At 43.5% G+C, this 72,089-nt stretch overlaps 2 protein-coding genes across 3 annotated transcripts; both read left to right on the forward strand.

Annotated features, from left to right (window-relative positions):
• Positions 1-3,857: 3,857 nt before the first annotated feature.
• On the forward strand, positions 3,858-23,088 carry gfpt2 (glutamine-fructose-6-phosphate transaminase 2). 2 transcript variants are annotated; one of them, XM_071519812.1, is made up of 20 exons: positions 3,858-3,954; positions 5,556-5,663; positions 7,023-7,130; positions 7,594-7,719; positions 8,599-8,657; positions 9,765-9,899; positions 11,064-11,125; positions 13,285-13,364; positions 13,859-13,936; positions 16,557-16,674; positions 17,018-17,181; positions 17,601-17,696; positions 18,280-18,377; positions 18,683-18,803; positions 19,560-19,717; positions 20,004-20,118; positions 20,356-20,483; positions 20,724-20,891; positions 21,286-21,447; positions 21,869-23,088. In XM_071519812.1, exons 1-20 carry the CDS (start codon positions 3,948-3,950, stop codon positions 21,911-21,913), a joined length of 2,136 nt encoding a protein of 711 aa, XP_071375913.1. In that variant the 5' UTR covers positions 3,858-3,947; the 3' UTR covers positions 21,914-23,088. The 2 variants fall into 2 exon arrangements, with proteins under 2 accessions (XP_071375913.1, XP_071375914.1); XM_071519813.1 differs by lacking the exon at positions 13,859-13,936.
• Positions 23,089-23,719: 631 nt separating this feature from the next.
• Positions 23,720-36,744, forward strand: mapk9 (mitogen-activated protein kinase 9). Its single transcript, XM_071519830.1, has 12 exons — positions 23,720-23,865; positions 29,286-29,432; positions 30,026-30,155; positions 30,555-30,613; positions 30,961-31,099; positions 31,627-31,792; positions 34,273-34,344; positions 35,170-35,352; positions 35,821-35,945; positions 36,048-36,111; positions 36,239-36,310; positions 36,588-36,744. The coding sequence occupies exons 2-12, from the start codon at positions 29,317-29,319 to the stop codon at positions 36,722-36,724; spliced, it is 1,263 nt and encodes a 420-aa protein (XP_071375931.1). The 5' UTR covers positions 23,720-23,865; positions 29,286-29,316; the 3' UTR covers positions 36,725-36,744.
• Positions 36,745-72,089: the final 35,345 nt, after the last annotated feature.

Consider the following 72,089-nt stretch of genomic DNA (forward strand, 5'->3'; position numbering starts at 1 on the left):
ATGAAGCTTATTAATCCGCTAATCCAGAGGAGGAATGCAGATCTCTGGTTTCTGTCACTGGCTCTCACTCACGCACATCCACAGCACACACACAAGCACACGAATACACACAAGGAAGCAAGCACACACAAAAACATATACACTGAATGGACAAAAGACTATAAGGACTCTTAATCATTTCATAAAATACACTGGTGAGGTGAATCCAGGTAAAAGCCATTAGCCTATCCCTTATTGATTTCCCTTATTAAATCTATACCAATCACAAAGAAGGAGATGGAGATAAAGAGCAGCAGATGAGTTAGAGCAGTGATTCTCAACATTTTTCATATCAAGGACCCTAGTTTAGTCCACATTAGAGCCACGGACCCCCATTTGATGAGATTTTGTCTCTCAAACCCAAATCTGATAATATTTTTATTGTCAGATATGATTTTGTCCAGAATTCCATGACTATTTGTACTGTAGGTAGAGAGATAACAGAGAAACTATGATCAAAACAGTCATTCTTCTACATTCTTTAAGTGTGTTAACTTCTTCAAAATGAAATAATGGTGAAGTTTAACAATTCATCAATTTGCTGGGGACCCCCTGGAACCCCCTCAAGGACCCCTGGTGGGCCCCGGGCCCCGCGTTGAGAACCACTGAGTTAGAGAAGCAGTGTTAAGCTTTGAGACAAGTGAGATTGTGCAAAAGGGACTGCGACTCAATATCAGGAAGATCATTTTTTGTAAATTCAATTTATAAAAACACAAAGAATATGTATGCACAAACACACACACACTCATAAAATCAATCTCTCTCTCATACTTCTTGTGCAACAATTCAGCTGTGGTCAAATGGCTTGAACTCGGTGGCGGTGTGGAGCGTTTCCTTTGAGCAGTGACTGAAGGCATATAGGCTTGGTGATCGTCTCCTTGATTCCCCAGGACAGACAGTTGGCCGATGGAGCGCGGAACATTTCAAAGCGGAGACGGGGATTACGCTTTGTTTTACACTTTTAATGGGCCACTTGTAAAATGAACAATCCCTGTTCTCCTCCGGCGTGAGCAGATAGCGGCCAGTGTGGGTTTGGACATGGAGGGGAGAGGCGTGTGACTTGGCTAGACACACACGCATTCCTCAAGCAGCGATGTGGACAGTGAGTGGACATGATGTGGTCAGACAGAACAGACTAGCACCCGATACACTGTCCTACACTTCCTATTTTTCTCCTTTTTTTTCATCTTTTGGCTTTCTCCCCACGCACTCGCCCCCACTCTCATTACCTGCCTCTCTTTCCATCAGCCCAACATCTCGCTCCCCATCTCTGTCTATTTCTCTCTCTTCCTGTCTCTTCCTAACATCTTTCATCTGTTTTTGAATATGCCAATCAAGCCACGGTGACCTTGTACCATCAAAACAGTTTATACAAGAACTTCAGTGTCAGTCTTGCGTAACTGCACACGTTTATATGTGCAATAAAATGCATGTCATCTCCTGCAAATAAATCAGTTTTTAATATTCATTATCACTGTAGATGTTTCCTTGGTATCAGGCCTTCCCAGAGAGAAACCCAGAGCAGTAGGAGTAGTCTGAGTGATAAGGTTGTAAACTTTTGGTGAGTGAATGACTTCAATGGAATCCTTCCTGGCAAGCTGTTACTGCTGGACAGTGCAGCATTAGAGTTGAGATGTCATTGAAACAGTGTTTGGAAGAACCTATCTGCTATATAGGCTACACTACCGGTCAAAAGTTTGGACACACACACATTTTTCATTATATTTTACTATTTTCCACATGTTACAGTAATAGTAAAGGCATCAAAACTATGAAATAACACAAAGGGAATTATGCAGTAACAAAAAAAGTGTTAAACAAATCAAAACTATCTTATATTTTAGATTCTTTACAGTAGCCGCTCTTTGCCTTGATGGAAAGGCAAAGGCTTTGGAAAGAAATTCATACATAGGCATCAACTTGACTATTTATATTTGTCTGAGAGACAAATTTCAAGCATTTAAGCATAAGCCTTTAGCTCAAAATGGCTTTAAGAGAATGAGAAACACAGTAGCCTACATTCAATCAGGTATGTCCAAACTTTTGACTGGTAGTGTATAAATAAATACACACATATGTCATCAATGAATAGTTTGGATTTTTCATTTCATTACCTTGTTGCCAGGTTGTCACTGCTGCAGGCTAAGCACAGGACTGGTTTATCTTGGTGTCATTATATTGTATAGCTTGTGTTACTGTCTAAAAACACAATTGCTTGGTATTCATGCCTGAGGAGTATGGTATCACGTTAAGTATTATGTCCCGTTTTACATTTGCGGCATTTATCTGATGCTCTTAGAATAGGCTGGAGCACCAACATTACAACAACAACCGAAAGTAAAAACCTAACCCTAACCAAACCAAACCTAACCTAACCCTAACCAAACAGACAACTGAAGTAACAAAATACTGTGTACAGAAAACATAGATTATACAGAAGTGCTAGGTAAAGAAACATGAGTTAGGGTTAGGGATTTTTGGCAAGACAGGAGCAAAAACAGGTGCCAGTGCAGGAGGAAGATAGAATAGAGTAGAGAGAAATGTGAGGTGTTTCTTGGAGAGATTTGTTTTCATTTCACACTGGAAGATAGGGAGTAACTGCATAATGCAATCATTATCATCTAAATCATCACTAAAGGTAAACTGGGACCTTTGTAGTTTGGTAATTTCAGCAGAATCCATTTCATTTTGTCTCTGACTCACTATAATCACAGCTCATTCAGCTTGTGGAAAAACAGGTTTACAGTCAGTTGTGTCACTGAATCAAAAACAATCTTTTTGAAAGTAAAAAACAACTTTGACTTCAATAAGCAAAGACTGAAAAAAAAGCAGGTTTCAACATATGAGTTTTGCTATGAGATTTCCCTTTTCACTGAATGTCACCTCTTCTTCAACAGAACTGACCAACTCTTCCTAAAAACAAAAACAATACAACAAAAATAATAGATCCCTTATGTAAGTACAATATGTATAAGTGTCTGAAATATACCAAAACAGCAATCTCCCATCCGAAAATCTGAGTTATTTAAAATGTATGTTACATTCACTACCATTCACGACAGAGATGCTTTTGACTAGAGTTCACTGAAAAATAAAATGTTAAAGATGTTTTTATTCGAGCCTTGAGGGAAATTGTTTTATTTTAATTTGACATGGGGGCTGAGGGGTGCAGGAGGCAGAGGGGGCCAAAAGGTCTGCCAGTAAATGGTTTAATGATATTTTAATGATAATTATTCTGAAAACATCAGTGTATACTTATTCGTTTTCCTCCTCGTCTTCATCAGCATCATCTTATCATCATCGTCACTTACGGCAAAATAATCTGTTTCATTCGCTGCCTGATTCGTCGTGGCCATTAGCCTGAGATTATGGGGAAAACAGGTTTGACTTTAAGTTTTGTTTTCGAATTTGAATGAAAGTCGCGTCAACGCAAAGGAATCAGGGCCAATCCTTTTCCAAATAAATGTTCAATGAAAACGAGACTGATTCGTGAAAAGGCCCCTATTAATCAGATGTCATGTTTACATGGCTAACTGACGCAAAAGGTGAAACGTATTTGTCGTTTAGTTTCTCATCTAAAGTCGACAACTTCTCCTACAGCAAACTCTTAACTCTCCTGAAGTGTTTACCGGGCTGACAGGTAATTCTTTTAATAAGCGGCTATCCATCCCGGACAGATGAAGGGATGAGCACCTGTAAGGCAGCTGGACAGTACAGCGGGACAGGCGTGGTGTCAGAGGAGGTGGGGCTGCTGCCTCTCCAGGAAACAGCCTTTAAATGCATCGAGGGAGTGTGCAGCTTTACGCAGTCTTTCTGGATTTAACACGGGACAAGCATCACTCTACCCGGGAAACAACGAGTCATTTTCGCACAGAACCGTATCCAGTACCGACAACGCAGCTGGAGCCATGTGTGGTAAGGTTGCCTTTCGGTGTGTCGAGGAATGTGTTGCCTTGGAGAGAGCAATCAGCCGGATTACGCACGAAAATTACATTACATACAAAAGTACATTGACTATAGTGCCTATTACATTGACTGTAGTGCCTATTGCCATAATGCTGATGTCATGCATGCAATCCAAGTGATCAAGCGAGTATTGCAGTTTTAGTGTGGGTTAAAGAATGAGCTCATGTAATCGGATTGTTAGTGCGTAAAATAAGTAACACGGTGCCACTCCAGAGAGTAATAGCAGTATAGTCACGCCGATCTTGATACAGTTTTGGCGATCCAAAATGCTCGACAGGTTGCTATCCATTTCTGAACTGCAACAGTTGTATGTATTGGGTGTCTGTACTCTGATCCTTGGCTGTGGATTCCTGAGGAACATTACGCGCCGCTGCGTGTCAGTGTTTTCGCTCACGGGTGTTGATGACAGGTCTGGCATATAATGTCAGTCACCATCAAACAGAAGGGGATGTAGCGAGCCAGGCGTTAACGACGCAGAAATCAATGGATGTGATTATTATTATTATCGAAGGTCCAGGTTCTGTGTGAATCAGATTTACCCTCCACAAACGGGTAAAGCGTTGGCCCATTAGTGCATTCTGCAACTGACAGCCTTGTTAGAAACTCATATGTTGTTTCCTTCTGCGCCCCGCTCACGAGCAGAGACGTTTACAGCTGAGAGTAAATCTTTTACAGCCGTTTGGCCCTCTCTCGTGTCCGCAAGGGGCCGAGTTTGTGGAAGTTCACCGCAGGCAACCAATCTGCCTGCTCCAACACTGCGCGCAATGTGCGTCCGTCAATGGCCACCTGTGTGGCTGTGGGAGCGAACCAGCTTGGAACATTCCAACAGAACGAGCTCTCTCTCTCTCTCTCTCTCTCTCTCTCTCTCTCTCTCTCTCTCTCTCTCTCTCTCTCCCTCTCTCTCTCTCTTTCTCTCTCTCATACACACACACGCACACACACACGCGCACACACGCATACACAAGTAGGGAGAGAGTGTATGAATAATATGCCTAGTCGCCTACTATACCCAATGTAATGGAAATTTAATAAAGAAGTGTCAGCTTGACTTACTCATGTAATTAAAGATAATAGGATGATGAGTCCATTGTTGGTTTCTCATACAGCCTGTTGTTTTTCTTTCCATAATAAGCACTTTCCAAGCACGATAAATCCTTCACGCATTATGCATAAACAGTCAGGTGAAGATTTTTACATACTGCATATACATTTAAGCCACTTTCTCCTTAATGGCCTAAATCCAAACCACAAGAAAATGTTATATTAATGTCAACTAGCTGTAATAACTAACTGTATGGGCCGCTACTCAAATACCGTCCCAGTAACACCCCTCTTAATATGAAGGTTTCCCTCTCTTTGTAAATGGAAGAGTTTTCTCTTCAAACGCATAAAAATTAATGTAATAGTCCCAAGCTCAAGAGAATGAAAAGATACTACTATGCTGTTGACAATTGTGTAAACTGTGCCAAGGGGGTTGAGCATCTCAGGGGAGTCAAGTTCTCTCTCTCTCTCTCTCTCTCTCTCTCTCTCTCTCTCTCTCTCTCTAAAAGGGATCTTTGCCTACCTAAATTACCAAGTGCCTCGCACCAGAAAGGAGATATTTGAGACGCTAGTGAAGGGACTGCAGAGACTGGAGTACAGAGGGTACGATTCAGCAGGTAAGACACTCAGCCTCGCCGAGGTCCCGCACGCATGCGCACATACACACATGCACAAATATGCACACACACCATGCATAGAGGCTTACAGTACTTCTTGGCAGCACCTGTGTATCACGTCCTTTTAAAAAAATAAAATCTAGGGACTGAACGCTTCACAGTATTCAAAGGATGAAGAGAAAGAGAGGGCCAAAGATGCTGATTTGGAGTTTTAAGTATATGTTATCAGCTATGGATCACACATATATTTCAGGCACTTTCAATCAGTGAAATACATCAAAGTAGCAAGTTCACCTCAGGTTAGGACATGAGGCAATTAACATTGACATATAACAGATGCCACCCTATTCACAATAGGCAATATGTATGTGCATCATCCATTGTCTTGTTTTGTTTTCTGTTTTTCTCCATTATATATTTACCATGACAACGACTGAGCGATTAGGCCTGTTAACAACATAAGACTCATCCTTCAAATCCTGGCAATCTAAGAGAGACGTCAGCTGTCACTGGCTACTTTCTATGATGTGCTGTAAACGAAGAAGCAGCATATTACAGTATTTCATAATCATCAACCATTCTTGATTGTCCAAGAGAACAGAAACAGAAAGAGAGCAACTTTTTGTCACGTACAGCGATGGTCATGAATGACTTTATGATTCGGTGATTGATGTACTGGACCGCATGGAGAGTGAAGGGAGAGGCAGAATTATCACAGAATGATAGATAGGTAGGGAGACTGTTGCCCTGGAATGGACTGTATTTCAGGCCTTACTAAACCTAAACACACTCCCATGTCTTCTACAGTGTTTTGTACCTTAGATCCTCCTACCTTCTACCCTAGATATTTACCATTGTCCTGGTATGCCTCCAGTGGCATATTACGCACACACACACACACACACACACACACGCACACACACGCACACACGCACTTCTGTGTTTGTTCATCCTACTCAGCAGGATGAAGCCACAGAACTAAGAGCCTCTTTCATGGCCCGTGAAACACCAAGTCCTACACACACCCAAACACACACCCAAACACACGCACACACACACAAGCAATAACACCTGACATACTAGTTTATGTGCACTCAATTCTGAAGCCACTCACTTACAGTCACCCTAATACAACTATACCATTGCTGGTGAAGATAAAGTTGAATTTGTCCACTCACTCACTGCTAATTGTGGAAGACCTTGGATTTGTCACAATTGTGTGTTAAATGCCTTTCTGTAAGAAAGAGTTTTTCCTCAATTGCATGTAATACCTTGAACAAAAGATAGATCCATACAGGCCATCAGACATTTTCTAGACACTCTCTATAGGAATCTATCATTCACCTCCTGTGTTTGCAGGTGTTGCTGTGGACGGCCCTAACAAGACGACCACCGACATCAACAGTAACACCATCTGTCTGATCAAGAAGAAGGGCAAGGTCAAGGCTCTGGATGAGGAGCTCTACAGTAGGTTTATGGATACATATGATTCACATGTTTGATGACAAAATGCTATATAACCATTGTGGGGAAAAATTGTTTCTGATGTTCGTTGCTCAATAATTTAAAATTCAAGGTGTCCTCCACATAGCAAAATAATAACATTTAATAGTGAGAGCTTAATAGAGCTTTTATGAAAGCCATCATTTTGTCAGAGTAGGTGTCATACTTTCCAAATGATGGTTGTCTCATTTTGGAATAGGACTCTTCAAACTGACTGTCCTCTATGTTTGCTGGTTGAATAGGGTCCCTGTTATTCCAGCATCATAGCATCCTGTGTCTTCCACCTCATCCTTTCTTGATCCTAATATTTTAAAGAAATTATTATTAGTCATAACTCAGAATGACTCAATGAATGACTTGCTGTCTGTGAAATTCCCTCCAGTCTGTTCATGTCAGTGACAAAGCAGTGTGTGTGTTGTGTGATCAGAGAAAGACTCGCTGGATCTGGACGAGGAGCTGTTTACACACTTTGGCCTCGCTCACACACGCTGGGCCACACATGGAGAGCCCAGCGCCCTCAATAGCCACCCCCATCGCTCCGACAAGGATAACGGTAATATGCACACATGTGCTTGTATGCATCTGTGCACACATGCACACACACTCACTCATGCATACACCCATCCTCAAACACATGCTCAAACACACTATAAATCCAAGAAAAACATGGGAATGGCGGTGCTTTCATCTGAGCTCTGATTCAGGTTTTTCAATGAAGAGCCTGATCAGGCAAAAAATATAGTAAAATTGAGATCAACTTGTTTTTTTGCTGTGATTCTGTGATTCTCATGTTTTGGATAGTTTCTTTGTGGGATAGCCTGTAATTCTTGGCTGAGAACCCAAACAGAAGGCAATATGATTGTATTTTACACACCTTCACACGCTTCTCATTCCAACCATATATACACCCATCTCTTTATCATTAGTATGCTGTGTTCATAGTATAGGAATAGAGTGAAGGTGTGTCAGTAATATACCTTGGCTTTAGTCCAAAGCACGTGTCCTCGTAAATTCAAAGTATGAGAGTCCTGATCAAGGAAAAGGTGCAAGCAAGTACATGTTGTTTGTATTATATTATGGTTATTACGTGGTTATCACTTGCGATAACTTGCTTATCATATTGTTTGCTTGTAAGCTGTTTGTTTGTGCATTTACCTGCCTTCACTGTGTCCTCACCTATCCTTCCCTGCCATGTTATTAATAAACTTGTCTTTGTTGCTGCTAAATCCATTGCTTGGACTATATTCTTAATCTTCAGCTGAGAAGTTGCTGAAAGTGATGGGTGTCTTAGGATAACACCGACCTGTCAAACTTGCCATGCAGTGAGAACATATCACTGTTAAGATCTGTATGAGTGGCAGATGTGGTCTTCTTTCAGTTTTTGACCTTAGCCCCTCTATCTTATCTTTTTACTCTCTCTGTCTTTCCTCAGAGTTTGTTGTGATCCACAATGGTATCATCACCAATTACAAAGAGTTAAAAAAGTACCTGGTAAGTCTCCCTATATAATATCTAACCATTCCTCTTGTACAAATGACTAACGACTACGAGTTATAATGCTGTTCAATGGGCATGACATTTTGAAGTTAACGCCTTTCTGTTTCTTCCTACTCCATGGCAAGTCGCTCTGTCTCTGGCTCAGTGAGAAGTCACAACATCCTTCAATGGATCAGAAAGAATTGGAAAGGTGTCAATGAAGAGAGTGTAGAGTGAACTCTAAATATAAACATAGGCGAGTAAAAGGAAATAAAATGTAACCTGGCTGGTTACACCAGTTTGTTATATTCAGCTGGGTTGTTATGTACGATACCTTGTCTAGGGTAACCAGACATACCAGACCAACATGTTGAATGTCTTTACAAGAGTGACATTTTCCATGTGTAATGAGTTGACCTGAAAAAGATGTGGCACACCATCACTTGGCTGAAAGAAAGGGAATTTGGTCAAACATTTAAGGTGAAGGATAAACTACCTTTATGATTATGGGGTAGAAAAATCTGACTATTAGGAGCTTTATAATTATCTGCCCAGCTGCAGAAGGGGGCTATAAAAGACCAGTAGCTGGCATGATGACATTATTTAACACTACTCATAAACTAAGAATGTTTCAAGTGATACTATACAACGGTTGTTTCCGACCACGCATTATGATTGGACAAGAGGCGTCGCCATGATTACTTATGACTGCAATATACGTGTACCATATAATAATAACTCGAACAGTATCACTCTGCCTTGTTGAAACAAGAATGAAGATTGAAACAAGCAAGCATGTTGCTAAGCAACAGAGAACTAATTTTTGTTGGCGGAGGGCCAAAATAAAATTATTAAAGTAAAACCCAAAGCTTTTATCATTCAGGGCTTTGTGCTGCGGTTTTGACATACAGCCCCACTTGTTCCTACAACCACAGAATACAACCACAAAATAGTTTGCCTCAGGTTTTGTGTCACCACTGCTATGGCAACACCTAGGATGAAACATTTAAATGGAATTTAATGCTGTCGGTGGAGCACGCAGGGTGGCACCTGCTACACACACTATGTACTGTCTATCCTTAGTCTGTTTATATGTGAATATGTATCTCTTACCCTCTCCAGAACACCAAAGGCTATGAGTTTGAGTCAGAGACGGACACGGAGGTGATCCCTAAACTGATCAAATATGTTTATGACAACCGAGAGAGCGATAGCATCTCCTTCTCTACACTGGTAGAGAGGGTCATTCAGCAGCTGGTGAGTAGCCCACACAAAGCAACACATCAATGACAACAGTGTCTGTTCCAAAGATACACCGACCCCATTTACAGCAGTGCAGGTGGTGATAAGATACCAGCCTTTCTTTTCTGATTACATTGCAAATCCAACACTTCCTTCGTCTGCCAGTGGCGAGACACCATCATTTCTGGAGCTAAAAAAAGCTTTGAGGTGTGTTTTTTGCTCTACACTAAGAGATGCGGATGTTTCTGTTTGAGCTCTCATCCAAAACCAGTTTCCTTGTTACCTCAAAGTATACACAGCTGTCAGGACAGCATCGCATAGCTTTAGAGTTTGATTTGTCCTTATATGCCCCCCCCCCCAGCTCTCCCTTCACACACACACATACACGCACACACACATTTGCTCATTCCGCACTGTATGCCATTGCTTCACTTTCCTGTCCATTTAAACGCATTGCATCATCACAAAAACAGTCCCCATGGCAACCGCCCTAACAGCATCATAAGTGACATCATCATCTGTAGAGACTGATTTTTTGGGTGAGATGGAGCAAGACTCTCTTTTCCATCGTGTATGTGTGTGTGTGTGTGTGTGTGTGTGTGTGTGTGTGTGTGTGTGTGTCATGCTCAAGAGCCCCCCCCCCCCAGACTCCTCCTTAGAAGAAAGGAGAAAGCAAAGCAGACTTTCTGGGTTTGGACTAATAGGAACCAGATAGTTAGACCCCCTAACTGCCTCAAGACCTCCCTCTCCTTCTCTCTCTCTCTCCCATTTCGCATTTCCCCCAGTCTGCTTCTAACCACCATGGGCGGCAGTGCAGTCAGCGCTTTCGAAATAGAGCTGATGTTATACAATAGGGGTCTTATTTCTCTTAACCCACCCCCACCCTGCTGTACCCCATGCTTCCCCGACGCTCACCCACACCCCCGCCTCGACCACCAACCCCCACAAGGACGATCCACAGTAGAAATGTTTGTTTGTATCCAGAAAAGCAGGGAAATGTTCAGTGTCCCTTCTTAAAGGTTACTCTTACTCTAGAGCTATGATTAGTTTTACATTTAATCTTGTATTGCTAATTGTTTCCTTGTCTCCTTCTGCTCTCAACTGTTGTTTGGTGTATTTTCAGTCCTTCAACATGCTAACGTAAACTCTGCGTTTCCTCTGCTCCTTTCTCTCTCTCAGGAGGGGGCCTTTGCTCTGGTGTTTAAAAGCCGCCATTTCCCTGGAGAGGCAGTGGGCACCAGGTTAGTATGTACACACACACACATACACAGACACACACACACACACACACACACTTCCCTCTTACATTTCACTTCACGTCACGGTCCAGTGTCAGTGACCCAGACTCATTGAAGATGAGTCATCTCTGTTATCACCACAATAAAGCAATACCAAGTATGATTTTAGGAGACTGCTTTGATTCATGCTAATGTAGCCAACATCCATTACATGTGTCACGCGTTATGACTCTAACGTGCTGCGCTTACGGTAATGGGTGTGATTGTGGTTTGTGTGTGAGTGCGTGTGCGCAAATTCCCGTCTGACTGCTTGTATCAATACTATCTGTGTCTTAAGACCCAGGCGGAGGGGGAGCGGAGGAGAGGTTGAATCCAGGTTCCCCCTCTCCCTCCTGGGCCTCTGGCCTCTGGGCTGCTGGCCCTGCGCCGGCTGCTCTGTGACTCATTAATGGAGGGACTAGAGAGTTTCCTGTTTCAGCTCCGGGAAATGCCCCGGCCAGCAACACTCTCGGTTAATCACTTCTCATCACTTTATTTCACTTTATACCTTTCCTGGTTCAGTGACCAGTCATGGATCAGGGAAAGGGAGATTGCTGGAGAAAGAGAGAGAGACAGAGAGAGAGAGAGAAGGGCAAAGACATGAAAAGAGAGAAGAGAATAAGTGGGCTGTGACCTATAGTTTATGCTAACAGGATCTGTGGCAGTGCCATCTCAGTGTTGGGCAAGGCCACTGCCTGGCACACCTGCAGCTCAACTCTGTGAACTTTGGCATATTGTTTTCCCTTCTTCTTTGTTTCTGTTTATGGTGGGTTCAGTGGGTTATAGAGCACTTTATGATGAAAGGGTTTTAACTGTCTTCGGTGATAGGTGAGTGCATCATACAGTGTTGTAGCTATGGCTAGCCACGATAGTGACAGAATGAGAGTTCATGGGTTAATGTGCTGCATTGTTAGCGTTGTCTCCCAGGGTTGAGGGATGGAGGAATGGTAGTAATTATCCAGTGATGCTCGACTCCACTCCCTCCCTTCTTCCCTCCCTCCCTCCTTCCCTTTTTTCGTCAAGTGATCAACCCTCCGGCAAGACTCTCATTCCCTCGTTCTCTGCCTCCCTCGTTTTGTCTCTCTCTCATTCGATCATCCTTTCATCCTCTCTCTTTTCCTGCCTCGCCGTCTCTCCCTTTCTCTTACTCTTACTTTTCTTTCATCCCTAACCCTCCCTCCTCCTCATCTCTCCCTCCCTTAGGGTAAATATTGCATTGGATAGCGACCACATGTTTCTGTTTGCAAGCTTCCCTGCTCAAGCCCCACACCCTTTAAAACAACCAGCGGGCTTACGTCAATGTAGCCAAGCCCCAGGGAAAGGCTAACCAGAGAGAAAAGAGACAAGAGAGAGGGAGAGACAGAGGAGAAATAAGGAGAGGCTTTTTTTCACATAATAGCGGCAGTAATTTCTCAAGAGTGGGCATCTTAATAAGTAACTTACCATGGAGCGTTTTGTAACAGACACTGTTTGCACTGTTGTCACGAGAGGAGTGCATAAAGCTTACATCTATTTTACTTCTGGGCTCCTCCCACCCTCACCTTCCCTCATCTGTCACAGCCACGCCTGCTTGCACCTGTACACCCTCAGCAGCCAATCAGAGAAGCCCACATAGAATCAGTGGCCAAGCAGGAAGCAGGACACTGGAAGCAGGAACTAAGTGAATGACCTCCACAGGAACGTAGACTAATACAGGATCAGTTTACTACTAATGGTCAAGATTAGGAAATTTAGAATGAATTTGGAATAGGTGTGAGGAAATCTGAGCTCCTGCCTGCACAGGGAAGCAACTGCAGAACTATGCTAGTTACAATGTTGAAGATTGAGATGGTACAAGGAAGAGAAAATAAATAGATGGGGAAAAAGAGGGGAAAGATGCCACTGAGCTCATTGTTGTTGTTTGGAATGTACAATAGGAGTCATTCTGCTTCAGGGATGAGAGAGCCGTACTGATCCCTGCTCTCAGGTTTCCTCGTAACATAACACTCAACATTCATACATTTAGACGGTGAGTGTGTGTCTTTTGCAAAGCCTAATCTTCCGTCTTTCCCTCCCTTTTCCTTCGTCTCCCCTTCTTCTCCCTCTCTCCATATCTTTCTCCATCCCTGCTTCTTTCTGTTCAGGAGAGGCAGCCCATTGCTCATTGGTGTGCGAAGCAAGTATGAGCTGTCGACCGAACACATCCCAATCCAGTACAACAGTGGTGAGCTCTGTTCCTCTCTCTGTCTGCCATTATCCGCTTACACTGCGCCTAAATCTCTGCCTAAATAAGTACACATTCAACGGCATACGCAAACACACACACGTTACTCCAGGAACCAGCATTGTCTGTTAAAATGATCACTGCGGGCTGGAGCTTTGCTCATATGGGTATTTTATTCCGATAAGTAGACATCCTTTTTCATGTTTCACACAAATCATACACTGACCTGATGATGGATTGGTTAAAAGGTTGGATGGATGAACTAAATGTGGGATTAATATGCCTAAATGGGTTTGGCTGGCATTCATTTTCTCACTCACACACTTACTTAACTCACACTTAACATAACCTTTTTCCCTTGGCTAATCATCGCATATTTATGTGTCTCTGAGCTGTATCTAACTATTCCAACAGTCACAGTGCCACAGATACAGTTCATGCAATCCATATGTGATGAGCTTTTTATCTTTTCTTTTTTTTTAATCTATCTGTAGCTCCATACTACTCAGTCCTGAGTGACATGCCAGATTCCCCAAAGGGGACAGAGGCCCTGGGGGTGTCAGCACCCAGAGGTGGGCCTCCCCTGTAGTGGAATCTATAAGATCTATGGTGGATCGTTGGTAGGTGGAAGAGGCCTCTGAACCCTCGATTAAAGTCAGAATCAGTATTATAAGTACATACAAAAGAATTTGACTTTATGGGCTGTAGTCACATAACACAAAATTCAAAAAATATATATAGAGAGAAATTTAGGAAATAAGTCCCTTTTCTACAAAATATGCACATGGAGCCCTATTGATTGCTCTGATAGGAAGCTATGGATGTTAATAATAGAATAAAACCCAGAATATTCAGATATTGAGAATAAAAATATAACGATACAGCCAGTATGGAGTTGACTATAACAATTGACTCTATGATTTGAAGTTTGGACTTTGGCTGTCCTTTATAAGTGTGAAACAGAGTTAAAGTTTTGACTTCAGTGATGGGTCCCTACTAGTTGAGTCAAATTTGAAGCAGTTGTAAAACACCTAATAAATGCACACCTTTGAGCGCATTATAATGCATCTTAGCTGTTCTAAAATAACTGTTAACCACAGCCTTTCATGGCTTATTGCTTAAACAATATAGGATATGGAGAAAGTCAAGAATTCTCATTTGGTACCGTCAGACTTCACTGATACACCCCGAAAGTTCAGAGGCCTTGTAACCTAAACATCATAGCCTATCAAGGGATGATTGGATGACCCTGCTCTCTTCACTTTCTGACGCCATGCCATGATCTAACCAACTTACAATGTAACATTGCTCTAACCTGTCAGCTTTTCTCAAATTTGACTAATCCACTGTGGGAATTATATGAGATGTTTTGTGGCTTTGTTTTTCATTGTGCAATAGCTCATTCTCAGAAATTTCCTAGAATGAGATTTCTCTCGCTTTGTTTCCAGGGAATTCTGTGTTAGTTTGGGATGCCAGCAGTCTTATGGAAATTCATTCAAATCCTTCCTGCAAAGAATGTGGTTCTCAACCAGAGCCCCCAACCATAATTTAGGCTAGACAGAGTTTCTTTTGTAACTTTTCAAAGATGCTTGTCACAAGAAAACATCTGCAAGTATGATTGGCTAATTTTTGGTTCATAACAAATTTGTTTTGTAGTTCCCCCTCTCTCTGTCTTTGTGACAGATAACTGCCAGGGAGTAGACTGTACTGTACTGAAGACTCTGTCTTCACCTCTTATCTGTTTACTTAAGATTTATGGTTCTTCATGGTTCAAGCAGGACCGCTCCAAAGTCCAAGGCGCAGCATGAGAGCTGAGTGGAAGACAGAGTGAGGTGGTGTGGGGTCGGTAGAGAACCAGGATGGGTGTGGCGTCTTAGTGGTTGAACAAAAGGCTCTAGATTCTCCTTGGTCCTTTTTGTTACTTTTAGCTAATGCATACTTCTTTACACCTTTTCCTGAATATGAAGATGAACTGTATTGATACGCGTCCTACTTAAAGGTGCTACATGTTGCATTTTTAAACATCAATATCACTGTCAAATTTATTGTGATACCTTGTTATAATTACTGTAAACAAATAAGACTGAAATGACTGGTAGCCTCTGTCTCTTGCGAGTGGTATTGTTAGTGCTAGTGCTTCTTAAAATCAAGACTAAATTTCCCATAAACCCCTTTGTTTCTTGCTTCTTGTCCCCCCTCTGCCTTTCTGGCATCCTTTCACATGCATTTGTTTACTCTTTTGCTTTACTGAGGAAGATAAACACTTGGAAGTGATTTTTCCATTTGCTTTTCATTTGTTTAACCATCTGCCATTACAAGAAACTCTAAAAGCCTTATGTTTGTTTGCGCTGGAAGAACAGCGCCTTCTTCCTGCTTTGTGCCGTAAAGCAATAACGCAGATTTCCTGTGAAATCCAGTGGCACACAATGTAAAATGCAGTGTAGAGGCCGCTAGAGGGCCGACAGTCTCTGCATACATGGTCTCGTTTGTTTACAGTAATTAAACTAATATCTCAAAATGAATGTGCTAATATTTTTTTATGTTAAAATGCTGTAAAATACATGTAGCACCATTAACAGCGCAGGTGAGGGACTGGCAAAAAGAAAAGTGAAACATGATGACTGTAGATTCTCAGGGGGCTAAGAGTCTGATGCATACTGTTCTGTAAGTGCAGTGTAGCACTGTTACAAAGGGTGAACACAAGTTCATCTATATATCTATATATCATAAACTTTTTGAAGAACTCAAGAAATCACAGCTGATGACAGGTTGAACTTGTGCCTGCATCTGATCATTAAAGATGACATCTTCAGTGAAAGGGCACAAATCTGATAAGAAATAATATGTACTGATGATCTTCAGAGGGCAATCACATCAATTTCACTTCTCTCTCTGCTGGTTAACATAAAGCAATCTGGACGTTTATTCATGATCCATTTTTTAAACAATCTGCTTTGCAGTAATCGCAGTTATCGCTTGAATGCTCCACTTAAAAAGCTTCCTGATCTTATCGTAGCATAAAACCTGAATTTCGTAACATTGCAAAAGCCGTTTCCACAGCAGTGTGTTTACTACATCTGGAAGCAGAGATGAAGAATTCAAGTGATGGGCACATCTTGATTGTCTTAGCGAGTGTCACTGAAAGTCAGTGCCTGGCCTCTGATCCTTGAACTCTGACTTTTGACCCTGTAGCTCTCTTCAAGGAAGGAGTCCAGGAGAAGAACAGCCATAACCGTCCTGACTGCTCCAACACACTCAACTTTGTGGGGGATGGCAGGGCTGTGGAGTATTACTTTGCCTCTGACGCCAGGTGAGAAAGCAGCTGTCTGTGTGAGTGTGTGTGTTTGTGTGTGTGTATGTGTGTGTGTGTGTGCATGCATTAAGTCTTAACACATGTAAAGGGGTTATCCTGTTAGCTAAGGTGCATACCATGATACCCTGGGTTCAAATCCAGCCTAGGACCTTTGTCACATGTCATCCCCCTCTCTCCTAAACTTTCCAGTCTCTCTCTATCAAATAAAAGCAAAACATTCCCCCAAAATAATCTTTAAAATGTGTCTCTTAGTAAACATCAGATCAGTGGAGTGCATCATTAGATGTTCTCTCTCTCTCTCTCTCTCTCTCTCTCTCTCTCTCTCTCTCCCCATCCTCAGTGCCATCATTGAGCACACCAACAAGGTGCTGTACATGGAGGATGATGACATAGCAGTGGTGGCCGGGGGGAAACTCTCCATACACAGGATGAAGCGGCAGGTCGGCGAGGACCCGGTCAGGGCCATCCAGACCCTGCAGATGGAGATGCAGCAGATCATGAAAGGTCAGATAACAGTCCAAAAGGCAATTTTGCCATTTGGTGGAGCTTATCAGGGCCAAAACTTGTTATATGAGATGTTTGGGTTTTTTTGTTAGTTCAAATGTAATTCGTTTAGCTTAAATAGAGGTAGGAAGTTGGATTTACAAATTTCCGTTAAAAATATAAGGATTCAGAGGTCATAAAGTGTTATCACTTCTATGTAAAATTTGCAAGTAGTTCTACAAATCAAGTCTAGTGGAAAGAGTTGTACTTGCTCGCCCTCTGCTGGCTCGTTGAGTCATAACATTGAATTGCTGTCCTGTTTTCAGTCTCAATAGCCATAGATATTGCCTCTCTTACTTGGGAGGAAAACACTCAGAATTTCCTGGCTCATGGGGAAGTATCAGCCACAACCACTCTTTCAATATCTTCTCCCACTGCAGGTAACTTTGAGGCCTTCATGCAGAAGGAGATCTTTGAGCAGCCAGAGTCAGTGGTCAACACGATGAGAGGCCGGATCTGTTTTGACACCAACACAGGTGAACCCATGATCTTATATCCTGTCCCGCCTTCAAGGTTCAAGGATGTTGAGGGTGCCCTGCCAGGTCCCTGATCATCTGAATCAATATTAGCACAGGAGCTAATGCGGGCTATACACACTGGAGCATTGTGTGTCTGTATTACCACAGACAAAGTATCTATTTGTCCTTATTTATTTGGTATTTTTCATGACAAAGGGTAATCTGGGACTAAAATATTCATTTGCATATCAGTACAGCCTTATTCAAATGACCTCTCTGCCTCACACATCTTCCAAATTTATAGCATGCAGTATTATCAACTACTAGTACAAATATATACTTAGGAAGCCATCTCAAATATTTGAACCAGTTTTATTGGTTTTAAACTTTAGTGTAGACATGTATATGGAAGATATGTGCAAATAAACCCCTCCTTGAGCAAATGTATTTAAAATGTATTCAACTACTGTTTTGCTCAATAATGACTTTCATATAGGATAAACAGTGAGGATTTGAAACATACAGTGAATCAGTTATACAGTGGTTATACAATATATTATTAAGTGATCTAATGCCGCTGTCTTGGCTTCTGTTTCCTCAGTGGTTCTCGGAGGACTAAAGGACCACCTGAAGGAGATCAAACGCTGCAGACGCCTCATCGTGATTGGCTGTGGCACTAGTTTCCACGCCGCTGTGGCTGTGAGTAGACCAATCAGGAATCAGGAGCATGCTGATGACATTTTGTGAGAAAGATAGTTGTGATAATTCAAAAGAGCAAAAGGCTGGAGCTTGATAAATGTTATTGCTGTTAGTGGCGATAGTCATGATGACGACGATGGTGATGGTGATGAGGATGAAGATGAGGATGGTGATGGTCATGATAGTGAGGAGGAGGGCAAGGATGTTGAGGATAACATTCTAGATAACACTGACGATGGTGACAATGATGATGATGATGAAGAGGCTTAAGCTGAAGCTGCTGCTCTTCTCTCCTTGCCTCTCAGACCAGACAGATCCTGGAGGAGCTGACAGAGCTGCCCGTCATGGTGGAGCTGGCCAGCGACTTCCTGGACCGCAACACGCCTGTCTTCAGAGACGACGTGTGCTTCTTCATCAGCCAATCAGGTGACAGCACCGCACAAATACACAGGACACCCGCTCCAATACTGTAGCTCATATTTATATCTGTAGCGCTCATATTTTTTCTATTCTTGCTTGAAATATGTTTCTTAGACAAATATAAATAGTTGATGCCTAGTAATGAATTTATGTATGTATTAATTTCTTTCCAAAGCCTTTGACTTTCCATCAAGGTAAAGATGGCTACTTTAAAGAATCAAAAATATAATATAGTTGTTGTTTTTTGTGTTGTTTTTTGTAACACTTTTTGGGTTATTTTTAAATTCCATTTGTGTTATTTCATAGTTTTGATGTCTTTACTATTATTCTTAAATTTGAAAATAGTAAAAAAAATAAATAAATGTGTGTGTCTAAACTTTTGACTGGTAGCGTATGCCATTTGTTTGGTGGTTATGCTCGTTTTTTAGTGGTCCGTGATTTCTCGAAAACAGTAGCGTGAGATGAACGATCTCTCTGTACTGTAATTAGATAATTCTGACGGTGAAACCTTTAAAGAAAAACAAGAGGAGGGCAACGTCAAAACGAGGGCAAGAATTAGAGCTAAGACAGCAGCGTTTTCAGTGATGTGGTCATAAGTGGTGAGAAAATACTGGACCTGCTTCACACTCCCAGCTCGGCTCTCCTGTGACACCCTGCCACAATTACATCCTCTCTTGGTTTTTTTTTCCACCAACAGTGCCCCCATTGTGCTGTAATTCTGCATCCTAAGCACATCTATTCATTCCCTCTTCCTCCCCCCAGGTGAGACAGCAGACACCTTGATGGCGCTGCGCTACTGCAAGGACCGTGGCGCTCTGACAGTCGGTGTAACCAACACAGTGGGCAGCTCCATTTCCAGAGAAACAGACTGTGGAGTCCACATCAACGCCGGGCCTGAGATAGGAGTGGCGAGCACCAAGGTATATTTCGTACACACACACACTCACACACACACATGCAGGCACACATGCATACTCACTTGAACACAGACCAGAATGAAATATATGTAAAGCAGACACAGGTCATTTTCATACTTAACATGGGCAGCATTGAGAGTATTTTGCATACAGCATACAGATAAAACACTGTCATGATAACACAGTGTTGTATTATTGCCTAAAGACTTTTCTCACCAGACTGTTCACCCCGGCCCAGTGCTTATTCTCCAATGGGTTATATAAATGTGTTTTTGTTTGTGTGATCCAGGCCTACACCAGTCAGTTTGTGGCTCTCATCATGTTCGGCCTGATGATGAGCGAGGACAGGATCTCCCTCCAGAAGAGAAGACTGGAGATCATCAATGGCCTCAGGGTGCTACCTGGTGAGTCCTCTAACTGACACCTCAGTATATCCCACACACAATGCACACATGCTCCCACCATGCGCACGCAGCACCTTCAAATCCTCTGCCAAATCAAGCTAACAAAATATCTCCCATCCCAAACCTCTACACTTACCTAGCATCTCTCTCACCAGTTCTACCATGACGCATCCCTCCTCCCCACATGACTCATTCTGCTCTCCCTCCTTCCATCTGCCTTCTCCCCTCCTTTCCCAGAACTGATAAAGGAGGTGTTGTCGCTGGACGAGAAGATCAAGGCCATAGCAGATGAGCTCTATCAGCAGAGGTCTCTCCTGGTCATGGGCCGCGGTTTCAACTACGCCACCTGCCTGGAGGGGGCACTGGTGAGTTGAGAATGCCACACTGCAGCCTAGCAAAGAACCATGCGATTCACTTGTACTGTAGCATAATGCAATATAGCAGGGCTGAGAAACAACTACGATAAGACGCAGTAGAGTAATATAATTTTGTGAGAATACTTTTGTTTTCACACACTTTGAGATTTGAGATTGATAATGTCTGCATGTCTTGGATCTACTTAATATGCACTGATGCAATCTCATTACTAACTTCTTCCAATGCAGAAAATCAAGGAGATCACGTACATGCACTCGGAGGGCATCCTGGCAGGGGAGCTGAAGCACGGCCCTCTGGCCCTCATAGACAAAGACATGCCGGTCATCATGATCATCATGAGAGATGCCTGCTACACCAAGTGCCAGAATGCTCTGCAGCAAGTCACAGCTCGATCGGTAGGGCCTGGAACACAAACACACACACACACACACACATGACATTTTACAATATAGGCATTTAGCTGATGCTTTTATTCAAAGCGACTTGCAAAGAGTTCAACAGTAGGATAAGCTTAAATTTGTAGATCATAAGGAGCACAAAGGTTACAGTCATAGCGGCCAGCCAATATTCCAATATTCTTGTGACCACTGAATGATCATTTAAGAGCGCCAGGAAAGGAAATAGAATAAGAGTTAAGGTGCACACACACACACACACACAACGACACATCCGGCACATTCTCACAGTCAAGTCGCAATCAACTACGATCCATGAATAATGAATGAAAATGAATTGATGGACTAGTGTTAACGTTCTCGTCCTCCCTGCCTCTCACTCTCTCTCTGTTAGGGTCGGCCCATCATCCTGTGTTGCCAGGACGACCCCGACGTGACAAAGAATGCCTACAAGACGATCGAGCTGCCCCAGACAGTGGACTGTCTGCAGGGCATCCTCAGCGTCATCCCCCTGCAGCTCATGTCCTTCCACCTGGCCGTGCTACGAGGATATGACGTACGTAGTCAACACGATTATTGACGTAACCGGTGAAAAACACCCTATTCTTAACCTAGTGTTTTTGCTTTAAGATTTGCTTTCAGTGATTAAGTGGTTACAAACTATATTGTTTATACTGAAATGTTGAGTTGACCAAATACTAAGGCAAAACTGATTAAATTTGCATGCTCATGTTTAGTAAACCATCCTGTGCAGTATATTGCACTATTGCAATGCCTTCAATTGCATGTATTAGAATATTATTTCCATACTGTTGCATATTCCAGTCTTTATGGCAAGTCAGTTCTTGAGTCTGAAGTTCAGATAAATCTGGTTCTACCATTTTTTGTCCGGTTGATGTCCGCAGAGTCCAAAGTGTTTGTATTGATATGTGCAGTACAGCCTCAATCTGCTGTAACGCCGGTTTCTCTATTTCCAGGTTGACTGTCCCAGAAACTTGGCCAAATCTGTGACTGTGGAATAATTACAGTTCACAAAGCACAGGAGAAGAGAGAGGAGGCCCATAGATTTAAAGTGCAATTGAGCGTGTGCATGTGTGTGTGTGTGAGTGTGTTTGTGTGTGAGTGTAGATGTGGGTGTGGGTGTGAGTGAGTGAGAGAGTGAGAGAGAGAGAGAGAGTGACAGACAAAAGAGGGAGGTATGTGAGACAATGTCTTCTTTACCACAGAGAAATGTGAAGACCAACCGATACACTGTTGAGGAAGTGCCAGTGCCGCAGAGGCGCCGCGGAACAATCTATGAAAGCAACATTACCACCACACATCCAAAGCAATATGCTGTGCCTTTTACCAATGTGGAGTTGAGCCAAAACATACACAACAGGCTTTGTAATAATGCATTGACACGGTATAGTGAAGTGTTTACAGTTGTGCAATATGGGGACCAAAAGCGCATTATGAATGTACACAATCCTGAGTGAGATTATTCATTCTCTTCCTGTTTTATAAATTCTTTATGTCCATTAGGGACCTCTTACCTCTCTTTTGCATCATGGGAAATGTAGGAATTATATACTTTTTTTTCATTCCACAGAGTCTGAGTTATGGAAATGTCGCTTTTATATTTTTTGTTGCACACACACAATCACTGTGCCTGGTGGGCCACTGACCCATAAATTATTTTTTCTTTTTTTACCAGAAGGAAGTTCCTCTGTCAGTCTACTTACTCTCCAGACTGTTTAATTAATGCTCTTAATAACATGGTACTGTTTCTGTATTGAACAGATGCTATCACATTATTACTTGATTCTCTTCTTTTCATATATTTCTGCTCTGTTTTTATTATTACTTCATTCATGTTGGGGCATGAACCTTTAGTCTCTGACAGTGAGGATATGTTTTTTTCCCTTCAGATTCTGTATACCTACTTAGTCCAGATGTAATTCCCACTGACCTACAGTAGATACAATGAGAAGTATTTAAAGAAGAACTTCCACACAGCAAAGAAACCATGTACCATGAACTTTAATAATAGTTTTATTTTGTCAGCCTTTTCTATAGGGTTTATTATAATGATATTGTTCTGTATTTATCTGATTTTTATTTTATGGGAGCTATGGGAGTACAGTATGCAACTATGATTGTATTTTGTACTGTATTTTTTATAGCAAACAGGCACAATCAATCAATAAATAGAATTCTTGAAATAATGTGCAATTGCCTATTTCCCCTACTGAAAAAATCACTATTCCTATAATATGTATCAGTTTGTGGTACTCAGTAGTGAGTTCATAATCTTATCTTAATGCTATTTTTTATGTCCTTTAATATCGCTATAATATTCCTATTGGGACTTATAGGTTTGCTGGGATTTATTATTATTAATAATATTAATAACAATAATTATAATAATGATAATAATAACAACTTTACTGAAGAAAAAAATCAAGGAAAAAGGAAAAATCTGAATAGTATCCTTCTAAAATTTATTGTAGAATTAATGTAGCTATTTTTCCTAAGGTTCCCTCTTTTGTCTTCTGCATTTTTAGTCTTTTGTGTGAAATAAATTATGTAATTTTACAGTAACTATGGTATATAATATAATGACGTGAGCTTGACACTGTAGATTAGTATGTCCTGATATTCTCTGTGTGTTCCATCTTATCTTAGTCTTTTACTGAATAACACCCATAAAAAGAAAGTTTGCCAAAAAGTTAGAAAAAAAAAAGTTTACGCTCACGTTAGACGTTGCGTGATGACGTCATCCCTATGCTCTCTGCTTGTTGTGGCGTTCCCCTCCTCCGCACCCGTCCGTGCTGGAGTTAGCTAGGAATTTGGGAAGCTCTATCTGTCGTGACAGCCCGGACAATTGTTCTCCTAAACTTTTCTGATTCCCGGTTGTGCCTGAAAGACGGAGGGACAGGTTTTCCTGTGTTTTCGATGCATGGGAGTGACCTGGGAGCGGCGAAGGGAGAAGGTAGGTGCTGTGTGTCTGCCGCTGCCCGCCTGGCCGTCCGTTGGTCCGTCCGGGCTTTCAGTTCAGCCCCGGCCCGACTACCGCATTGCCACCGACAGAAGTGAAACAGAGGGGAGAGTCTAGGCCTCGGTGAGTTTGTAGCCTGCTAAACGTGAGGTTAATTTAATGGGCGTTAGGTTACTGTGCGGCTTCGCTCGTAGGAACCGATTATTTCTGACTGTATTAGGCCACTTACGGCCAGCAATGCTGTGGCGTGTCATAGACCGGTGAGCGCAATGACTTCATGCCTGTGTGTGTGTATGTGTGTGTGTCTCAATGTAGACATGCTGGACGTGGAAATGCAATTGATTTTCAGTTTGGCTAGTTATTAGCTCTGTAACACATGGTTGTAAGTGTGACGTCACATGGTATATTTGGCTTACCTTAGACTTAAAATGTACATTTGGCCTAACGGATGGCATCTTTGTAGGCTGAATATGCTCAGTTGTATTTCAGCCCACCACCAACATCACAGCCCATAAACACAGGCCTACACGTGATAAGAGCTGATGCCATATTTCCCCTCAACCAAGTATTTGACGTGGCATTTCAGGGGCAATTGACAACAAATCAGAGTACCTCAATCACCAAGTCTGATATGGGATTAATCTGTCTATTTTTTAACTGAAGAAGGCATAGACAAGTTGGATGTCATCTGTGTGTCTAGTTTGGGACAACACATCTCGTGCCATTTTTCAACACAACATGTGTCAATAGCAACACACTTTGTTTTGGCATCTGTTGCTATTAACACATCTTTAACACATTTCATCCTTTGAAAGAGAGTAGTCTAGTCTCAGCAGACATCTGTAGCACACACATTAGAGCAGCAGCAGCCTATATGTGGGCTCAAACATCCCTGTGTGGTTTTGTAACTCTGCTACATAAGGCTGGGATGCTGACTCCTCAAGCCAGGCTAATCTGATATCACAGCCAGCTCACTGTCTCCCAGCTCCCACTGAGAGCCACGGCCACGTCAGTGACTAACTTAGCTTGGACCAAGGGCCAGTCTGAGGATGATGAAAGAGGTCACTCCCCATAGCATCTCCATTCATAGTAATATTATCAAAGTCATATCCTTTCATAATTTTAAGGGACAAGGAAAATAACACAATTCACCTGCCTGCCATCTTTTCACATATTGTCTCTTGTCATGCTCTCATATATTCCTGTCATTGCTCTATTACGTTTTAATAATCCTCCACCTTTTCATAATGCACAAATCACACGTTGTTTTATGTCTCCCTAAGTTCTGCTGCTACAGATACTACTGCTGCTTTAATATGCACATTAATGCTGCATCTATACTTCTAAAACATTTTCATTCATACATTTCCCACTTAATATGTCAGAGTGTAGGAATTGTTAGTTTGTTTGTTTATATTCTATTTCTCTTTGTATCCTACACTACTACCTGCAACGGCCCAATTTCCCTCAGGGGTGATTAAAGTAGGGCTGTAGGGCAATAATTCAATTTTTTAGTTTACTATCAATCATCTTTTAATAGAATCATATTGTGAGTAATGACATTGAGTTATCGTGATACACAATTTTGTTGTCTAAATTAATGATATGAAACAATACTAATTAAAATGAGATCTGAAACAAATTGGGGAATAATATTTAAAAATCTGAATTTTAACATACTTTATATAACGTTGCAGTTCACTGTGATGGACTTCAATTTGATTATTTAACATGTGATTTTGCATATGTTGGCAGATATAGTATAGAAATAATTTCTTATGATTATCGTGATATTAATGTTGACATTAAAGTTTCATCTAATCTGACCTTATGTTGAATTTGAACAAATTCCCTTCTGTCCACTGGCTGCAACTGTGATCTGTGTGTGTGTGTGTGAGTGTGGGTTTACCTGGGATTGCTTGTCACTGTGCATCAGTTGTCCCCTAGCCTGTGTCCAGATCTGTGCTGAGTCAACTGTTGTACAGTTAGCCTAGGTCTTCCTGGCATGGCAGTAAGTGAAGGATTGTACATACGCTTGGCCTGCAGCTGTAATGTGTATTTGGTTGTGATTAATGGTCCTCTCATGGCGTTCTCTAGGCTCATCTGTGTGTTTTGCCAGTGCAGCAGACGTTTGGGTTCAAAACAAATTGGAGAAAAAATATCAAAATGCCACTATTCCCTACTGTTGTTGCCAAATTGAAAGAGGGTACCTGTTTTTCTCAGAGGGAAAGGCAGTTCAGAATATTTGTTAAACAAGGTATTCTTGTGCTGTGTTGAATCCATGGTGTACAAGCTGTGTTGCATGTCAGAGACACTCTAAATGAGCAAATCCTAGGCATTAGCACCTCATTGCCCCCCACCCACATTTTTAATAAACTGTAGAAATTAAGTCGAAAAAGCTCTGCCCACATATCAGCAAAAGATATTTTTGTCCGTATCATTCAGTTCTACAGGAGGGATGTTAGGACTCTTTGCCTGCAGGGGCAAGCGATGGGAAGACTTAAGGAGACCGTAGGGAAGATGGGAGAGAACCAGAAAGGGCAGAGGAGTGAGAGGATGACGGGAGCATAAAAGAACGACAAAGGAAGACAAAGCCAAGGGAAATGGGGAGAGAGAGAGAGAGAGAGAGAGAGAGAGAGAGAGAGAGAGGGAGAGGGAGGGAGGGAGGGGGAGGGAGAGGGAGGGAGGGAGGGAGGGAGAGGGAGGGAGGGAGGGAGAGGGAGAGAGGCACGAAAAAGAGTAAATGTCTAGGCAGCTCTCCCCTTGGGTGTAGAGAGAGAGCCAGCTGGACTCACACGTGAGAAAAAGGAGAGAGAGGGAGGAAAGAGGAGAGGAAGCCAGGGAGGCAGAGGAAGAAAGTAGATAGAGAGATGAAAGGATTCATTTTTCATCTGAGTAATGGTGTGGCTGGAGACCCACGCCTCCTACATCTGAAGGCACATTTTCTTTCGGTGTGTGGGTGTGTTTAGTTTATTTGCACAGTGATAAAACATAGAAGTGAAGTGATAAAAATAGAATGATAAAACAACGCGCAGGAGATGAAAAATGACGTGTGCAGGAGAGATTAACAAACCCAAGGGTTTGAAATTCAATTCAAAACAAACCAACAAAAGGAACAAACAAAAAAAAAATCAAGATGACAAGCCAAGACTCGGTGGAATTGGATAACACAATCTAAATGAAAACAAAACATGTGGTGGAAAACACTACCACAAGTGGCATAAAAAGACAGAAATTAAATCAAAATAGTCCCGATGAAGAAAATGAAGTGAGAGGGGAAGTGAGAGTGTGGTACTGAGTGGGAGGGTTTGTGTATGTGAATGTGTTAACATGTGCTTGTGTGTGTTTAAAGAGAGAAAGACAGGGGGAGTGAGAGCGAGACTGAGTGTGTGTGTGGAGGAAGGGATCAGGTTTTTTATTTTATTCTCTGTTTAACTTATTTAACCAGATTCGCCTCAGTGAAATCAATAAACTAATTTCAAAGCGAGACCTAGACAGGCAAAGGCCAAGACAGCAGCAGCACATTTAAATACAAACAGCACAATAATAACACATTTCTTAAAATTTCAAGTCTATCTGCAGGCCGTTTGATGCAAAGGGGACAGAGATCATGAAGCCTTTCTTACCAGTATCTATTTGAGCTTTATGCTGAGCAGATCTGACTTTTGTAACAGTAGACTACACTGTCCTCCACATTTCTGTGTAAGATAAATCCATGAATAATGAGGAGGCTTGTCTGGTACGTACGGCCTTTAAAAAATACAACTCTCCCAGTGAATGAGCTTACAGATGGACAGATATGGCCAGCAAGCCCCGGAGTACAATGTACAATCATGACTGAGGCCCTTACAGATGGTGACAAATCTCATTGTGCTATGGTAAACAGTATGTGACATGCGCAGACACTGAGATGACATGTTTATATTCAACAAATCTCACTAATCAAGTAAAGCATAAAATCAGTCATTTTATAGGCTCAAAAGAAAACCACAGATTCTTTCTTAAAGGCTAGACTAACTTACTACTCAACTTTTTCACAGGGTTTTCAATAGGTGGCTCACAAGGAATGTTTGACAGTTTTCTCCCAGCATTAGTAAAAGTCATTAACACACTTTTATCGGCATTTATTGAAATGGTCGTCTTTTCTTATCACATTTCCACCCCCTCTCCTGCCTTAACCGAGAATCAAGTGCTCCCAGCCTTTACCTCTGTTAATGTTGTTAGTGCTGTAGCCCACGCCACAGTTCTTTTTAATGCTGTCACAGTGTCAAGGCCGAGACCGAGTAGCTTTACGATTCAGGCAGCTCAGGGTGCTTTCTAGCTTTGTTTGATCATAGCAGCCTCTCCCCTGCTGCGTCTTTCTCTCTCCGCTCTTTCTCTCTCTCTGACAATGAAAATGAGTGACTGCTTGTGCCCCTGTTGCCTGTCAAACAGAAAGGCTGAAATATCAGACTCCATTTAACCTGTGGCTATTTTGTGAAGGAATAACAAACAGCCGTGACTGTCCGCTGTTGCATAGCCACACACTGCTGTGTCCTCGCCCACACATACACACACACACACACACACAAATGCGCGCACACAAAACTCTCCCCTCTGGCCAAGAATAACACTCCTCCTCCTTCCTCCTGCCCAAAGCATCAGCACTAACACTGCCGTATCTCTCTACACTCACACAATCACATCATGTGTGCACACACAAATATACACAGACATGGACATCCATAAGCATAAATTAACCACTAGCAGTGTGTTTGTGTGTGTGTGCTTGTATGTGTAGTTGTGCATGTGTATAATGTATGTGTTTATTGAACATGAGTGTGTGGTTGCGTGCTGTTGTTAGAGGCTGTTTGGGGAGTTGTGGTTGGTGTGTGTGTGTATGTGTGAGTGTGTTTGTGTTAGTGTGTATGTGTGTGTTATGCAGCCCCAGCAGAGTTTAGACAGAGCAGGGAGAGCCTTAGGATCTCCAAGCTGTCAGCCTCTCTCTGCCTCTGTTCTGCACTACACACACTCACTAAAAAGTTCACAGCCATGACCTCAGCTCCAACCCACTGTTACTTTAGTCAGATGAACAAACTGAACTGTAAAGCGGTGGATGTGTTTTGGAACGATGGATTGGTTGGCTCTTGACTGGGCCGAAAATCAAGGGAGTAATTCCAGGGACACACAGATGGCAACCATATTAGGCCCCGTCATTCAGTGTGGATCAATTGAGCGATTCAGTGGATCGACAAGAGGACTCCAAGTTCCTCTAACACTGTAATAAGCTTATCGCAATGATGTGGTAGGACTTATTTACCATTCTGCCTGGCCTTTTGACGATAGGAGACTCTGTGTACAACTGGCATGAACTCACTCACGATGTTTGGGTGGTTGTGTGTGTGTGTGTTGTGTGTGTTGTCGTTCCCCTGCAGACAGTGCTGGTGGTCCTGACTGTTCAGCAGGATGAGTGAGGCGGAGGGCCAGTTCTACAGCGTTCAGGTGGGAGACTCCACCTTCACCGTACTCAAACGCTACCAGCAGCTCCGCGCCATCGGCTCCGGGGCCCAGGGCATCGTCTGGTGAGACCGCTTTACACTAGCCAACAGAAACAGACATGCAGAGCCAGTATGGTCTTTGCTAGTTCAAAGCTTTATGTTTTGTCGTTCCTTTCATTGTGTTCATCACCAGCCCAGTGTCCTGTCAAAGTGCCCTTGACAAAGACACTGAATCCCCCAAGCTGGATTAGAGTGTCAGCTAACTGCATAAATTGTAACTGTAAATTTTTCTTTTTATTGTGGGATCCTCTTTCGGGATTTGATTGCACATGCTGCATCTGATGATGAGTGCACAGAGGCATTTGTGCCTGTTTTATGGCTTAAACCACTGAGCAACCAGTGCTCTGCCCAGTGGACAGGAGAGTCTGCAACCCATTCTCTGCTTTCAATGTCTAAAGTGAAGGGAAGAAAAACTCAAGAGCACCTTTTTCCTTTCTAAAAGATGAATTTACAGACCAGAGATGAGTAGCTATTGTAGCTTTCTGCTAGTCAAGTTGATGGTGTGTCAAGCATCAGCTTTGCTCTGGAGGGTGCATTTATTTTCTTCCTCAATAACCTCTGTCCCTTTTTGTACCCTCCGCCTTTCCCCCACTCTCTCTCTCTCTCTGTGTGTCCAGCTCTGCTCTAGATTCAGTCCTTGGTATACCAGTGGCAGTGAAAAAGCTGTGTCGGCCCTTCCAGAACCAGACCCATGCTAAGCGTGCCTACAGGGAGCTGGTGCTGCTCAAATGTGTCAACCACAAAAATGTAAGGCACACACTTTAATGCAAGCTCTTTTTCCTGTCTGATGGATCACCTAATTAGTTTGTTGCATGACTTTTGCAAACTAGTGGCAATCAAGCCAAAATTTAACATACTTTCCTTATTTAATTTACCTGATGAGATTGAAAAATGACTAATGGCATACAAACATGTATATCTTCAAATACCTTCACAATTTGTCTGTCACGACAACGTAGAGTTAAAAATAGAAATAATGGACTAATTGGAGAAAGAGAGAGGGTCAGCTCGCTGCGCTTCAAATATAATCTTCTTCCAGACAAACTCGCTTAGTGCTCTCCCCTCAGTTGGCTACCTCTCCACTGTGGAGTGGATGTAGATGGGGGAGTAACAGAGTGGACTAATGGCCTGTCTCTCTGCTTGCAGATCATCCGTCTGATCAATGTGTTCACGCCTCAGAAGTCCCTGGAGGAATTCCAGGATCTGTGAGTAGCAGTGGACTGTTTTTGGCTAGAACTGTCTACTCTTGTTTTCTGCAGAATTCAGAGATTTTAGCTGAAGCTTCTCTTTTCTTCCTCTCTTTCTCTTTCTCCATCTTACTGCTATCCATCTGTTTACCTGTCCACCTTCCCCGCTGCTCTGTTTAGCACAGATTTTTTTTAACAACTATGCTGTCATACTTTTATTGCTTTATTTGCTTTTGTCGCCATTGCTACCCCGCCCCACCCCACCCCACCACCGTCTTCACTGCTCCTCCTTTGTGCCTGTTTCTCCCTTTTTCACCATCTTTCTCTTTTTGTCTACCACTTACCCCCCACCCCCACCCCTCCAGGTATCTGGTGATGGAGCTGATGGATGCCAGCCTGTGCCAGGTGATCCACATGGACCTGGACCACGAGAGGATGTCCTACCTGCTCTACCAGATCCTCTGTGGCATCAGGCACCTGCACTCTGCCGGCATCATCCACAGGGTGAGATGGTCGGGGTGTGGGCAGAGGAGTGGAGACGATTGGGGCTAAAGGGGTTAACAAGGCACTCAAGGACTTTCTGACGCACTGTAGAAATATCTGCATATCTGAATACGCCATTTAATCGAGAATGTGGTCTCAAAATCTTTTTTTAAATTTTTTTTTATTTGTTAATGGGGTGAGATCACTTGTTTCTAATGCAAATCAACTTCTTTCATGACATTTTTTTAAATAATATATTTTTTTTTTATATATATACTATTTGAGTGATCTGCCCTTATATTCCTGAAACAAGTGAAACTGCATTGGAAACTTGGAAGCAAGTGGAATTATTTTGCCCCATTGTTTAAAGAAAAATACATGAGACTAAATTACATGTTAACATGGGCATTTTTTGATTTTTTGCAGTGCACTCATTTCTCCAGAATAATTGGGGGTCCATTCTATTCTTTCAACATCCACCTTTTGAAAATACCTCCAGGGAGATTATTTACGTGTATCTATAGATGTTGTTGCCTCTCTCCCCTCAGGACCTGAAGCCCAGTAACATTGTGGTGAAGTCGGACTGCACTCTGAAGATCTTGGACTTCGGCCTGGCTAGGACGGCCTGCACTAACTTCATGATGACTCCATATGTGGTGACCAGATACTACCGTGCCCCAGAAGTCATTTTGGGCATGAAGTACAAGGAAAACGGTAAGGAGGAGAACTAAGCTGCACTGAACTGGTGGTCTTAAAACTGCAGTTTGTAAGATGTTATATCTCTAAAATGTTAGCATGAACTGAAAGTGAATAAAGCTTCTCTGCTTAAGGCACGGTGTCATAAAGAATAGCAAGAATACTTAAGCTGTAACCCACGATAGGGGTTATTGGCGGTTGCTGACAACACACTTTAGCTTTGATGTTATTACCATATACCATGGCCTGAAGTGGGTTATTGCCGTTATAAAACGGTTACTATGTTGTATATTTCACAAGAATTCCTCATCATACTCTGGGGCAATAATTAATCCACAAACAAAACATTTTTTTTTTTGCGACGAAATAGTCCCCAAGCCTGGCAATTTCTTACCATAGCAGCAATATATTTCCTTAGCGACATTAGCATACAGCAACCATTTCTGTCCCAAAGATGGAAGGTGATGATAGCCAAAGGCACAGAATATTTTCTTAAACAAAAAAAAGTAGGCTAAAAGTATAATATCAGTTTTCTTTCTTGTTTATATTTATCTGAATATTAATTATTCCATTAATTGTACAGCCACTGAAATAATGACCATCATGTGAACTAGACCTGCTATCTGGGCCTACAGCCGTCACTTTATCAGGAGGCGTTGCTGTGCTTGAAGTCGGGATGCTGCTGCATTTCCATAGCAGCCGTCTGCCTCACGTATTTCTTCCGCTCCGGTTTTTCTCCAGCTGAGTCAGCATGTCATTTTTCTCTTGTTTGTAGAGGCAGGATGTGGTTTGTCATCATCTTCAGCCAGTTGCTGCTTAAACGTTGGATTGCCAAGAAGATTAAAAGTGATTTTGAAATCCTCCGTCTTCCCTTCTTACAAAGTAGCTGTTGAGCATTTTTTCTGTGTAACCGTTCTTTCCTTAATATACTTTAGAGCGGAGCAATATAGAACTGTCAAGAGACCGTTGCCATGGTATATGTGGTATATGGGATTTATACCACGGCTATGAACCAATCAGAGTAATTAGAATAATTTTATGTGATATACAGCCACAAGATGATACAGCAGCTAGCAACAACGGTTCAGAAACAACAGATGTTTAGTCCTTTGGAGTAGGAAATTCCCTTGTAAACTGTATGTGTCATGTTCTTTTCAAGCCTGTTATCTACCTTAACGATCCACTGACCTTGTTGATCATAGTGTGTTTTTTCCTGGTAAAATCCTACATTTAAAAGTTCATTGGGTCTTTGGGAGCTGTGGTTCATCAGCATTACTGCTTATTGATTATGACAATGGATGTCCTTACTGTGCCGCTACTCTGCCGCAGTGGACCTGTGGTCGGTTGGCTGCATAATGGCTGAAATGATCTCTCACAAAATCCTTTTCCCTGGAAAGGACTGTATCCTTTGCTGTTCGTCTGCTTGGTGTTATCTGTTGGTTTCTCAAAGTGGGTACAGGGGACCCACAGTGGACCTAGAGGAGGTTCTACAGGGTCCCCAGTAAAATGAGGAATAGTTAATCTCATTCATTAGAAGATATGAGAGAATGTTTAAGAAATACTAGTTGAATTAATGTTTTATTCTTTCCACTGTTATCTGCTGCCAAGAGCATACACAATAGACAATCAGCCAAGTCTATAATAGATCCTGTCTAATAACAAATATCTTCTCAGTGAAGTCATCACGACCAAATCTTCAGAGATAAGGGTGACTGGTCTTTGGATAAATTAGTAATGAAAACATTTGGGAGGCCCTGGTTTAATCAGGTTTTTCCACTGTGACTTGGTCCAACAGGAAAAACTCTTGGCCCAATTAGGAATGTAGCTACTGTATAATAGCAGTCACAATGAATAGTGTAAACATTGTGCATAAGTATAGTTTATGATTTATGCATTGCCTGTGTGCAGTAGACCTAAAGTGCCTTATCGGAGCACAGAGAGCTTTTAACTCCATTGATACTGAGGGAAGAGGGAAGAGGGAGGAGTTAAAGGCTATTTGTCAGAAATACATACTCTAAAGCAAACAGTCGACTCAGAGAGAGAGCCGTGCCACATCCTACTTTGCCAAGTAGACACACACACACACACATATGCGAAACAGGCAAAGAGAGAGAGAGAGAGAGAGCAACAGCTGTGTAAACTGATAAGCAGAGCCACAGAGCCGAGGAGAAGGGCCTGGAAGGCTGTGTCTCCTTCCCAAAGAGAGAGAGGGGGGGGGGATGAAAGCCAGACTGAAGATTAATATGGCGAGAGCATCAGGCCATGGCTCGACTAGAGGATGGACAGAAATTAAGAGTTTATCATTTAATATTAAACCAGGGATGCATTACGCCATTAATGTGTTGTTCATTTGTGCGGCTTCCACGTCACTTTACTGTACATTTTGTGTGAATTCTATTATGTGGCTTGTTGTTTTTGTGATTATTTTTATTGACCATTGTGTGTGTGTGTGTGTGTGTGTGTCTGTGTCTGTGTGTGTGTGTGTTCTCTGTTCCCAGTGGACATCTGGTCAGTGGGGTGTATCATGGGAGAGATGGTGAAGGGCAGCGTCATCTTCCAGGGCACGGACCGTATCCTTCACCGCTCTCTCTGTCTCTGCCCTGCTCTCTCCCCTCTCCTACTTCCCTCCATCTTTTCCCCTTTTCCTTTTCTGTCACCTTCCTTTCCGTCTAGCATATCTCATTTGTCTAGACTATTTTCTTTTCCTGTATTTCTCTCAGCTCTCCGTTTTCCATTCCCTGTCCTCTTATCTTGTCCGTCTAGTCATTTTCCTTATTGTCCCCTTCAACATTACATCTGTTGAATAGGACCACTCGGGTGTTTCAGCAGACCCCAATGTGAACAGTTGGCTGTGTGTGTTTTCTCCCCTCCTCGGTGATTGTTTATCAATGGAGTTGTTGGAGTTCAGATATCCATTTAGCCTCTTAATTGATGGAGGGAATCAAATTGAAGCGACTCAAATCATTTGCATTTATATTGGCTGTTTCTCTATTTCTAATGGGTTCACACCGCTCTCCACCCACCACCGCCTTTCCCTAGCACTGTCCATTTACACCTGACTAGCTGAGCTATTCTCCTCAGGGTGCAGGGTTCCTTGGTTTATAGAAAAGAATTGCTTTCATTTCAGGACAGAATAGACTTCCGCTGTAATTGTAACGGTCAGCAGGGTTCCTGAATGTATTTTTTTTTTATATTTTTCACGTGGAACATTGTGGGTATGTGGTTATATACTGTATGTACAGTACATACTGAATAATATTGGTGGGAGTGTACTTATTTGATCATATATTTATGACTTGATTCCCTGCCTTGGCTTTAAATACATCCCTCTCATTTGATTACATACATGACCATATTACAGCTGGGGGTTTTTTCCGTAACAAGTGTGTGTCCAGACATCGACCAGTGGAATAAAGTGATCGAGGTTCTGGGCACGCCCAGTCTGGAATTTATGAACCGTCTGATGGAGACAGTGAGGAACTACGTGATGAACAAACCGCAGTATCCTGGGGTCAACTTCGCTGAGCTGTTCCCCGACTGGGCCTTCCCCTCTGACTCAGAACACGACAAGCTGAAGAGTAAGAACCCTCGCATCTCACCCCATGCAATTGTTTTTATTTCAGATGTACAGTATGTTCAGTTTGGTTAACTTAAAACTGATGCAACTTACGGTACTATAGCACAGACATTTTAGAAGGTTATCAAACTAGTTTTTAATCCGGCAAAACAGAGGTGTTTTTCTGCAATATAACGAGACATTTCCAAGCAAAATAACTAGGATACAGGACATTAAAACAGGACTTCTTATAGTACAACCAGTCCTTCCAGAGTATTACCTCACAGGGCCAAGGTTGTTCCACCCTAATGTGTGGCATTTAGATCTAGAGATTGCATCATGGGAACAAGAAAACAAATTGTGATATCTTTAGAGATGTTACCCAACACCGTGAGGGGAAGTCATCAGTTCTCATGAAGACTGCTTAAATGAGGTGATGTCATAGTCTTGTTTCCATAGTAACAGTGCCCTTCCTCCGTTGCCATAACAGCGGGTCAAGCACGGGACCTGCTGTCCAAAATGCTGGTCATCGACCCTGAAAGCCGCATCTCCGTAGAGGAGGCCCTCAATCACCCCTACATCCATGTGTGGTACGACCCCGCTGAGGCTGACGCGGTGAGAAGGCCGTTCCACTTGAGGCAGTTCAGGGGTGGAACTCCTATAAAATGCCACGGCCATGTCTGACCTTGCTGTGATACATTTCTCTTTGTTTCACAGCCGCCTCCCCAGATCTCAGATAAACAGCTGGAGGAGAGAGAGCACAGCATTGAGCAGTGGAAAGGTAGGGCATACTGCCCTCTAGGGAAATCCATCAGTAGTGCAGCTTGGCTCAAATTCCTTTACATTGCAAGTATGACTACATTACAAGTATGTGATGATGATACTGATCACTTTCTTTTTTTCCACAGAGCTCATTTATGAAGAGGTAATTGACTGGGAGGAGAGGAACAAGAATGGGCTGATGAAAGAAGATTGCTCAGGTATGTTTACAAAGCATTCATTCAGCATCTGCCACACACTACATCATGCTGCTTTAAGGAGGGGTCTTAAAGAATAACTGGCATGAGCTAAAGATTGTGATACAATATAGTGGGTAATTGCTTGCAATATGTCATTGAGGTTGCATCTGTCCTGAAAACGATATATGTTTTTTTAACTATTTGTGCAACTGCTTGAACTTTGCATCTCTGGGCTCTCTCTACTCTGTGTGTGTGTGTGTATGTGTGTGTGTGTGTGTGTGTGTGTGTCACGTGTCAGATGTGGTATCTGGTTCAGCCTCCCAGTCCTCGTCAGCCAACGACATCTCGTCCATGTCCACGGAGCAGACCCTGGCCTCGGACACAGACAGCAGCAGCATCGACACACTGACGGGACCGCTGGACGAGAGCCAGTGAACAGAGTCCGCAGCTTGGCCACACGTGTCTGCCTGCCTGCCTGTCTGTCTGTCTGCCTCACTGTTTCTTCCCTCTCCTCCCATACATGATACCCAAATATCAGTCAACCATCACCTTTCTTTCTTTCCTTCTGTTTTCACCCTCTTCCTTCCATTTTTTTCTGTTCTCAGTGTTTTTCTTTATTCTCTCCTCAATGGATAGGTCTATTTTTCTATTTTGTTTTCATGTGTGATCTGATGGGTCTTGTTGAACCTCTCAGCTTCAGCTTTGTTTTGGACTGCTGCCTAGAGGTTAAAGGTATGCTATCTATTGGGTCAAAGGTTTATCATTCTCTATAAACTCTTTGTGGATATTTTCAAACTTGATCAAGTACACTTTGATGTATGCATCCATGTTGATTTTCAGATTACCAGGAGTAGGTTGGGGATTGTTGTTTGTTCTCTATGCCTGTATCTTAATAGTTTTATTTTTTTTTAGTGAATATTACGTTGAGACCTTAAAAAGAGGCTGTTGTCATCAAATTTGAGCAGAGATGCACTGAACATAGACCACAGCTGCCAGCTGCTCTCCTGCATGTTATGTCGAAACGAACAAAAGCTTACAATCAGTCGATCGAACCAACCATCTGATGTTCATCTGATGATCAAACACTGGTTGATCCTTTAGCTAGCTAGCAGTATTGCAGAATCCCCCTGAGTGGTGCTTTCCCATAGTGTTTTTTTAATTAATTGGCTTGAGTGATGTGGATTTGAGCTTTTACTCCTGACAGCTAGGGGAAGCTGTGGTTGCAGTGTTACAGTTTTATTTCCTGATATAATGTACTGTATGTAAAGGTGTCATGATCTGATACTCATTGTGTATGTAGACCCTTTTATTGCAAGTAGATGAAAGTGTATTTGTTTCGTTAAGAAATTCAATGTACCTGTAGAACTATATCTTGCAATCACCCCATTTGACATAAGGTACTGACTATCAATGTGTATATCAAAAGAACATCATAATCCTGTAAATTTGGAAGAGGGAAAAAGATTCATGTGATTGTATTTATTTTTGTGTTCTTGCAAAGTGTTGCACACAATTGATGACATCGGGGCCCATGGAAAATCAAGTCAAAGCATTTCATTGACAACCCAATACATGGGCTGCTACTACTCTAAACCATTCCATTAGTACTGGAACAGTAACGACATGAATCACACATCATTTAGAACACATCTAAAGGCAGTAAAACATAAATAATGATGTTTAACTTGCATGATGGCATAAATGATGCCTATAGGACAGTTCTCGTTATAAAGAGAACTCCATTCAGGTCAATTCTTTTACTTACAGTACCTTGGTCTTCTTGGTTCTGAAAGCCGATTTGAGAGATGCTGTAGTTTTTTTGTTTTGTTTTTTTCTTGTACGCCTGTATGTATGTATAATTGTTATCAAAGTGTACTGTGCAGCACTCTCCTTCATAATCTCCTTTTGAGTTGTCCTTTGAGACAGCGATCACCCCGTCTGTAAAGGTAAAGTCTGTGGAGAACGTTGGCCCAGCAATACGAAGCAGAGATGGATGTCTCGGTTTAGAATGCGGACGCGACTGCGGAGTCCTGAATGGAAATCTGGACCCTGCAGCTCGAGATCGGAACTTAAAGATGAACCTCGGAAATAGACTGTGGAGCTGCTTATTGCAGACTGATTGCATAGTGTGATGGACATGCAGAAATACAACACTATGGAGTCAATGAGGACTTAAGCACCATATTGTACACTATGTTTTCCTTTAAAAAAAAAAAACCATGACCTTATTCATCCAATCATGCCTTAAATGACCAGGGGAGTGGCCAAGTCACTCCCTGGCTCCTATTGGATAAGGACTGAGCATCGCCGCGCTCAGAACATCTTGTATGTTTACCATGTTTGAAAAAAGCCTCATTGTATACACTGTACATCTCACATTTTTGTTCTGTTCGTTTGTCCTTTTATTTTGTTATTTTCAAAGATGTCCTATGTGATTGCAATGACCACAATACTACCACTTGGCCATCATCTTTTGCCCTTCCTCAACAAATAAAAGTGGACATCTTCAAGGGTTGATTTTATCTTTCATGAACGTTTTGTATAGTTCTCTGATTCTTTATGGAGTAGCAATAACTGCAGATCACATAAACACTTCCCAAACAGGGAAGGAAATGTTAATTATGTATACGTATACACAAACCAGTATCCAAGATCCAAATACTCTAGATTTTAGAGATTTAAGACAGTCCTATGCCTTGTTTTTGCTACATTTCTCACACATTGTTCACATTCTTGCACATCACACACACATTCTCTCTCAGAAGCTCCTGACGATGCATTCGGTCTTCTTGGCCTCGTTGTTGAGCTCTCCAAAGGTGTCGAAGAACTGCTCCATCTCTCTCTGCAGCGCTGCATTGCGGATGTCTGCGGCGGCCCGGGCCCGTTCAGACTCCGCGATCTTAGCCTGGACCACCTGGTACCAATGCCGCTGCTGTGCGAGGTTTGCTCTCAGCCCTACCACCTCCACCTGCAGCTCCTCATTCCTCTGCTCCAGGCTGGGGATAAAGACACGGGGAGGAGAGAAACGGGACGAGAGAGAAAATAAATCAAAATCACTGGTTGTCTGCTCCAGAGTTGAGAGTTTGGCTGTTTTACCAATGGTTAGGAGTTAGAGAAAGAGCCAGTTGTGGGTTTGTTGGTGAATCTGTGTGACATGAAGGTTTTTGGGTTTTGACTCTTAGGTGGAAGTTCAGAAGCTGCCTAACTGGGTCCTTAAGGCCATGTTTCTGTTCGAGGACACCAAGAGAAATGAGGACATCAAAGGTAGGGTTAGATTTTACTTTGATTTTTGCAAGGCCATTTAATATTTGTGTAAGTCTGTTCAGTTGTGTCAAGTGCTATTTGAATGTTCATGTGAAGTCATAACACGATGAAATAGCATGCGTCTTAAGCACGACAGTGAATGTTATTTAATTACTTGGACATTATTATTTTATAGGCTTTGGTACACTGTATGAACACTGTCAGGCTGAACTGATAACTAATTTACCTCCAGTCTTTCATCCACACCAGTACCAACTTGCATGGCCTTAGACTGAGACTTGCCCTATCTATATCAGTAATAAATGAGGTATGTGTTTGTGTCTAAGTCAGCAGCATGGCCCCTTAAATTAGCTCTCTTTCCAGTGCCACACATGGGAGCTATTTCTATAGGTCAACCTCATGGGCTGTGCTGTCTTTTTTAACCAGACAGCCACTTAACCATAGGAAAACAACCTTGTGAATTTGTCTCATGAATACATGGAATACACACATAGAGTACACCCAAAAGGGGGTAGTTCAAATATTAACTCTAGTGTTTTACATTGTAGATTGCAAACAGAAGGGTTACACAGACTGGAAATATATTTTTATATCTAATCACAGCCAATATTTTCAACATAGCAGGTCATGGGAACCTATAGGAAAACATTGAGAGGAAATGGTTCTGAGAAATCCCATGACTTGCACAGTGAACTTAACAGGATATGGGGTGAAGCAAGGGTCAAGCGAGTGACCCAGAGCAGGACTGTACTGCAACACAGCTGACTGGACACAGACACACACAAACACTCCGTTCGTGTGTGTCTGTTACATCGCTTTGTAAAGAGTTTATGTGCACCAGGTGTCAAAAGAAAAACAAAATGAAAACAAAATGAACATTACCTGATTATTCGTGCCTCATACTCCTCCCTCTGTCGGACTATCTGATGCTGGAGGTTGGTGAGGACGCTGCGAAGGGCGCTGGCTGAGGGGTCGGCCAGCGGCACGGGAGGGGGCACCCTGGGAGCCCAGGTTGGCTCCTCTGGGTGCTGGGCTGCTGCTGGAGACCACTGGGCCTGGAGCCCTGTTTGGCTCTGGTGAGGGAGACTCGCTGCAAGATGTGTCTGGAGATGTGACAATGGGAGCTGGAGATGCGGCATAGGGTCCTCCTGGTCAAATGCACAGGGTCCTGAGTCCGGCTCTGGCTCCTGTTCAGGGTCCTTTTCTTGGTCTGGATCCTGGTCCTGTTTAGGTCCGTCACATCCAGCCAGGATGATCTCACAGGAGGACCAGGAGCTGTTCCCTCTGCTTGCTCCGTCATCCTCCATCAGCACCTGGATCTGTTCGGCGGCCCGTGCTTGGTACACCCACTCTTGCGAGGGCTCCTGGAAGCCTGTTTCCATGGAAAACACCTCCAGGAGGCTGTCAGGGGTGGCAGCGTCACAGAGGTTATCATAGACAGACAGAGCACTCTTGTGTTCCTCACTCTGTGACGGGCTCAGGCTCTGGTTCTGATGGACCCTTTCCTCCTCTTCTGTGTCCTGTACTCCCTCTCTCCTTCCTCCTTCTCCTCCTCTCTCTCCTCCTCTTGCTCTGTTCATCCCTGGACCCAGCTCTGCCTCCCAGCCCTGCCTTCTCAGGCCTTTCCCCCAGCTGCAGTAGCTGTGATCTGGCCGGGCGCCAGGCCCTCTTCCCCCCCCTAGTTTGGGAACCTCAGCCACAGCTGGGGCCAGGCCAGGCAGAGGACTGCAGGGGGCTGGGAGTCTGGTTACAGCAGGGCACCAGGCCCTACTCTCCCTGTCCCTCTCCCTGTGCCTGTCCCTCCCTCTGTGGGCATAGGGAGGGCAGTAGTTGTCGTAGAGGGGGTCCGTGGAGCTGGAGCTGGCTGTGGTGGGGGTCTCAGCAGGCAGACAGTGCAGCTCCATGGTCCAGCCAGGCAGAGGGGGGTGCTGAGAGTCTTAAATGACCCTCACCCCCTCCCTCCCCCTCTGTGTGCTGTAACCTGGGGTTCAACCCTGGGATTCTGGCTTTATGGACGTGGTATGGAGCCTCCCTGCTGGTTGTGCCCAGGAGGTGGTGATGTGTCCTGGGGAAAGGAAGGTGTGGAAGCCCTCCTCCCCTTGGCTGGTTCTCTGCTGTGTCCTTGACGCTGCTGGCTAATGGTAGTCAGGTTGTAGTGTGGGCGTAACCGACAGAGTCCGTGTGTGTGTGTGTGTGTGTGTGTGGTGTGTGTGTGTGTGTGTAGGTGTGTGTGTGTGTGTGTGTGTGTGTGTGTGTGTGTGTGTGTGTGTGTGTGTGTGTGTGTGTGTCTTTAAGCAGCACTGACATCAGCTGTTGCTTTAGCACAGCTTCTGAGGGAGGGACCAGGGTGTAATATAGTCTGGCTCATTCCTAAAGACAGGCACACATAACTGCAACCACAGAAATAGACGGTGGCCAGGGCACAAAGTGTGAAACACACACAATGAACCCCATACATATAATCTACACACACATTACCTGCACAGTGAAATCTGCCAGTGTCACACACACATATACACCCACAAACGTAGATCCAATACATAGCTTTACACCTGTCCAGACGCATGCTACTTATCAAGATTGCACTGGCTTATATTACGAGCGTGGAATGCCATCAGTTGGAACAAGGTAAGGAGGATATCCTATTGCTTCAGCTAGGCCAGTGATTTTCTCCTTTGCCTCTGTGGGATGTGTTAAAAGCCAAATGATTGTACTCTAGACAGCATTCACCCCATGGAGTCTACTACAGTGCATCCATCTCCTGTATGAGAGCTAGTGGAGCGCTGCCATCCATAGAGAAAAGGGACCAGATGATGAATCACACCTTCCCCAGGTTTATCAAAAAACACTGGTTGCAGCTTTTACCAGCACAGTATGGGAGAGAAGAGATTTAAATTCTGTCTGATATTCAAGAAAGGTTGTGAAAGAGAGATGATGGGATGATAGCTGGATGGAGAGAGAGAGAGAGAGAGAGAGAGAGAGATAAAGAGAAAGTATGGTGAGTCATTTTCAAACTAGAGGTGGCACAATGCACAGTTGACTTATTATTGTGTATTACATATTCACCCCCTGCAGATATGTAAATGCGTGTGCACGTATGCACACACACACACACACAGTAATACAGCTTTTAGCTGCATCGTGTAATAAAACCACAAGGTGGCGCTGTAGACTACATTATTTAAAGCTTCTGTTTTCAATGGGTGGTGTAGCTTGATATCAGTAAAGACACATTTAAGACACGGAGGCTGTTTCTATGCTTCACTCTCCAGATAAATATGACTTACCACAGTCTGCCCCTTAAGCTCCATACAAAAACCTTCAAATATAACTTTCAAATTTTAGATAACATTCACTAATTTTGCAAGCCACCTGGCTCTCGTGGGTTCAATTCACAACACACTAAATCCAGATGGTGTGCAAGTTTAACATAACAGGATTATTCATGACTTCTTCCGCTTTTTTCCCCGACACAGGATCATCCTTGGTCCATGTCTGAGGTGCACAGAGAGTTGGCTGGTTTTCAGAGCCCTATAGAGATCGGACAAGGCCTATTGATCCAGTATTGATCTAACTGGCCAGCGAGGAGCTTCCTCGTTAGGGTGGTGCCACAGGAGAGCCACTATCAAAGACACAGCTACTTGATTAGAGGAAACGTCCATATAAGCATCTCTCTCACCTTGTCCTCAAATCACCTTAAGTACAAAGTGTTCCACGAGAATCATGGAGTGTCACTGCGATGTTTCACAGATCGAGGGCACACCACAGACTTCAGTTGCGTGTCGCCACATTGATCAGTCAGTTGTCCGTCAGCTGTGATAAAACTCCACTCTTATATGTAAATCATCAAGAGGGAAACACAGTGTTTTATCTGCCTTTCGGTATACAGCACAGGATTCAAGCCTGGGCAGGGTTTCCTAAAGCACCTTCGCCCCAGAAATCCTATTTGTGCCATTATAAACAAATAGAGAAAGATGATTTCAGTGCTACAGGAAGGTGAGCCCTGTCCATGGCTCTGAAATGTCCCGTCTCAGACAACAGGTCTCTGGACTGCCACAGATATTTCCTTTCATCTGTCTCATGTCCCTCTGAGGCTTTGCCTTGACCTTCACGTGTCCTTTAAAAACTGACCTTTAAAGGACAACCTTGCTTTCTTTACCCTCCTGCCCCCCAGACCCAGCCACTTATTACCGCTGGACCTTCGCCACACAGAGGCTAAGCTCCCTCCAAGACCCCTCACCGCCCTCTCCCTCTCCCTTCTCTTCCCTTCTCCCTCGTTCTTGTCCACTTCCTGTACATCTGCGTAGTTGTTTGTAGCCATGACGACAGGATCCATGGCAACGCAGCTCCTCGTGGTTCTAAATAATAAAGGTGGATGGATGGAGGAGGGAGGGATGGAAAGAGGAAGGGCGGCTCTGTGGCTATTTTAAAATGTGTCTAGATGGAGATTAATTGAGGAGGACCCTTGTTAACGAGAGACAGGGTCTTCTTAACACGCAAGGCTTCTAGGGGCGATGCACAGCCAGCTGCTCTCTCTCTCTCTCTCTCTCTCTCTCTCTCTCTCTCTCTCTCTCTCAAGTCTCACGTTAGGCTGTGCATGTGTGTGTGTGGCTGTGTACGTATCCGCATCATGGACAGGAGTGTCAGGGAGACAGGCAGATAGACAGCCACTTAGATTGGTAAGGCGAGAGGTGAGATAAGAAAAAAAAGAGCCAGGGTTTATTTCTGTGATGATGTGTCGGTGTACGCCTGCATGCAGGTGTGTTTGTGTGAGATTAACATCCCCGTCTCTCTCTCCTCTGATCCCCAAGCTCGCTCTGTGTGCTTTCAAGCTGCAGTGCTACCTGAGCAGATTATATACCATTTCTCTGCTGGCCCTGCTGTTTACTCATGTTTTATTAAGACAACCCCACTTTTCCTTTTGAGCAGTCACCTCACCGGCTCGCACCCAGGAAAACAAAAACCCAGCTCCGCACCCAGCCAGTCTTTGATGTTGCTGAAAGTTACTTATGCTGTAAATGTGGCTATACCATGCCGGGTTGCCCTAATGTTGCATTTCTTGCTGTAAATATGCATCACTGTGGGTAGACGCACAGCTATCGGGACACATTCTTCTTAGGGCGAAGGTAAGGAGGGTGAAGACAGCAGGGGTGTACCTTTAAAGGACACAGGGAGGGAGGGAAAGAAAGAAAGAAAAAAAGAAAGAAAGAAAGAGAGAAAGAAAGAAAGAAAGAAAGAAAGAAAGAAAGAAAGAAAGAAAGAAAGAAGGAGGTCCAGTTAAAGTGAAATTTATATCTCACCTGACCAGTAATCCTGAATCAGTTCTCCCACTGTGAGGATGGAAATAAATGCATGAGTGTTGAGTATAGGATGACTGAGGCGATGTGTTCTGTTCAGCACTGGTCTTCCAGCTTGGCTTTCACACCCAGACTTTGACTCAAACACCGCTGTACAGAGTCATGACAGTTGAAGGCACTTTGACCTAATCATCTGCGCCTCTAACTGTCATCCATGTGATAAATGAGTGTTCGAATCATCCAAAAGATTTCACTCACCACAGTGGATTATTTGAGAACACGAACGAGTTGTCTTCTGGCAACAACATGCTCTCTCTCTCTCTCTCTCTCTCTCTCTCTCTCTCTCTCTCTCTCTCTCTCTCTCTCTTTCTCTCTCTCTCTCTCTCTCTCCCTCTATCTCTCTCTCTGTCTCTCTCTAAAACAATCCCACATACATTTACACGATGGCGATGTGCGTCACTGGTATCCATGAGTGGGTAGGTTATGTTGATGCCATGCCTAATCGGATTATATGGTTTTTTTTTTAAATATCTCTCTCGATGTATGTATTCTCAATTAAAATCCTCTGCACATTTTAACTTGTGACACATTTGCGCACGCACATAACGGCCCCTCTGTGGTTTCACTATAGCTCACATGCCATTAACATTTTGATTAGATCGCTCTTACTGTCATCTCTTGAGACAGCTGCATGATGTGATAATCTACCCAGTAGCATGGCTGATGATATATATTTGTTTATAGGATTTCTTTTTTTTTTTTCATCTTGGAGCGTCATACACTTTGACAGTCAATTAACAGGCCTGGGTGAGTTACCATGGAAACAGCTTCTTTTAGAATAGACGGGATGGAAGGTGCACAAGCTCTCTCCGACGCAACACCTCCAACAACTGTCCTGTCTCTCTGACTGACTGCAGCCCCAATCGGCTCATGCATGTCTAATATCTATATATGTAACCATTACTTTGCATCACACAGCTGTCTTCTCGGAGCAAGGTGAGACAGATGCTCGCTTTACTCGGGCTGAAAGTGAGATGGAGGGAAAGCAAATTCCAGTGGAAATCCCTTTTGAGCCGGGGTCGTTACTGGAGCGTCTGCCTGTCAGATTCCTGGAGGAAGAGGAATTCTGTGAGACACGGAGGGGCAATAGGACCAATTATTACCAATACACTGGATGGATGGATGGATGGATGGATGGAGAGAGGGAGAGAGGAGTGAGAGGGAGACGGGTGAATTGGAAGGAGTGTGTACACAGGCGGGAGAGGTGAAACGATAGAGAGGAAGAGTTGGGAGAAAGGGGAGAGACAGAAACAAAATAAACAGAGCATGAGAGTGAGATGCCGCAGAACTGAAGTGAGCGAGGCACAGTCGAGACGGAGAAGAAAGAAAGACTAAGAGGGATGGAAATATTTAGGCGAGTAGAAAGAGAGAGAGAGAGAGAGAGAGAAAGAGAGAGCAGCGTACGGGCAAGGAGGTAAAAAGCAAAACACTGCTGATTTGATGACTTATTCATTGTTTCTCTGGAGCTCTCTGCCAAGGATCTCTTTGAAAAGGAACATGTTTGAAGTATCTGCCTATGTGGTAGTCTGTCTGTCATTGGGTGGCAGGAGGGGGGGATTGGGGGGGTAGAACAGACAGAGAGAGACTGATACAGAGAGTGAAGAGGTGAGAGAGCTATAGGGAGGAAGAAGGGATGATGGAAGAAGAGATGAGAGAGAGAGAGAGCAGATAAAAGCTCTCCTCTACATCTCTGAGGCCTCAGCAGGCGTCAGCAGGGCCGGAGCGCAAAGACAGGATCTCCAGTTACTTAAGGGGCCTAATATTGATCTCTCACACTTGGTAATTCACAGGGAAGAAATGCAGAGGGCAGGTGAGAAAGCAAGACGGAGAGAGAGAAGATGAACCGAAAGAAGGAAGGGAGGGAAGGAAAGGAAAGGAAAGGATGCGGTAGAGGAAGGAGGGAAAGAACAGATGAACTAATCGATGAGTGATAAAAGAGCTAAATAAAAGAGAGGGGGGCGGGGGACGTGAAAATCTTGATCCTTAAAAAGCTGGGTATTGATGTGATTGCACCTCCTGGCCCTGCGGGGACTGTGGGTTTTCACGCTGCCCTTGTGAGGAGCGAGGACACGTCCGACCTTCCGGCTGGCTGGCTGTTAATGGGCAAACAGAGGCATGACAGTCTCTCGGTTTAACGGGAGGCTCCGGCCCGCGGTGTTTGCGGTTAAGCACACATTTGAAACGCGTCCAGTTTGCACAGGGCACCGGGAGAGCCGGGCTCGTTTGCCAGCCATCCGGTTGCCGTGGGAGACGGTCCTGGGACGGCTGATTGGGTCTGGGAGAGTAAACAATGGGGACGATGGGACCGGGCGATGCGAGGGTCGGAGTTCAGCTGTGTGGATTACACATATGAGCTATCGCCTTCCTCCATCTACCTGAGTATTATCACACACACACAGGACACGCACACGCACACGCACACGCACACACACACACACACACACACACAGAGCAAATATCATCCCTTCCTCAGTATAGAGGGATGCATTGTAATCTTTTATAAGCGCGTTATTCTTGGCTTTTTTCCAAGTGTGTGTGTGTGTGTGTGTGTGTGTGTGTGTGTGTGTGTGTGTGTGTGTGTGTGTGTGTGTGTGTGTGATAGTGCTGAGGCAGCACTGCATGTGTACACTGTACAGGTTAGCGGGCCTTCAAGGAGCATGTAAGTCACAGGCTTTACCCAGGGTCCCTTTTTATTGATAGGCTCGGAGAAAGCCACAGCTCATATTTATTTATACAGCCGATACACACTGAGATAGTGGAACTGAGGGCTTTTGGCAGATAAACAGGGATGTGTGTGTTAATGCGCCCACAGTTAGCATGGCTATATAAAGGGAGATGGGGAGAATGCAGTGTTTTATTGCTGCTACATTTGTGTGTTACAGTGATAGGTGGGAGTGTGTTTTCACATTGTATAGAGACTTTAACAGAAAGTGGGAAATTGGGGATAATAACTCCAGTGGTGTTGAGGGTACAGTATATTTGAAAGTGGTGTGTGTGCATGTGTGTGTGTGTGTGTGTGTGTGTGTGTGTGTGCGCACATGCATTGCGGACAGTCATTTCTTCTGCCAGGGCTGCCAGGCTCCCATCCTCCACTGACAACAGTGGTAGAAGGCCGTTTCTGTATTGTTTACACTGTCAACAGACAGGACCTGTGCCTATCTCTTATTATTGTAACAGACACACAGAGCGACTGCTGCTGTGTCTCACACATCTAACATACAAGCCTGACCACAACACAACACACCAACACAAACTTTTCTCATCAGATCAAGGCTAAGAAATGTCAGAAAATAGAGTGAGAATAAGAGGACTAGGTAAATAGTTAATAGGCTGAATGAAAGACCAGAATAGGGAAATTAATGCAAGTGGGGCAGTGTCTGGTTGTAGTTTTATGTCACCACAAATTAACACACACACACACACACATGAAAAGAGAAAGTGAGAGGTGATTAACCTACTGTATGTGGGGCCACAAGTCAAACACCTGTCAGCACACACACTAATTTAATTACAATATGCTCACTTCACACCAGACTCCATCTTAACCTAAACTAAAAAGGTTTTTATGTCATCTAAACCCAATCTATCAAGATTCCTTCCTCATACTGTGTTGGACAACTATGATGACAGTTTTTTTATGGATATAAATTACTTCAGAAAATATAGGGATATATTGTAGACATGTAGTCACTGCAGTTTGGAGCTTTGTTGTGATGTGTTTGGTGTGATGCCAGAGATATGAACAATACTTTTATGCATCAACAAAACAAACACACAATAACAATTCTGCTCTCTCTCTCATCCTACTGGTCCCATTCTCACTCATTCTCCTCCTCTCTCTCTCTCTCACTCTCTCTCTCTCTCTCTCTCTCTCCGACACACACACACACACACACACACACACACACACACACACACACTATACAAGGATATCGCAGCTCACCTCAGGCGCTGCCCGCACCCTGGCCTCACTTTATCAACTGCGTTTGCAGCAGAGTGGCTGCAGGGGAAACAATTCTCCATTTGGTCATTTTGACAACCTGAGCTGAATATTAACAACACAACTGTTAGCAGAGGGGCTGTAGGTAACCTTAGAGGAATCATATCCAAATTCCCGGCACGTTGCTCTGAATTCAATTGCACTGAGATGGGCGAATATTTGTTTCCTGTCCTCTGATCAAAAGTTAAAGTGACATTCAATATGACAGGCATGCAGGCGTCGTTTTGCCTCGGACGCTGATTGCTGGTTGTGATTCTCGGCTGTCTATTTTCTTGGTATGTCTATTTCACCTGCTGCTGCTGCAGTTGATGGGCAGAGCGGGGGCGCGGCAAACTGAGAACAAGATATGAAGGCAGAGACGAGGCTGGGTGAGAGTAACACCTAGGACAGCCTGAGGCATCATATGCTATGTGTCTGTTTTTTGCACCCGTGTCTCTCTCGGTGGGAGGGCTGATGATCACATACTCAACCGTCTACTACTGTGTGTGGTTGCGCACACCTACTGCCTCAAGCCCCCCAGGCACAGATATGTTCTATCTATAGACCCGAGTGAAAATTCACAGTCCGCAGCACAGAGATTGCTTGCCGTTTACTTCAGGCTCAGAGGCTACTTGTGCTACCAGTGATAATAATAAAAAAGAATCACAGAGAGCAATGTTTTGAGTAGTCATTTGGATTCCTATGAAGGGTACAGGAGGACTTTATTGTGCACAGTAAGCAGACCAATATTCCCCAGTTGTCACCGGTAATTCCCAAACCATTATCAATCCCTTCATGAGCCAGGTACAAATAGAAAGAGTCTTATCTTCTACCTTGTGTGGTTATGAGTGAGGAGGGAGGCTATAGAGGGGAGATTTAATAGTGCAAGGCTGTTTTCTTAATGTAGGCTACCTGCCGCTGCAAAGACCCAGCGTCATCTGCAGCTGACAATCACATACTCTTAAAATTCTCTCACACAATGACAGGGAATAGGCTCATTCAAGCTTACAGTGTATCCATATAAGATCAAATTATTGAATATAATGCGTTTCTCCTTCTCTCTCTCTCTCTCTCTCTCTCCCTTTTTCTCACTCTATATCTCTGTCTTTCTCACTCTTTTCTCTCTCTCTCTCTCTCTCTCTCTCACACACACACACACCTGCACACACAAATTCTTGCTCAACCGCCTCACTCGCTGCTTTCTCCTCCCTTGATTTGTCTTCTTGAAAAGGCTTTTTGAAGATGGAGAGATTTGGTTCCCATTAGGAAATCTGTCAAACAGAACAATTGAAATGTGAAGTAATATTCTTTTTATTTGCATTGAAGAAAAAAGAAGGGGGTGGGTTTGCCAGTCTATAAAGGAGGATCATTTTAGAATCTTTGTCGCCCTTTTGCATTTTGAGTACAAGAATGAAGATAAATGAAATAGAAAGCTAGACATCTTTAATCTATTTTTAGTTTGAGGCAGGACCACTTTTGAATGAAAACATTGTTCCATAAAATTGTACGAGATCATGGATCCAGTCGCATTTCATGTCAGTTCACATCGTTTCCACACCATTTCGCCATTCCATACTGACAGTGACTCACATTATTGCATGCAGTATGGCTACATGTTAAACTGTATGTCAGCATATGGACAGACACAGGCTCCTCGGCTTGCATTCAGCCTAATCCTGCTTATCATACACAGTAACATCTGTGGACCCATGCATTTCAATAGTCTTTAGACTTAACACCATATACTGCATGTGCAAAACAAGTGGAGCACTTGCTCTTCCCATGTGATAGATTGAAGTGAATGCAAATTAAAGCTATGATCTCTTATGGCTTTTGCCTATAATCCCTCTAATACTTATTATTATAGCTGTTAGGTCTATGTTTATTTCTATAGCTATTGTCTATTTCTCTTTTCTGCTCTCTCCTATAACTTTTTGCTGCTGCACTGACCAAGTTTCCCCACAGAGAATAAAGTTTCATGTTAAGTTCATGTGTCTTATTAAAAACACTTCAATCACGAAGGGCTGATGTAGATTAAGACCAGAGTAGAGAAAGTTTAAAGAGAGAAATTTAAGATAATTGAGACATGAATTGTGGTAAAGGTGGCAAAATTCAATATTAGGAAGGTGTTCTTGATGTTTTTGTACACTGACTATATGTTCTAATCGACTTTAAGCCCTCCTGCAATCCTCAGAGGCCATTTGTAATCATTAAAAATGTGTTTAAGAGAAAACAGTGATTGCGGAGGGAGCTGGGGGCTTTATTTCTACTTGATTCTCTCCTTGTTTGCCACATCGGCAAACAGCATTTCCCTCATCCCTCCTCACAACAGTAGCCAGACTTGTTTCATCTGATTGCCGGAGAGGTATTCTCTTGCCTTGGTTTGTGTAATTGCTTTCTCTGTCTCATAAGAGGCCTCATTAAAGGAGAGGCAACACCCAGTCTAGCGCACCCATAATGACTATTCCCCTGGATCTTATTAGGCCATGTATCCAGGAAATCAATTAGGACCCAGAGAGAGATTAGAGCGACTTCTAACCCTGATCTCCCAGCAGTTAAAGAGGAGATGTGTAGTCATTATTTAACCATTAGATCCACCACATCCAGACAGACAAGGGATGGAGGGGGCAACAAGCCAGCGCCAATAGCACAGATAGACAGGGAGTGAGGATGGGAGTGAGAAGGAGAGGGGAGATGGGAAGAGAACGAGAAGGAGGTATATAGGCCTATTGGAGAGAGAAAAATCTAAGTAGGCCTATAGAGAGATAGAGGGAAATAGAAGAAGGGAGATGAGCTGGGATAGAGAGGGAGAGAGAGGGAGAGGGAGAGAGAGAGAGAGAGAGAGAGAGTCTCTATGTGGGCCACATCTCTCTCTAAAGGTCCCTGTCACATCAGGAAGGCTCCACTATCTACAGTGCCTCCTCTCTAAAGGTAAACCTCATTTGAATGAGCTATCATTTTGGACGGTCTGACTTCTTAAACCAAGATTCATAGCTTTTATATCCAAGAAACCAAATTTAATAGAGCACATCCCAGCATGTGCGGAGTATGAAAATGTGGCCAGAGCTTTTCTAAAGGGCTGTGATTTGATTTGCCCTGTCTCATATCCATAGTATTTCACAGACAAAGAGGGGCCCACGCCATCCCTCCTCCTCCCTCCTCCCCCTCTGCCGGCAGTCATTTCTCATCTATCCATTAACTGCACCAAATAGATGCCTGGAGGAGGAGAGGAAAAGGTCCTCACTCTGTTAAAAGGATTTTCTCTGAGAGATGGAGGGAAAGAGCGAGGCAGAGAGAGAGAAAGGGAGAGAGAGTTAGGTACCACTGAGTGGATAGTGGAAGAAAAGGGCTGGGGGAGAGAGACGGGGGAGTCAGAAATGGCATTAACAGAGGATGGATTCAAGAGAAAGAGAAGGAGGTGGATGGATAGCATTCAGCTGGGTGAAACAAGATGTAGCAAACTCGCCGTGACCTACTTTTGCTATTTCAGCCATTATGTTCCTCCTGGCCGTTTCCCTATCGCTGGTCACTCATTAACTCACAGTATAGTCTCTTATTCACTATGCATGAGATGGAGCCATCAATCAGAGCACGGAGCACTGCACTATCAGAAAGAGGGACAGAGTGGACCTCTACAATGTGCCTGGCTGCTACAGAATACTATGACAATGTGTAGATCTCCCCATGAATCTAAAACCTGTGAAGACTTTGGAATTATAAGCTTCCCTTTGACATTTGGGTCAGTTATTCATATACTGTATAACAGGCTACCATAATACCAGGTCATTCGTAGAGGCGGGGTAAAATACAAATGAATAATGTTTATGCTTAAGTTTATTAAGTTTGTCTTCATTATATGTGTTCAATATCTACTTTGAAATCAGATGAGACCTTTAATTCCAAGCTCATGAAATCTAAAGTAACATGAACCATATTAATATTACCAGGTCAGTCTAAACTGTCTTTACTCTCATAGCTTGTGAATAAATACTTATGCTGAAAAAGATATCCCACAGCAGAGACTCACTGCAGACTTTTGCTGGTTTCACTCACTGGTCTCTGTCCTGGTGTGAGTGTATTACTTGACCTGAAATGTTGAGGTGTGATGCTCTAGTCGGGGGGCACTCAGGGTCCAGGGGAGCATAAATACACTAAAAATTCTCCCCCCGAAGCGCAGAGAGTGAATTTATAGATCAGTCACGCATCAGAAACTGGGCCGCATGCACACCACACCGCTGCACAGCTCTCTGGGTAATCTTCACAGCTCAAACCGCTGTCACCCCTGGGATAGAGCTGAGGTACAACATCTAATACCATCTAATGGAAGGCAGAGTAGAACACACTTGTGTATTCACACACACATTCGGCCACGAAGACGCACGTACACACACACCCATACACAGGCACAAATGCGCATGTGCACACACATGCACACATACACTATCTAAAGGAGGTCAGGACTGGGACGATTACACTGTGCATCACTTTGCCCTGATGCCCACCACCTTAACACATACTCCCACATAACCAAAAAAACGTAAGACAGATATCATAGAAAGAGATTCCTCTGTCTGTCAGGCTGTTGGTTAACGGGTTGTGTGACCACAGCCTGAGGCGCCTGGTTGCTCTCTGGTGGGGGGCAGCCAGAGACAGACAGCCCAAACTGGCCTGGATCTAGATGTAGATCTGGGTTCAGACTCCAGACGCTGTCTGCCAGCCCGTCTGCCTCTCCGGCCCCCAGTGCTCTCAACCACCTCTGCCTTCCCAGACTCAAGTAATGGATGGCCTAATGCTGTTAGGCCTCCTTAGTGTTTTAGTTTTTGTCCGTTTCCCCTTCAATAACCTGAAAACATTTCCTCTGGTCAAGCACACCCACAACCTGTGGACCTAGCTGCCTGACTATTTACAAATGTATTGGTGCATACTTAATTATAGAAAGGCTAAATGGTCATTTGCAAATGGTCCTTCAAGTGGGCATGCATATATGAATATGTAATGAGTAGCAAGGTATATCAACCCAAACAATGGGTTCATGCCCGTTCACTTGGAGGCAGGATTGCTATGGCAACCCCTGCCTATGGTATTTGCGTAGTTGAGGACCTGTTAAGGAAAGGGCATCATCTAGCAACACAGAACAGAGTGCTACACAAACAGAAAGATTTAGCTGTGACAGCAGTGAAGGGCACAGATTAAGATGAGCTCAGACTGAAGTATAATATATTGTTGAATTGCTGCAGAGTGAATGTTAGGGATTGTCCTGGTTTTGTTTGTCTTTCAATCCAGGTGGAATGAAGATTTATCAGATATGACAGCAGAGGTGGGAGAGAAAAAGACAGAAAGTCAGGTGGGCTTTGTGAGTCACCATGAGCCGTGGAGGGAGGATCCCACAGGTGAGTTGGAGTTGTGCAGTGTGTTACAACAATAACAAACTATGCTCCGAGGGACAGCACATACAGTAAATTACTGATTTAGCTCTAATTTATTTCCCTTATGGTTATTCTCAGAGGGGAGACTGAACTGATGAATGCACATGACTTTGTCTCCTTGTGTGCATGTCTGTGCATATGTGTTTGTTTGTGTCTATCTGTGTCTGTCTGTGTATGTAATACACATCCTCCAGATAATCAGAATGTAGTAAATATGAAGGCCAAAGGATATTGACCTGCTCCATATCTCTTGGGTTTTACTGAGATAGGAAGATCTCCCAGCCGCCTCATACTGTTGTCCCCGCCCCCTCCTCATGTCCTTCCATACACTCACATCTGATTCTCTTACTCCTTCACCCCCTCTCCTCCTCTCTCCCATAGCCTTCGTTACAGCTATAGCTTCCCTAATGAACACAGATCTGCAGTATAGGCCAGTGACTTTCTAGATTTCCAATCATCCATTCATGAGGGTTACTTGTCTCCAGACGCTGATACAGGGTCAGTTTAAGGTTTTCAGCTATAATGTGTATTGATTGTGGCACATGATCCCGGAGCAGTGCCTAGAAGCTAGTTCAAGTACATGGAGATTTCAGTTTTTACATTTTTACAATGATAGGTGTCACAAAGACGCACCGCAGTTTGTCATGGCTGACCGTTGAGGCTACATTAACATCCAGCCTTCTCATATTTGCCCGAAATGCAATAGTAGACGGTAAACCAGACTTCTTCACAGAACAACTTGTATGGACAGGTCTAAAGCACAATCATCAAACTAGACAGGTCAGCATGGGCCATCTTGAACTTCCAAAGCCAAAAACTAATCACCTTAAAAACTCAGTCATTTATAGAGCCTCCAGCCAGTGGAACTCATTACCTACACACATTAAACAAATCAGAAGTAAATACCTATTCAAAAAATCACTCAAACAGAAACTATTGAGAGAGCCCACACAACAGGAATGATGCCACCCGCTATGATGTTTTGTTTGGGATTTCAACTCATTAGTTTGTTTAATAACCTCTGTACATGCATTGGTTAAGTTATTATTACTTAACCTTTAATTATGTCATTTTTTCTAGACTGATGGGGTGTCAGTTGATGTTTGTATGTCTGTTTGTATGTCTGTATGCTGTCAGTGTTTGTATAATTTTATGTGGACCCCAGGAAGATTAGCAACCGCTGTAGCGGAAGCTAATGGGGATCCAAATAAAAAATAAAGAATAAAGAGGCACAGAGTATTAGTGGGTGGGTGGGTGGGTTTTTATAAATGCATGACATTTGCTGAATAATGCAATAATCAAATAAATAGATAAAAACAGCCTTAGGAGCAGTCAGTTATAATTAAGGTGCAACTCACTTCGGATTGCCATCTTTGAGCTTTGCTTGGATGGCATTTTCCCCAGCCTCTATAATACACAGCCATGTTCGACAATGCAGCCCTACAGATAAGTGTCTTAATGTGCTTTTCAGAAAAGTGGCACTGACGACATAATAGTATCTCACCAATCAGTAGCCTGTAGGAGCTCAAGGCACCAACATTACAGAGACAGAACCTATGAATGTTGTCTCTCCTCAAGTCAGGTGGATCTTTAATTGGATCCACTGTGTTTGTAGGAGACTATGGATTGATTAAATCATACCTTGTTAACTCTTCATACACAGAGTTCACTCCATATCTGCTCCTGTCTGTTCCCCACCCCTCTGTCTCTGTCTGTGTGCCTCTGTTTATCTCTGTAGACCTTGTTCCCACTGCAGCCATTTTGAACTTACATCACATTCAGGGTTGGGAATTCCACCCAGAAGAACAGGTAAAAGCCAGCTATGTCTGTCTGTTCTGTCCCAAGATGCACATCATACATGAGAATCCGACAAACATCATTTCACAGATTCCCCACTGAAAAGCATATTAGATACAAATGGATCTCAAGAAGCAGAGAAGTTAGCAAGCTCACCGCCTCCCTTTGGAGGTGTACAGGGTACAACTGACTGCAAGGAGACCCCGGGGCAGACCCAGGACAGAGGGACTAAATCTCCCAGCATGCCTGGGAGCGCCTGGAGGCCCCCCAGGAGAAGCTGGAGGAGGAAATTGCTGGGGAAAAGGACGTCTGGGCTGCTCTGCTTGCCCTGTTGCCACTGGGTCCCTGACCCAGACAAGTGGCAAGAAAATAGAATGGACAGATGGATGGATCTGAATAATCCGGAGGGATATAGGTTGACATTTTTAGGTAATATATTTGGCCCCACTATAGATAGCTACTGCAATCTAGCCTAAGTAAGTTACTGGCGGACCGCAACCAACGTTAAAGGTACATGCCACCACCTTCTGTGCCGGAGTGTGTAGGATCATGACTTTACATAAACATTACTATACCTCGTTATTTACTGACCTAATATATTCTATTTCCTATCCCTGTACCTCAGAAAGTCAGAAAGGGCCTTACTGCATTTCCACACCTTGACACCCATTCCTGGAATCCCTTTTAGATTCCATTCCCATCCAATCTCTTAAATCTTGTCATATAAAGTCTCTCTACATCATATTTCCCACATTTCAACAATACATGCTCTACATCTTCTGGAAAATTACAGTTGCCACATTTATCTGAATTACACTTAACACTGGAAACAGAGTATGTCCTGTATGTCCAAATCTTAATCCAGAGAAAATGACTTCTTCTCTCCTGTGTTTCCCTTTAAAGGATTTCACCTGAATAGATTTCTCTATTTCCTACCTGTCTTAACTATATCCCATTTCTTTTGCCAAGAGTCCATGACTGCAGCTCTTATCAATGATTTTGCCTCACCCCTTCCGAATGATACTTTCGTTATCATTTAATGTTAGGGCTCTCTTTGCTATGGTGTCTCCATTCATCATATCTATGGGCAGGTATTCAACAAAACTGAATATCACTTCCCATGCTCTGTAATCTTAGCATTAAAATTTCATGAAAATAAGCAATAGTCACGTAGTTATAAAAAAAAATCTCTTCACATTGTCATTGACTAAGTATCCAGTGTTCTCTATTCACATTTCTCTCCACTCTATCAGTTCTAGATCTACATTAGGTAGTGGAAGTAACCATGGACCATTCTATACATGGTCTATAATGCTGTCTTGTCCATCCACCCTCCCTCCCTCGCTCTCCATCTTCCTCTCCCTCTGCTCTGCCTCTCACCTCTGTTATTCCCTCTCTGCTCTCCTCTCCCATTATCTTTTCCTCAATCTCTCTCCTCTCTCTGTTTAGCATTCATAACAGCTCTTCGGCCGTCCGGCTTGTGAGCGGCACTGTGCTGTGAGCCTTGCAGAGCCCATTGCAGCTGATTGTTTCACCGTTAGAAAATCTAATAAGCTTTTAGTCTGTTTGTGGAATGCCCAGTGACAGCGCGCTTAATGACTCTGGGCTATTTACACACACACGTCAGCTTTAGCATGTGGGCTAATTCATCAGCCGTCACACAGGCACTTGCATAGACTGGGGCCCCTGCAGTTAGCTATTATAATGCTAATGTTATGGATTTGGACTGGATTGCAGTTTTATTCTGGTCAGCTCAAGCACGCCTATAGTAATGCCATGCTAGACAGTAAATGTGAGATACGGTGCATTTCCGTAGCAGCTCAGCTAAACAGGCAAGGCGCCGTTGACAGAGAGCAAATGAAGTGGATCCAAACTTCCACGCATTTATATGACAAAACCAAAGACATCAGTGAGTTCCCTGCAGGCAGAGCTGTTTGAGCCGGCATCCTTTTCAGAAGTAGGCTAATTGACTCAAGGTGGTCCGTTTAAGTAGTTCAAAATACAATACACGTCACTGTCAGTGATACTGTACCTACCCCACAATGCGTGTGTGTGTGTGTGTGTGTGTGTGTATGACCACACACCGGAAATGTCAACCTAATGAACTATACAGTCTGATGATGATGGATGGTGGAGCAGAGAAACACACCCCAAAATGAGATTACTGCTGCATTATGGGTGATGTCATGTTTGCGGCGGGTGCAGGTAAGGAGAGGAGGAGGAAGTCATTATGGGTTAACAAGGCTTACCTAGACACACAGGCACATACACACACACACACACACACACACACACACATTCTCTAATATGATAACAAGAAACAGATCGCAAGTGATGGGATTTATTAAAAAACGAGATATCATCATTTGAAAAGATTTAAAAACGGCTATTACATTAAAATACTTGCTGGAACTGAAGTAAAACTCATTATGGATTTTTTTTTGTGGGAAGATAAAAATTAGTAACATTCTTGAGGTTTTTTTTAAAAAATACCAGTGTTAAATATCAGGTAACACTGATTCCAAAGTGCATTACGGGCAAATATTCCAAGCATGAATATTTGAATAGAATATTTAAGATGCAATTTGAGACACACTGGAATATTTTTGGAAAAGCTATTGATGCGGTAGTTGTCATAATTCCTTTGTTCCCTGCTTCCCTGTTCTGTAGTAAGTCCTGTACTGGTAAAGGGAATTCCTACTCCCAGTGCTGAGCATCTCTCTCTCTCTCTCTCTCTCTCTCTCTCTCCGATAGGGGAGACCTTGTACACTGGATCATGTAATGAATCACACAGGAACACAATCAGCCTAAAACACAGACCATAAATCTCTCTCTCCCTCCCAAACACACACACACACACGCACACATGCGCACACACACACACACACACACACACACACACACACATGCGTACACACACGCGCACACAGCAGATTTCCCTCTGAGCTGCAGCAGCATGGAGGCTTTCTCCACTCAATAACAAGCGCCTGAGCAGCCTGGGCCTGTAGAGCTCCTTCTATACATCAACCAGCCAAGACTGCCAGGGGTTGGGGGAGGACATGCGGTGCTTGGCCTCTAATTTATGTATGCATGTGTGTGTTTGTTTGTTTCCCATTCTTTCTGTTCACGAATCGCATGCATATAACATGTGCTGTTGCCTGTGTGTGTGTGTGTGTGTGCTTTTGCCCTCACTCTCTCTCTTGTACTTTCCCATTTATATTGTGCATAAGCAGGAAGCCAATCTGTCCAACCTGAATGTCATTGTTCATGTGAATGGGGGTCAGCTTAAGGGAATGGTTTGGTGATTGAGCTGAGAGAGAGAGCAAGGGGACCGGGGGCTAGTTATCCACTTGCTGATGTGGGACCTTGTGTAGGGAGCGGAGCAGTGGAGGCTAATCTCTCACCCTAATACAGCACTAGCAGCTGTCTCCCAGGCCCCTGCAATGAAGACAGATGATAGTGAACGGCTATGATCAGTGAGACCCAGGAATTCATTTGCTAGTGTAAGAGAGTGAGAGAGAGAAAGAGAGGCGGAAAGTGTGTGTGTGCGCGCTCCAGCTGTAGAGCAGTGATAGAGAGGAGTGAGCCATGCTGTTTTCACAGGCCATTTCCCCCAGGCTTTCTGTGTGCACAGCCAGAGTCTACAGAGACACTGGCAAGATAGGGATGACTATTCATAAAGCTTAAAATATTCAAGGTAAAAGATGAAGAAAATCTAGCGGCCGACTCCAAAGGATTTGGTCAAAGGTCCATCGAGCTGCCGGTCCTCTTCTTATCCAGGGCCTGTATTTAAAAAAGCATTCAAGAATAGAAGGACTCCCATTCAAGTCACATGACAAAAAAACACTTATGGCTGTTATACTATGTAAGCAGCAAACTGTTCTTTATTGAGCACTTCTATTCTGAAATACAGGGCCCCAGGCAAATTAAAGCAAATGACAAGAATTGTGTTGCCAAATATATTTTTTTCAGTAACAGTTTTGCAAACATCACACAGGCATATTCATCCTCAGCCCTCAAGTATCAATAGCTGCATCACAAGCCTGAAACCATGAAAATGTCTCTTCATATAGATGCAGTACAAGTGCAAGTGTAAACTCAGTAAAAACTGATTATCAATGTATCTCAGCACAACCAAACACAATGTAATCCTCCTTGTAAATGCAATGTGCTTGGAGAATAATAATGATTCTGATTATGGCAGAACTCTAAGCTCTGTTCTGAATGCAGGCCAAGGCCTCGGTTGGCAGAGACACACACAGGCCATCTGGGTACATGCGAGGTACAGCTGATGCTAGCACTGCTACTAGTCTCTCTCCAGCCTCATTAGCAAGACAAAGTTATTAAATCTAGTCATTAGTTAGTAATCAATATAAAGAGCAATTCATTTCCATTTTATAGTTGGTTCACAACAGAGAGTGATGTGATTAACACCATGACAAGCTCACAAAAATACAGAATAAATGTTAAGATTTGACTCACCAAGGATCTATATGTTGTTTGGAAGGTAATCTATGTACAAATGTGCCCCGCTATTGTGTTTTCCTGTTTATTTTTTGTGTAGGCTATCAATAAGGCCATGAAAGATGAACAGCCCCAACTTGCTTGGGTTTCATTCCTCCTCCAGGAAAACCTGAATGACACAGAACAGGAGGTTAGGTAGTTATGCGATAAATGGAATGTAGCGTGGGGAGATGCCCTTTTCAAACGCGGCTCCACTCTGTGCACCTGAGGGACGTTTCAGGGGCCGGATTCTGCTGACTCATTAATGCTAGCAAGAGAATACTGCTTAGTACACACTCCATGGGATTCTGTTGCCGTGCGCGCGCGCGCACACACACACACACACACACACACACACACACACGCACACACACACATTACTGCTAGTAATCCCCCAGCTCTGTCTCTCCCAGCCTCAAATCAAATTGAGCAGCCGCCACAGTGAACGCCACAAAAGCAATTTGGCTCCCAGTTAGCTGTGGAAGTGGTGAGCAATCATCAGATAACTGTGCCTGGAACATTTGTAGAGAATCTGACACCCCGCCTCTATACAGACTCTGTGTGTGCTGGGAATACACACTGAGAGACATACTGGAGACAAAGGAAGAGGGGGAGACTGGGGCTGACAGAAACACTCACGCAGCAACACACAGACACAAATGTTCACACACAAGCATACTGTTGGTGTGCACGCACTTGCTCACTCACTAACTCACGCACGCACATGCATAGCAACACACAAACGTGTACACACAAACACAGACAGACGCATAAATACACCGAATGCTGTGAAGAATGTACACATGCACAGAAGATGAACCCTCTCTCTTACCTCCCCCATCCTCCACCCCCATCCATGCACAGCACACACATGCCAACATGAGTGGGTTTGAATACAGTATTTTGGATAAGCTGGCCTGACTGATTGGAGTGGGTGTGTGGGTAGTAGTGGGCACATCGTCTTCAAAGACTCATTGTTTCGTGATGGAGTAGGAACGAAAGCAAATCCTTGAGACATGAAACACAAACCTTTGTGCCTCATCCACATACCTATGTCCTCTATAGAGCTATGACAGCTATGCTGTTATGTAATCAGCTGTGTATGGAAGCTGTCAGAGTGCGAAGACATGCTCTATACATAGACGCCTCTCTCTTTTCCTCCTGCACTAAGCCTACACACTCTGACTCACCAACAGCCCCGGAGAAGACCGATCCTCCAACAGCATGCGTCTTAAAGAGAGGGCAGCATCATTGGCTACTTAAAAGTAGCACATTATGATGGCTGTGAGAAAGACATTGTCCAAGGTCCTCTATGTGGTGTAAGTAACTTTTCAGATATTAAAGGACGTCAGTTAGAATGCTCTCAGTAAATCTTGGCACAATGAGAGAGCAGTAAAAGGAATTGTACAGTACTGTTGGAAACGCTGTTTCCCAGCTCTTCACCATAGTAACCACTCTGCTCTCTGCAGTAAGGTGGGCCATGGCCGGAGGCAGTGTGGAAATGACAAAGAAATAGATTGGAAAAAAACAACTGAGCTGGGATGGCAACTTAGTGGAATGTCCTATCTTGGTGTGTGTTCATTTGCATTTCAAACAATGTCCGCAGGACATTTCTATAGAAAGTGTGTTACATAAGAAATCACTTTTCATTTTAAATAACAGGAATATAGAGTATACTTAGGATATGATTGTTGTAACATCAGCCACAACTCATGTGAATGGTCCAACCAATCTAGTAGCATAATATGTTAATTAAACTGGCCAAAATGATGCTGCACTAAGTTAAAGCCAAATTGTTAAAGGGGGATAATTGTGGCAGTGTGAATGTGATGCATATGGATTTCACATCTGCTTTATGACAAAGCTTTTGATATGAAGATGAGCTGTAGCACAGACATAAATAGTGAGAGTGGGGCACAGACTGAGGTGAATATCTAGCCTAAAGGAACATCTATTATTACTGTACAACTTGTTCCAGCATGCTCGACATCTCCACCCACACAACACGGGGTGGAGAACATGTGCGTGACACACATAGACACACATGCATGTGCCTGCACACACACACACACACACACACACACACACACACACACACACACACACACATACACACACATATCCAAGCCTGGCATAAATTTAGAAATTCTATTTCTCTGTAGGTCATCTTGGTCTAGGGCAAAATATATCTTCTAATTTTCTTCCTCCTCCACTCATTCTTTTTCCTCCACCTCTTCCTCATCCTCCTCCTTCACCCTCCAGCACACCTTATTTTCTCTGTTTCTCAAATCCCATCCATGCTATCTATTTATTCTTGGCCTTACAATAACTGCGGGGTCTCCTCATCATTATCACAAAGTGGCCCTGACACAAGTCAGATGAATAATATCAAAGATAAACAGATGAAACCCAGGGAGGACAGAAACCAAACCATCAAACTCCATTTCAATCACTACTGTTTCAGCTGGGTTTATGGATATTACAACAGGCCTTGTAAGCATACTACTGTGTTATTGAGCAGATTGTGTGGTGTGTGTGTGTGTATATGTGTGTTGTTGTATACAAATGGATCAATCATAAAATAGCATATTGTAACTAAAGATGCATCTTTCAAATGGCAGGATGTGAGACTTTCTATGTGACTAACACATTTTTAGAGCTTTTTTATTGCCTTTTATTGCCTTCAAAGAAGCAGAGTTACATTCAAATAAAGACCTAAATAAAAAGAAGAGATAATGATTATAAAAATAAATTCATCTTCTGTGTGTGCCTTTCTTTTCCTTTAGAAGTATAATTTGAAATTTCTAAACAATTCCTTATAGGGTGGAGTAACAAATGCACCAGTAGTGCGCTGTTGCAAGTGAATCCTGCAGTGAGCAACTTCAGTCCTTCACTGTATTTGAGAAAGAGCAGGCAGCAGCGGCCACCGCAGCACTGAACCAGGGGTGGATGCAGGATAGATGGATAATGGGGTACCTCTGTGATAGCTGCCAATCTACGGGTGTCTAGAAAAAGACCCAGGCAGGGGTGGCGCATACCCAGAGAGCCAGGCCTCCATTAAAGCAATTAGAGAGTAATCAGGATGGGGACACTGCTTCCCCCCTGCCGGCCCTCACACCGACCTGTTGCTAGGAAACCCAACCGAAGGCCCATACCAGGACTATCAAAAATAAACCAGCGCTGGAGCCTGATGATAAATTCCTTATAACACATTAAGGTATCACTGAATGCGAAGCTGACAATGACAAATACAGACACGTCCGGTAATGTAATGGAACAAGAGGAAAGGAAAGGTCGGGGGCGGCTAGAGGAGGGCTGGTGGGGGGAAGTGGCCCGATGAGCAATAGCTTTCCCCACAGGTAGGGAAATTGGTTTTGAGGGCTGAGAGATGCCGTTCAATTCGTCTTGCATATGGTTTTTACGTGGCTTAATCAGACGTGGTTCCATTTCAGTAAGCCGGGTTAAAGAAGCAGGCGAAGAAGAAGGAGAAGAAGAAGAAGAAGAAGAGATGGATTATGCCACGGTGTCTGTTGCGCTTGCTGTTGTATTCTTCTTGTCTACATAGGGCCGTTATCAGAACTATTCACTGCGGTGCCCAGTGTGCATCCATCCCAGTAGTGATGGAGCACTGCATTCGTAATTATAGAGAAGAAGGGAAGACACGGGTTAATTATCAGACATAATGAGAAGAGCTGCTTCTTTCTCACACATCTTTTTCACTTTCCTTCCGCTCTCCCTCTCTCTCCCTCCCTCCCACTCTCTGTCTTTCTCACACACACACACACACACATACCTCTCTCTATCTGCCCCTCTCTTGATCTCCCTCCCTCCTGCTCTCCTCTCTCTCCCATACTCGCTCTAATTATACATTTGGTTTCCTAATTGCCGATTCTGTCGTCTTTGTGAATTCCCCCGGGGATGCGGAGAGACAGTCCTACAGCCTGGACCGTAACTTGCTGTACTGCGTTCTGCGCCGTGGCTCAGTGAACACTGCGATGCAATCCCTCTATCAGGGATCTGTGAATACACCTTGAAGCAGGGGAGATACATCAAAACTTCGCCTCGTTGCACACATTAGGAGAGGAGGAGTTGAGAACGAGGGGACAGGGGGACGCAGAGCGAGAGAAAGAACAGAGAGAGGAGGAGGTGTAGCAGCACTTAGGGAGAGATAAAGCGAAGGCAGAACGGAGAGCCTCCTAGGAAAAATATAGAAAGTGATGCTTTTGTCAGGGTCTGATTCACTCGATCAGCACCAGCTTCCAAACTCATGTCGGTGTTACCTCACGACACGCGACAAAGTCTTCCACAGACTGGAGCTGCGTTGTGCGAAGTTTGTTATGTCAACTGGTGAACAAGAGCATCCCAGAGAATACTGTATGAGTCCCACGAGGGATAACTGCACAGTAGCTATAACAGTAGGACACTTGGCACGTGTTGGGGCAAGGTGACACACACACACACACATACACAAATAATCCTAACCCAGACTGCACTGTCCATGAGTCATAAAAGCATTCACACAGCTCCTCTCTTTGCATACTTGAAGGAACACAGTCCTACACCCACTCAGTGCCTCTGGAGGAGCTGAGGCTCCTCTGCAGTGGTCCATGACTTGGAGCGCTGATGGTGCTGCTGCAGCATGGCAGCTTTATATAATGTTCCCAGGACTATGGGTCTCCAGTGATGTAAAGCCACAGATGTGTCAAGGATGACATGACAGGCTATAACCAGCATTAATGGGCTTCTGCATCCTCTTGATGTCTAGTAGAGGTAATGACTTTAATGGAGTGTATGACGTAGAGTCAGAGTGTCTGTGTGTGTGTGCATGTGTGTGTGCCAGCGTACGTGCATGTGCATGCTTGAATGAATATATGCCTGGATTTGCATAAGTCTAAATTAATGTTGTGTTTGGATTTGCACTGTAAGGGCACGTGCCTTTCTCACTCGTGTGTGTGTGCCTGCGTGTGTGTAGGTTGGATCTGTATGCCTGCCCCCGCGGATGTGACACTGTAAAGCTGATGCACATTTTCCCCGCAGTGTGCACGTTTTTTGCTTTTTCTTTTCATAGTGATAGGGTGCTGTCAGGGTTACTGATAGGTATGCTGCTGACTGGCAACTACCAAGACAGTAACCAGGATGTACGCAGGGAGAAATGTGCTTTGTGTGGTAATTTTCATGGAGAAAATATTACCCACAATACCATCCTTCTCACGATGCATTTTATCCCACTGTCACCACCGGATGCTGACATAGCCGCCCAGGGAGCAATAGTTCTAGAATACATTTAGGAAGAACACGAGGGGCGTTTGATATACTGTACGTTCTTGTAAGTGATGCGTCCGCTTTTGTGGCTGTTGCCTGTTAGAAGATAAAACAAGCAAACCCAGACTAATTCAAATATTCAACACTCTATTAAATATTTTTGAACATTCAGAGTAATTATAGCATGAATGTGACTGTCTCTGTTTTTACTCATGCGTAAAGTGATCCACTGCAGTATTTAGTATTCAGTCATCCTTCGGTTGGTGGGTGGAAGAGACTGAATCCCCACCATGCTTCACGCACCTTTGCAACATATAATGCAGTATCTCTCACGTGTCCCGTGGGCCTGTGTGCATGTGTGTGTGTGTGTGTGTGTGTGTGTGCACCCATCCAGGTCTTGTTGAGGATCAGAGAGGCGCAGAGAGTATAATTTTCCTCACGCTCACCAGTCCAATGACCAATGAAGCTTTCACGCCATTCACGATCGCAGAGCACCTGACACAATGCTCATTATGGATCCATAATTAAACATGTCACATACCTGTAGGCGAACTGCTGTCAAACATGACAAAATTCAGCTGTGCATGTGTGTCTATGTGCGTGTGAGAACGAGTGTGTGTGTGTGTGTGTGTGTATCCGGCCCCTCGTGACTAATCCGACAGTCACACCTCTCCACCTGGCTCTTCCTTCATTATCACTGCAGAAACACTCAGAACAGCGCTCGGCGTCTCGCCCCGCTCCCCTGGCTGTCTCGTCTCTCACATGTCTGGCTGTCAGCGGGGAGGCGGCGTACGCACCTCCGCAGGCTAATGCACAGCAAATACGGCACCGTGAGAAAGAGGGGGAGAGAGAAAAGTAACAGAAAGATGGGGCCCAGGTGCAAAATAGGAACATCTGAGGAGCAGTAAAGTGGTAGAAGTGGTAAAACAATTATATGAAAAAGAGGAGGGGAAAAAATAGGTAAAGAAAGCTAAAAGGAACAACAAAAAAGACAGAAAATGTTCGTGCGGTACATCAGAGTTTTCTGTGCGCTTATGTGGGGTGGCGGACATCCTCGGCCAATCAGAGAAGAGGTCACGACCCCTCACAGAGCTGTGACCTCAGCGCAGGAATTAGTAAACGGGGTAAGAGAATGATGAATATTGCAGTGCTTGTGTGTGTGTGAGTGCGTGTGTGAGTGCGTGTACATTTGCTCACATGTTTCTGCGTGTTTGTCATTCATATTCCAGCACTTCTTGCGTAGCATTTCTGTTTGCTATCTCATTGTTTGGAGAATCCTGACATCTCCCCGTGGGGACTCACCTCCTCCTTCTGTCTAGAATCTTTTAAGCTTTTCCCCTGGTTTCTAGTGTTTTTTTTTAAGAGAAGCGGCCTGCTTCAAAGACAGGAAGAAAGGGAGAAATCCATGTAGTGTGTTGTAGGGCTCCACAGCTGCTGCTACTGTTGCTGCTAAGGGGGTAAATGAGCTAATTGGCTAGACGAGATCTAACAGAAGACAGGGCTTAATAGGAAGAAACACTAATCCACTGATTAGTTAGCCTCCAACACTCACCACCCTGTGTACCCACGCACACACACTCACACACACCGTGTTTACATATGTGAGTATGCAGTAATGAACGCCCTGAATGTGACAAATACAGAACAAACGGTGGTGTAAATGAACCATAACAAAGATACACACACATACACAACACGAGAGCGGAGTGGTTTGATTTCCAGGAGTTTATGTCACAGCAGGTGTGTGTGTGTGTGTGTGTGTGTGTGTGTGTGTGTGTGTGTGTATGGTGGCCAGGGCGACTGGACTGCTTCTGGCCTTGTGTCTGAGAGACACAGAGAGAAAGGTAACCCAAGGGAAGCTGACAGGCTCCACTGACTCTGATTACTTTGTGTGTGTGTGTGTGTGTGTGTGTGTGTGTGTGTGTGTGCACTTTGTGGGTATATTCCGATGAGGTAATGTCACACCCCATTATTCTCAGATAGCTCTCATAGGTGTGTGTGTGTGTGTGTGTGTGTGTGTGTGTGGTCTCCAGGGAGAGCCTGTCAGGATGGACTGGTAGCCGGTGCTAACGGAGCATGAGAGCAGAGACTCAGCACTGTTTAGATTACTGAAATGGAGGGAGGGAGGCAGAGAGAAAGTCTATGTGGGCCACATCTCTCTCTAAAGGTCCCTGTCACATTAGGAAGGCTCCACTGTCTTCCACCTCGGTCCAATGAACTATCATGTTTGGCTTTCTAACCCAAGATTCACAGCTTTCATATCCAAGAACCCAAACCCAGAGAGAGAGCTAAGTTTGTCTGTTCCTGCCACAAAGCAAGGCGTAATAAGTAGAAATATGACCTGTGTTTAGGTACTTTAATATGTGTCCTGTATAAATGTGTAAAGATATAATATTACAACATGACAACAGGTTTCTCACATGAATGTGTTTATACTCTAAAAGATACAAGGTTTTTTTTGTGTGTGTGTGTGTGTGTGTGTGCGTGTGTGTGTGTTTGTTTGTATCAGACAGTCTAGATATGAGTCATTCCTCACACCTGGTTCAATACCTGTGATAGATGCTGTAACCCCTTCAGGAGCCATCCTGGACCTGTAATCAGAACCAATGAAGATGCTAAAACAGGTCAGGATACTACAGTTTCTATAATTGACTCACACTGGATGATGTCAGTGCTTCCGTGGGGAAACTGACTGAAGAATGATGTCATGGGCTCAACGCTAATAATGTTCAAGGCTCCACGTTGGTGTCTGGGAGCCTGATTGGATTGGCGATGAGCACAATAGATGATGTCATCCATCTCACTTGGCACTGGCCCAATTATGCCACAGGCACTGCCTGTGTGAATGATGAGCTGTGCTAATAGCATCACTGTTGGAGCTGATGCTGAGTGACAAAGAGAAAGAGAGACAGAAGAAAGGAAGGGGGGAGAGCGAAAGAAAATGAGAGTGGAGTTATAGAGACAGAGAAACAATTGCCTGCAGGCTGTTTTTTGAGTTGTTCTGGTTGGTTTTGAATCAAAGACAGCTACCTTTGATAGTGCAGACAGCCAGAACATTCTGCTTAAGCACTCTGAGAGCCAGAGGGAGGAATATTATGATCGTGAATCATAGACAGGCCCTCACAGGCTCTGGACTGCTTTCATTTCAGGTGAGGCTCCAGTCAGAGGAGAGTGAAGTGTAGAATAGAGATTAGTGATGATCTGAGTGTGAGACACAATCACAGCTACAGACATAAGTGAACACTCACTGTACTGTTTGTCTGTACTGCTGTCATTTGTCATGGGTAGTGTGGAATTGACTGAGTCTCACCTACCCCTCCTCTCTCTCTCTCTCTCTCTCTCTCTCTCTCGCCAATCTGAGGTGACAGAGATGGAGACGGAATGTTTCAGCAGAGAAAACCCATCTGTCACCCTGGCAACGGGAGAGGTGGGAGGGGCGGTATCCAGCGGAGACAGAGCGCAGGCCTGTCAATCACGCTGCCTGCTGGAGTCTGGTGGAGAAGTGAGAGGATGGAGAGAGGATCAATAGGAAGGCAAGGACAGACAGGAGGAAGAGGCATACAGAGAGAGAGTGGATGTAAGAGAGACATAAAAGGGAGAGCTATTGAGTTGAAGGTGTTATTGAGTTTTTCACGTCTCATGTCACTCGTCTTTTGATCCAGATCCACCTGAACAGTTTAGTGCACTGAGTGTCTACAGATATATCACATTCAAAGTTGCATTGCTCTCTGCTGCTCATTAAATTTTCTAACTCTATCAAATTTCTTGTTGTGTGACATCCTTGTCAATCCAAACATATAATCCATCATTTTAAAACAGTGTCCAGTTTTGAGAAACAAATAGCTTCCTTTGTTCCTTTCAGGCCATAACTTTGATAACTGGCAACCGGTTCCTGGATAAATACCATTTGAATCAGAGCCCTCAGCAGAAGTTATATAGTTCTCTTGGAAGTGACAGCTGTAAAGTTTTATTTTCCACACAGTATATCAGCTGAAAGCAACTCAGCCGGCACTTCCTAGGTGTATACAAACTCAAGAGACTAAGCATCACACATGTGGCCTTTCAAGCTATGTGCACTAAAGCTGCTTTACACCAATTTATAACAACCAAGCTGTACAAAGGGACATGGACTGTGCATAATGTAAATTGTAAATAAATTGTAATTTTATAATAAAGGAAATAAACCAAAACAAAAAGCACAACAACAGTATTTTCCTTTAAGTTTCAGATAGGGAAACGTTGAGGAAAGCTAGGTTGAGGAAAGCCTGAGGAACAGAGAGTGATAGAAAGTAAGACGAATGGATTAATAACAGAAAAGATGTTCAGAGAGTGCCATATGGTCAAAGACTACTAAAACAAAGATCCAATGAGCTGAAAAGAAGAAAGCCAATGGCGTTGAATAGTAGCCATTGAATATTAAAATAAAGAACTCAGCACTCTAAATGCATCTTCACACTGAAACGAACGACTTAATAGCAGAGTGACAGAAGACAGGCAGAAGAGAGGAGGGGAAAAAACGACAGTGACACACTGGCGAAGAGCAGCATGGATAAGTGAATCATAAATCCTACTAGTCCCCCCTGAGACACATGTATAAATGAGATCTCTAATGGCTTTCAGACCACAGAGCCTCCTCTGCAGACAACCTTTATTAGGCATTCAAAACTAACAATGACTCACTCATCTCCTTATTCTAAAGGTCTATCACACATTCAGACCACACAGTATTCCATTACACATTTAAACACTCTGGTCGTTGACAGGACCTAAGTGACTGTCGTGTTTGGGGAGTTTCTATGCCGCCACCCATAGAGGCAGAAGACGCAGCCAGGCCTGATCTCTGCAGGGTGCAACGTTTTGGGTTGCCAGATCTGACAAAAGAAAGCTATCTGAAATGTAATACCAAATGCTATATACTTTTTTTTATTTTTTTTTTTTTTACTATTTTCCACATTTTAGAATAATTGTCAAGACATTAGAACTATGAAATAACACAAATGGAATTATGCAGTGACCAAAAAATGGCCTTGATGGAAAGGCAAAGGCTTTGGAAAGAAATTCATACATAAGCATCAAATTCACTGTTTCTATTTGTCTAAGAAACAAATTTCATGACAAATTTTAAGATAATGACCAATGAAGCCTTTCATTCAATCAGATGTGTCCAAAACTTTGACTGGTATGTCTCTTATTAAATGAAATGGGCAAATATATATTCTGTAATCTATAATTCCCTTAGGAGGCGACTGAGAGAGTTCTCATTTGATTTAAGGCGGTGATGTTATGTAAGGAATGAATGCAGTTGTACAGTGTGAGCGCTGATGCCTTGGGTGATACTGGATGTCAGAAAACTGGAGCTGTCAACATGGATTCCTAGAACTCCACAGTGACCTTGTGTGAACCGATCTGTCCTGTACGCTCTCTCTCCATCTCAGTGTCAACATCAGACATGACACATGTCAGAAACTGTCACGCCCAACGCTGTCAGTGCAGCTCAAATAAAACCCCCTCATGCCCCGAAATCATTGTATGCATAAACAAACAACAAAAAAAGCTTCATGAGGCTGGTTGACAAAACAGACTACACCTCTTTTCCCCTTAGTCCTGCTAAATATTGTATCTGACACGGATTTGGATCAGTGCAGTGTCTGTATCTTTGATGAGGAGCAGACATCAACTGAAACATCAAATAATCTCTCTGTCATCCAACGAGAATCACTGAAACATTGAGGATTCCTTGATCTGAGGGAATTTAATATTTGAGAATGTCTAAAAAAAGTATTCTGATTCTGACTTTATACTTATTTACTGATGATGATTAATTTTGTAATAAAGACAAGTTCGCCGTCCGTTGATTTAGTGTTCTCTTTAATGATACATGCTGCATGGAGAGAAGTACATCATAGCAAAGGGAATGGTGCAGTTCTCTGACAAGGGTCAGACTAACCAGGCTTATATCGTCAAGGACAGCCACCTGTAAGCCTCCTCCCTCCTAGCATCGTCTGATGATGGTGTTTGTACGGATGTTGTATCAGTGGGTCTCAGGAACAATAGGATCTTGTCTATGCATGACAGTCATAAACCCTCACATGGAAAGGACATGAAAGCACATGATGAACTCATGATAATCAATACATTCGAAGAGTACATATTTTCTCTACAACTGATAAATAATTAATGGCACAAGAAGAAAGGGAAACATTTCCTATCCT

The sequence above is a fragment of the Centroberyx affinis genome, unplaced genomic scaffold, assembly GCF_046629955.1.
Source record: "Centroberyx affinis isolate AG114_WGS23_722 - 3 ecotype Tasmania unplaced genomic scaffold, CSIRO-AGI_Caff_v1 ptg000743l_1, whole genome shotgun sequence".
Lineage (NCBI taxonomy): Eukaryota > Metazoa > Chordata > Actinopteri > Beryciformes > Berycidae > Centroberyx > Centroberyx affinis.

What these genes read in the sequence shown, in the direction of transcription:
- gfpt2 (XM_071519812.1), top strand. An exon ending in CTTCTTCATCAGCCAATCAG is followed by an intron (nt 18,804 to 19,559) that starts GTGACAGCACCG and finishes TCCTCCCCCCAG; the next exon opens with GTGAGACAGCAGACACCTTG. An exon ending in AGCAAGTCACAGCTCGATCG is followed by an intron (nt 20,892 to 21,285) that starts GTAGGGCCTGGA and finishes TCTCTCTGTTAG; the next exon opens with GGTCGGCCCATCATCCTGTG.
- mapk9 (XM_071519830.1), top strand. Translation starts at nt 29,317, where the DNA reads ATGAGTGAGGCGGAGGGCCAGTTCTACAGCGTTCAGGTGGGAGACTCC. An exon ending in CTGCCGGCATCATCCACAGG is followed by an intron (nt 31,100 to 31,626) that starts GTGAGATGGTCG and finishes CTCTCCCCTCAG; the next exon opens with GACCTGAAGCCCAGTAACAT. An exon ending in GATGAAAGAAGATTGCTCAG is followed by an intron (nt 36,311 to 36,587) that starts GTATGTTTACAA and finishes GTCACGTGTCAG; the next exon opens with ATGTGGTATCTGGTTCAGCC.